Below are 72,089 nucleotides of genomic sequence, written 5' to 3'. Positions count from 1 at the left end.
CTGAAGTGATCTCTGCTTCTGGAGCTCAGGGAGTTCTGCCCCAAGTTTCTTGTGCTGGGATCTAGCTTTATGTGTTATGGCCTCTGATTTCCTGAGGTGTGGGGGAGGGTGATCTGGCTGCTGGGAGTCTCCTCTTCCCTAGGACTGTTCTACAGCATGAGTGGTCTCAGCTCTTGTCTGTGTTGGTGTCTGCCACTTCCCCTGCCTGTGCAAAGCCGCATGGTGTCCTTGCATTGACTTTAGTTAGCTCCACCCCCTGGGGCTCAGTTACTCTCTTCTGCTGAGGTGAGGGACAGCTCTTTTCCTGCACTAGTCTCCTTCCTCCACTACAGGAAAGGCCCTCTCCCCCACTTCTCTAGCTACTGAAGCCCTGCTTCTGTCTCCTCTGTTTCTCCTGAGGTATTGTTCTCTGGTTTTATTCAAGGGAGGGATAAGAGCCATTTTACCTGCACATCATGGCTCCTGGAAGTTCAAGAAGGTGACTTTCAAACCTTTAGACTGTTGGTTGGATGCCTCTGGGCTAGCTGCTCCCATGGTCCCAGGCTCTAGGCTCCCACAGCCTCAAATCCTGGGCTGAGAGCCCTGGGGCTCAATCGTTGCCGTAGCTGGTACTTCCACCCTGGGCCTGTTCCTGCTCTGGCACTGCACTCACCCTGAGCTCTCCCAGATGGGCACACTGGCTGGATTCCTCTACTGTTCCTGATTTGTCTGGTCTGCTACCATTCTGTGTGTCCAGCACTCCTATGCCTCTCAGTCAACTAGTGGTTTCTATCTCTTACAAATCTGCTCAGATTCATTTTTGTAGACATATCTGACAGAATTTGTGAGAGAGCTCCAGCAGTTCCTTCCTTTCACAGTGCCATCTTGGCTCAGTCCCCTGTACATCCAAATCTTGACTGCCTTCCCACCAAATGACAGTTACACAAAGACCACACATAGCAAATAGTAAATAAACTCATCTATCCAAAACAGAAATCAGAGAAATTATGCAGATGAATATATGAATATACCAGGCAATATAAATGGTAGATGTGCTCTTCCATTAGGAATGACCTCAATTTCAGGAGAGAGAGAAGGAGACAGAGACAGAGACAGAGAGAGAGAGAGAGAGAGAGAGAGAGAGAGAGAGAGAGAGGAAGCAGGGAAAGAGTGGGAGGGAGGAAGACAACTCCAGACCTCACATAGGGGGGAATTTTCAAATATTTCCATTGTGATAAGGTGAGGATAGAGACATCAAGGTGCTAGCTCCTGTACATTTCAGCTGCTTCCCACAGTATCTCTCTCTCTTCAGAAATCTCTCATTGAAGAGAATCTGCTAGAAACCAAAAGTCCAAAACTTCTCACTTCTCAGGCTCTCATTAACTGCATCTTTTATGCAAGCATGAAGCATTGATAACTAAATTTTAGCCAATGAGGAATGTCTTATATAAATAGGCTTATTGTCCCTGGATAGATAATGAATATTAATTTAGATTCTATGGGGAGAAGGGTAGTGGAAAGAAGAAACTTTCAAAACCCAAAGACCCTAATGAGAATAAATGACTTAATTACATATACAGCTATACTGTGCACACGCGTGCACGCACACACACACACACACAAAAAAAAATTCTTAGAGAAAAATCTTTCTTTATTCATATAACAAGAATGATATTAGGAAACACAAACCACACATTGTCACATGAATCATGGTAGTCATTGCTTAATATGACTTTCAACACTGGCCAGGACATCCTCTCTTCTAAACAGGTAGCTAAGTTTAGCAACACTTAACTTTTCTTAAATGGTACTCTTTTCTCTATCGCTGTCATCTATCAGCTGGGGAGGATAAAACACTGGCTGGTAGACCCTGTGTTTCAACAATCTGGCTAGCAGCTTCTGTGGGGGTGTGAGATCCACCCACAACCAGCAGCAAGAAAGCTGCCAGCACACTGGGAAAGCACAGGTTCTTTTGATCTGCTTTAATAAGGAAAGCAAGGTTAAAGGGGTTGACAAGCTTACTTTAATTCAGCATACAAATATCATTCACTTAGTTCAGAGGAAAAAGCCAGCATCCTGAACTTCAGAACAAAATACAAACAAATTACAAAGATCAACAGACAGACATTGTCTGATTCAAATCCCAATACATAGTTACCAGAGTCCAACAAAGTCTCAGCATCCGGGTTTACAAGCTGGAGGGCTCCTTAGCTACAGCTGCCCGGAGTCTCCTCATCAGCACCATCTCAAGAGCCCTGCACAAATGGCTCTGTCCTCCCTTCTTATAGGGCTTCAGACATCATGAAATGTCATCTGAATGACCGTTAGGCTCTGGTGATTGGTTCTTGAGTTGGCCTCTCCCCTTAGGACCCTGGGAGGTTCACATCCACATAGATTAGGTTAACACCTAATAGGGCATGGCTCTGGAGTTAACACCTCCCCTTAGCCAGCCCCACCTTGGGCCCCACCCCAGTCACCAATCCACACCCACATAGGTTTCACACCTAATAGGGGTTTGGGCCTGGGGCTTAGCACCTAGTACGGCTCAATGAAATACACTGAATTACTCAAAACAAAAGCCAAACTCTTCAAGGTCACTTGTTGAACTAAGTGCTAAGAAGCCCATTTTGCTTACCAACACACCCTGTGATGAGGGTCAAGGGATAATACTCTGTAGAGGAACTCTCTGTTCAAGCTTCATGAATGATAGCTAACACCCATGGAACCATTCCCCAGTGTTGTTATTTGTGGCTCCTGGATGTGTGTGAGGGAGTGGGGCTGAGGATGAGATCCCTTATCTCCACTTTTTTCAAAATTCATATCTGCTCTGCCATGCTCTGGCTCAGTTTTCTAAAAAACAAACAGACAAACACACACACACACATATGCACAAACACAAACAAAAAAACAAAACAAAAGAAAAGGCCTAGGTTATGATTTCTAGTACATCTGACAATAAGCTAAACCTATCCATTAAGTTTGATATAGTAGACAGAAAACTGCTTATGGAGTCAGAAAACCTGCCTTCACATCCCACCTGTGTGGGATTTATTTACTTTACTTAAGTGGGACACTTACTTCTGTGGCTTTGGGTAGATTACATACTCTTCATGGAATTTAGCTTTTTTCAAATGTAAATGAAGGTGTTTAACAGATAGGCTTTGATGTCTCTTCTGGTTCTAGATTTATGATTCTACAATCTTATGTTCCTCATCTGCGTCCAAGTATCATTAGCTGCCAAGGTCCACACATCCATACCATCCACAGGAAAATACAATTGTACATCTTCAAAAAGTCTTATTTCCCTACAAAAACTCGTCATGGTAATCAAGGAACTCCCATGACCTAATCCCTATGTGCATACATTTATGCTTTTATTTTTAAAGTATATGGATGGGTGCTAAACACCACCTATCAAAATTAATTTCACTGCTTTATTATTATGCTTGCATTTTTAAAATTATTTTCTCTTATTGCTTTCGATGAGTGATTATGATGGTCCTTATATTGGACATTTTAAATTGAATTTAAATGAAATATTAAATAAAATGTCCCTAATAAGACTCAGCTTGACAAAGAAAGATGTCTCATATATATTATTTAAACAATTGGCACATATCATGTTTGCATTAGAATTGTTTAATTCTATATTCAAATGTTCTAGTTCCATCTATTTTGCTGTTTGAATAACAAATGCTCTTTCTACACCTGCTACATTACAAACACTCCACAGGGACATTAATTTCCTGTTTCATCTTTCTACAAATAGCAGCAGTTCCTTGTGTTAGTTCACAAACTCTCTACCCACCCACAACTGCCCTACTCCTGCTTTCAAACAAGAACTCCTTACTCCCCATACAAATTAGCACATTGTTCGTAGTTGGATATGTGTGCTTGTGCATACGTGTTTTAATCTTCTGTATATTTCTCAAATCTATAAAGAATTTTGTGCTTAGCTGACTAAAAGCCTAGGATTACAAAGGCTCAGAATTCTCTTACATGTACCTAGTCTTTGTCATAATAAGAGCCTTTGATGTGATGGCTCAAATGATGTTTAGCTAACCTTCTTACAAAAAGAAACCAAGATATAGAGGCACTACTGATAACATAAAGGAAAGGGCAGAGGGAGAAAGCCAGCTTCCCTTCCTTGCTACCTCTCTTTTGCTCTACTTCTTTCTACTCTCAATCTAAAATATTTTCTGTCTCCAGAGATGGAGCTCTGGAAATAAATGAAGGGCTCTATTCACCAGCATTAGCTTTCACAGTCCAGTCACATAGAGTAGGTACTGGGAACTGCTTATAAAAAAGACTATCTACAATTTATTAAGGCTGAGCCTAATTATTGTAGATATGTACACAAATGTTAAACTAGGATATAAGGAAGGAATTTTTGGTTAAAATGTAGAGAGTGGAATTTAGTGAGAACAATTGGCTTAAATCAAATCTGCCTCATTTTATGATTTTGATAGATTTTATCTCAGCTTAATTCATTTCCTAATAAGACAATTCAACTCTTTCATGCAAAGTCATTGATTGCCTCCCCTCAAAGGCCCTTTTATCTTGGATTCTAGTGGTGAGTAGACCCTATTGGTATGAAAATATGACACTATAGTTCATGAACCCTCACTAGTGTCTTGATCATTAACAGTAAGGCAGGAGCTGTATTTAGCTTTTAACAAAGGCAGTTGCTAATGGATAAGAATAAACACAGTCCTAACAAAACATCTTCCCATAAAGCTCCTAATATATACACTGTCTCCTAATATACATAGTGTCTGTGGGAAGAGTGGCACAAATATAATAGTATCCATTATTGAATCAGAAGTTTAATAAGTGCTAATTTGCAAAATTAAGTTTGAATGTGATTGGTAAAAATGTCTTTTGAGATAATAGAAATAGAGCCCAAAATGATAGTTTGAAATTGTAGCTGTGTTATGGTATTTCCTTAGTTATTACTTTCATATGTTGAGGTTATGAGATTCTGTAAGACAATAAAATCAATCAAAAAAGAGGAGGCTTCCTTCCTTCCTTCCTTTCTTTCTTTTTCTTTCTTTCCCTTTCTTTCTTCCTTTCTTTCTTTCTTTCTTTCTTTCTTTCTTTCTTTCTTTCTTTCTTTCTTTCTTTCTTTCTTTCTTTCTTTCTCTTTCATTCTTTTTCTTCTTTTTTAGAGAATAGACAGATTTACAGAAATTAGATGGATAGATAGATGGGTAGATATAATTGTTGAGTCGTTTTTCATGTCCGACTCTATGTGACCCATTTGAGGTTTTCTTGGTAGATATACTGAAGTGGTTTGCTATTTGCCTTTCCAACTCATGAGAACAGTAAAACAAACAGGATTAAACCACTTGCCCAGGGACACAGCTAGAAAATGTCTGAGACCAGATTTGAGCTCATATAATGAGTCTTCCTGATTTCATGCCAGGCACTCTATGCACTGTCACCTAGCTGTCTAGGAGACTTTTCTATGTAAGAGAGAAAGACATAGACAGAGACAGATAGAGTCTCACAATATGTATATAAGCATATATGTGTGTGAATACACATACACATAAAAATCGAGAGACGTGTGTATACATGTATGTGTATATATAATATATTAAAATATTTTATGTATGTATATGTATGTATATATGTGTGTATATATACATATACACATATATACATATACACATATACATATAAATATATATGCATATACACACATATATACATACACACATGTATTACACATGTATATGCATACATGCATATATCTATACATAAAAGGTCACACATCTCCGTATAGAAATGTATAGATGCATTCTCACATATATTTACATATATGCACATGTGTGCAAATATGTGTATATACATGATAATACATCCATACATATAGATCCCTTAAAGTAGTATATGTTATACATATATTACATTATATAAATTTATGTATAATATATATATATATATAATCTTTATATTTATGCACACACACACACATACATATATATATATACATTATATTTATAGTATTATAAAGTATTATATTTCCATTTTTAAGAAAATGCTAAGTTTTGCCTATGTTCAAGTAATGTAACAATTAGGGGAACTATGGGGATTGATAAGTTCCCTAAAGTTATACATATCAGAGTTAGGTACAAGGTACATATCCATATTCTTTCAGTGCAAGGTGTTACAAATTTAAAAATAAAGAAGTATGATTCCCTTAACAAAATTTATTATATGTCTCAAAATTGTTAGCACAGATGTAATTCAGGAGTTTATGCCAATTAGTCTTGCATATATTAGTATGAAATTTTAATTGAATTCTTTATCTTTTCTTTGGTCCCTATGTATTTCCATATTAATCACTTTACATAAATAACAGAAAGCAATCTTAGTTTGACCATGTTCCTGGCAATTATTCCCTTCCCCCAACCATCTGCCTTTTCTCTCATTCTTTCCCACAATATGCCTGTTTTCAGCTTACATGTACAAAAAAAAGAATAAAAAAAAACTTGTTCACCAAAATCTAAAAATCCACCCCCAATCCATCTGCCCTTGAGTCCTACATTAAGGCCTATTTTGATTAGATAATCTAGAGCTGTGAAACAGAAAATACCTAATCTGTTATCTCTGTCTTTTACCTCACTCCCACATCAAAATGTACAATGAAGATCAGGAACTACCAATTTAGATCACTAATGTTGGTTTCCCAAGTCATAGAGAAACCCAGTTCAGAAAACATTAGGATTTTTTATTTTTCCTATGACTACTATGGATTTGTTGTGTGACCTTATAGCCTCACAAATCCAAGCAACCTCTAAAGTCATAAGTTGTGGAATAATTCCTGGCATCCATTCATATAGAGGGCCTCCTTAACCAAGAGTTCCTTAAACCAATGAAATCATAGGTCCAAACTACTAATTTTGAGATTAATATTGTATGTGTATTTGTGTGTGTGTGTGTATGTGTGTGTGTGTGTGTGTGTGTGTGTGTGTGTGTGCATGTGTGCATGTAGAGGAGTGTACACCCCCAAGCACACACATATAGGTAGATAGATAGACAGACAGACAGATAGATAGATAGAAACATAGATAGATGAATAGATACATCTTGCTCTTTTGTTGTTGTTCAGTCATTCAGTTGTTTTCTTGACCCTGTACAGGGTCTTCTTAGCAAAAATATTGGAATGGTTTGACAATTTCTTCTCCAGTATATTCAGGAAAACAGAGCATAAATGACTCATTTGCCCCGGGACACACAAGATAGTAAATGTCTGAAGGTGGATTTGATCTTGTGTCTTATTCACTCCAGGTCCAGTGCTCTGTCCACTGAGCCACATAGAGTCCTCAGATCTAGATCAATATCTATCCATTCATATCTATCTAGATAAATATATGAAAAAAAGATATACATGGTGAGTTCCTCATTATTACATACAGTAGAAATACAGATTTTCAGAGCTCAAAGAGACTTTGGCATTTATCTAATACAATCCATATCCATTTAAAAAAAATCCCACTGCAATAAATCCAACATGTGATCATCATACATTGACCTCAAATGAATGAGATGTCATTTTATAAAGCAGCTCACATCTCCACATCTGGAAGCTTTAAATCTTTTGATTTTTTTCCCCCCATGATGAAGACTAAACTCTCTCTGTCTCTGTCTATCTCTCTCTCTTTCTTTTTCTCTGTATATATATATACACACACACACACACACACACACACACACACACATGCATACACATATATGTATATGTATGTGTGTATAGTTATATTCCTAGATATCTATTAATCTATCTATCTATCTTTGTATCTGCAAGTATATGTATATGTATGTCTGTATAGATATATATATCTAGATCTCTCTATCTAGGTATCTAGCTATGCACACTTACATATACATATATGTGGCTATATATATAGTATATACATATATTTATCTATAAATGTATTTCCATATTTCCATATCACACACACATATATACATATACATTCATACATACACACACACACACACACACACACACACATATATATATATATATATATATATATATATATATATATATATATATATATATATATATATTATATATATATATATATATATATATATATATATATATATATAGAGAGAGAGAGAGAGAGAGAGAGAGAGAGAGAGAGAGAGAAAGAAAAGCTGAGTTATATTGTTTGTTTATTTTCTACTTCCATCCATTGCTCCTAGGTCTCTCCTCTATCTAAACCCAAGTGGAATTCTTCTCATACTTGAGGACTTTTCAGTCACTTAAAGACAATTGGATGGTTATCAGCTCAGCCTTCTGTATTAATTTGATCAAAGATCTTCCCCACCCAATTCAATAGGGCTCAGATGGGTCTAAGCAGGAAGGCCTGATTATATCTTTCTTTGTAAGTAGGCCTCAAGCTCCTACTTACTAGGTGCTAAGCCAATGTGGGCCTGAAGCCCTCAAGGCCCTAAGGGGAGGTTCTAAGATTGGAGCCAATGGTATGTGCACTGAGTTCTAATCAATCAGATGATTGCTAGGACTGTATAAAAAGAGAGCCCAGAACTTGGAGCAGCAGAACTGAGAACCGGAAGCATTAGAGCAGAGTGGCAGGATTTGGAAGCAGAAAGCTAGCATCAAGAGTGCAGAGTGGTCAGTGCTGAATGAGAGAGAGTTGCAGAGATCAAGGAACTTGGAGTCAGCAGAGCTGCAGGAAAGACTGCTAAGTGGAGAGTTAGGATTTGTGAGTGATCTTTTATAGGAAGGCCCTAGCAGGGGAAATTACAAGTGCAGCTTGGTTCCTTACTATAATATTTTGTGATAATTTCCTTTTTACTACAATAAGCTGGGCTTATCAGTTTTGGAATATTATTGCTACAACATCAAATTGGGGATATTGGTCCTTGAATCTGATCCTAAATAAATAAATGTTATACTTCCACCCAGAGAATCCATTATACTTTGCAATCCTGAACAACTTTTTGAGGGGGAAATGAAACTAAGAGATGCAGGGATCCCAAAGCAAAGTTCCCAGGGTGAGGTTGCCTGGAGTAAATTCATGGACCCAAGCATTCTTTAAGTCAAGGAGGCAAAGATTTATTATGCTTTTCAGCAGACAAGAGTTCTTAGGGAACCTGCAACATGAAGAGGTGCAGGGGGAATTTTTATAGAAGCTTCTAGGGGATGGGGGGGCATATCAGTTAGGTGTTTGCGGGTGGGATTAGGGAGTGGTTAAGTCATGATTAGGGAGTGGTTGGTTCTTAAAGGAACATGAACATTTAGTATCTACTCCCCTCCCTCCCCCCGCCCTTTTCTCAGTGACTCCATAGGTTCCTAAATGTTATTTACCATTTCTATTTAAATGATTCCCAAATTTAAATATCCAGTCCTTGGCTTTTTCCTGAGCTCTATTCCAATATTTTCAAATGACTGTTTGTATTTTGAGATGCCATATGCATCTCAAATTCAAAGCATTCCAAACAAAAATCATTACCTTTTCTCCAAAACATACTTCTGATTTCAAGCCACCAGTCCTTTGCTGTCCTTGAACTTTTCAATTCCTTTAATATTTTTAGCATTCCCAGTAGTGTTCTTATCGTAAAAGCCACATGTCTATAGTCATCTTCTTTTACCTCCTCTTTCTTAAATCTTCAGTATATTTCCTCTCTTTTATCATATAGTAGTTAGTGATTTGTTTGTATATATGTTGTCTTCTTCAGACAATTATTTTTACTTCTTGTTAGCTATATCTCTCTTTGTGTATTCACACTTTTTTTGTTGAAAGTGTCATGCTTCTTAGTCATGTTTAACTTGTGCAATTTTATTTTTTAGCAATATATTGTTTATCATATACTATTTCTGTTTGGATAGTTTTGGGGGCTTCTTTTTATCACTTTAATATGTAGTGATTATAGTAAAAGTGTGTTTCCTTAAAAAGTGTTAACACTTCCCTAATTTGTGTATGAACTACCAAGTATTATTTTTCACACTGAAAGAAATTGGTTCAATAAACATGTAAAATGATTGTTGTCAAAATATTGCCTCTAGTCATTGAGAATCATCATATTGTTCAAACTGTCTCTTTACCTGGCATTTAAAAGTCAAACATGCAAATGTCACCAAATCATTAGTGAAACAGCTTGGAGAAGGGTTTTCCTCCTTTTACATTCTTATGTTTGTTATTTTCATTAAAATAGCCTATTTGTTAAAACTTGTACGAAAACAGTAGGAGAAAGTCTATTTGTGAGAGTATTTGCTTTCACTATGTGTTGTGCTGAGTATCTTAGAGATTACGGAGTGTTAGTCTGTGTGTGTGCTCCTTGCCTCATTTGTCTCTACATGTCCAGCTCCAAGGTTTACTGGGACCATGGTGAGTAGGCCATAAAACTACACTTGTGGATCATTGCACAGCAGTTTCTCTTCCTATGTGCAATCTCAGAGAGGATTTCCAAATAAATATCTCTGTGGGTAAACTGTCTCATTTATGTAATATAAAATCAGGATCATAAACTTAAATAATCAGTTAAAGCAATTTAGAAATAAAAATATAGCACAAATTCAGAAAAAATTGTTTCAGTTTAATGCAAGCACTATTAACCTTCGAAATGACTCATTTAAAAATAAAAATTATTGGCAGGCCAAGATGGCAAAATAAATGCCGGGACTTGTTTGAACTCTCTCCTAAATCCTTCTAAATACCTGTAAAAATGACTCTAAACAAATTCTAGAGCAGCAGTACTTAGAAAATGATAGAGTGAAACAAATTTCCATCCCAAGATAACCTGGAAGGTAAACAGGAAAGGTATGTTGCACCAATCTGAGAGAAGAGTGCAGGCCAGTGTGGAACATGTTGGCACAGACAAGGCCAGAGCTGGAGTAAATTTGGAGCACTCCTCAGGGGACTGAATCAATGGCAGCTGTGGAGGTGTCCAGACTTCTCAACCCACAAATGCCAAGGGCAACTTAGAACATCAGTAGGAAAGGTGTGTCAGACCTTGGTGAGAGAGGAGTCCAATCTGGCACCAGTGCTGGCCCCAGCCCCAGGGAAGCAGCAATTGTGGCAGCAACAGTAGCAGCAGCAGCAGTGGTGGCTGCTTTGGGAGCTCTCAGCCCACAAATGGTGGGGTGATCCCGGTGGCTGATAACAAGGGGATTGCAGGTATCTCTTTGCTGGCACTGAGGCAGCTTTGCCTGTGCTTGGATTTGGGGGGGGGGCACAGTTTAGGGTGGAATTAGTGAAGTGAAGAGGAGCACCAGTGGTGTAGAGCTTGTGGTAGCTGTGGAGAGGGAATCCCCCTCACAGTTCCAAGTAAGAAAAGAGTGCTTGCAGTCACTTAAAGAGAAGAGCACAGACAAAGAGAGGAATAAACACTTCTCCTTTGATCATAGAACATATAAAAATTGAAAATTTTCAGGTCTCTAGAAATATCACTGAAAACAGCCACAAAAAACCCTGAAGCTTGGGAAAACATACCCTCCATACTGGAAGCAGGGTCCTTCCTTAACAAAGAGGTAAAAATTTAAGTAATTGGCTGGTAAAATGAGCAAACAGCAGGAAAAATAAGACTATAGCATCTTTCTTTGGTTACAAGGAAGGTCAAAACATGAAACAAGAAGACAACAAAGTCAAAACTCCTACATCCAAAGCCTCTAAGAAAAATACATATTGGTTGTAGGCTATGAGGAGCTCAAAAAGGATTTTGAAAATCAAGTAAGAGAAGTGGAGGAAAAAAAAATGGAAAGAGAAATGAGAGCGATGCAAGAATATCATGAAAATATGAATCAACAGCTAGCTAAAAGAGACTCCAAAAATGCTGAGGAAAATAACATCTTAAAAATAGACCAATTCAAATGGCTAAAGAGGTCCACAAAACCAATGCAGAGAAGAATGCCTTAAAAAGAAGAATAGTACAGTTAGGAAAGGAGGTCCAAAAGCTCACTGAGGAAAATAATCCTTAAAAATTAGAATTAGAAAATAATGATTTTATGAGAAATGAAATTATAAAACAAAACCAAAAGAATGAAAAACAGAAGACAATGTGAAATACCTCAGTGGAAAAACAACTGACCTGAAAAATAAATCCAGGAGAGATGATTCAAAAAGTACAGGACTACCTGAAATCCATGATCCAAAAAAAAGAACCTAAACATGATCTTTCAAAACGTTATCAAGGAAGATTGTCCTGATTTTCTAGAACCAGAGGTAAAAATGGATATGAAAAGAGTCCACCAACGACCTCTAAAAAGACATCCCCAAAGAAAAACTCCTAGGAGTATTGTACCCAAATTCCAGAGTCCCCAGGTCAAGGAGAAAATATTGCAAGCACCCTGAAAGAAACAAGACAAAAATTGTTTCAGGATAACACAAGATTTAGCAGCTTCTACATTATAGGATTGGAGGGCTTGGAATATGATATTCCAGAGATCAAAGGAGCTAGGATTAACTTAAAAATCACCTACCCAGCAAAACGGATTATAATCGTTCTGGGAGAAAAATGGATATTTAATGAAATAAAAGACTTTCAAATTTTCTTGATGAAAAGACCAGAGATGGATAGAAAATTTGACTTTCAAATACAAAAATCAAGAGAAGCATGAAAAGGTAAACAGGAAAGAGAAATCATAAGGGATTTATTAAAGTTGAACTGTTTACATTCCTACATGAAAAGTTGATGCTTATAATTCATGAGACCTTCCTTAGTTTAGGAAGGGATAATCAGAAGTAAATGTTTTTGAGGAGAGACAGGATCAAAAGAGAGAATAAGATACATTGAGGGTAGGATAGGATGGAGAGAAATATAATTGTTATTTCACAACATTACTGTTATGGAAATGTTTTTTGTGACTACACATGTATAATCTGTATTGCTTGTCTTCTCAAAGAGGGTGGGTGGTGCGGGAGGAAGGGAGAGAATGTGGAAATCAGTTTTAAAAAATTAATGTTAAAAATTACTTTTACATGCATCTGGGGAATAAGATATGCAGGCAATGGAGTATAGAAATTTATCTTGCCCTACAGGAAGATAGAAGGGAAGGGGATAAAAGAAGGGGATGTGATGGAAGAGAGGGCAGATTGGGGGAAGGGGTAATCAGAATGCATGCTCTCTTGGGTTAGGGGGAGTGGAGATATGGGGAGAAAAGTTGGAACTCAAAATCTTGTAGAAGTGAACGTTGAAAACTAAAAATAAATTAATTAATAAAAAATTTTAAAATAAAATGAAAATTATAAAAAGGCTTATACATATTTAAAAGTCATTCCATTCATGTCAAACAATTTAGCCAAGCAGAGGGAAAATATTATTATTATATTTGTAGTATTTGAACTCTAGAGAACAACTACCAGAAGTATGCAAATGTTAATACTTGCTAATATTTTCTAGAAAATTCTTTCTTTCAGTGTGAAAGTTTCTCCAGCTTTCTAACATGGAATGTGGAAGGTACTGTGATTTTGAACTGAAACTTAAATTGAAACTTTTCTATGATTCCATATACATAAATCATACGGAGTTTCTTTTACCATACTGATGTTACATGATCTGCTCAGCATCTGAGAGTAAGTATTAAAGAGAGGTGGTATTTGAACCTGAATCTGCCAAGTTCTGTACTCTATCATTTTGCCACATTGCTTCCTAAAATAAACAGCAAATACCACAATTTGTGCCTTTGGAAGTAAGGAAAAGTATGTATGTGTCAGAGAAGAACATAGGAAAATACTGTCATGCACACTTCTCTAGTTTTAAAAATAAAGAAGACAATTCTAAGTGATGATCCTTGCTACCACTGTCACCAACAAAATCATGCATGTAAGAGACATGAATCAAAGCCAATATCACAACTGCTGTTTTTCTGAACTTTTTTTGGCATTTTAGTTTTAATTTCAGGCTTTATTTAGGTTAGAGTATTCATTTAAGATGTAAAAGTGGGAGGAATAAATTTCATGATTTGGGTAAGTATGATATACTCATTAGCAAAAAGCATAAGCCATCATTAGGGAATAGGTGATGGTCAAGGGAGAATTTAATTGCTTCATTTTTTTCCTCTTTGAACTCAGTTGAAAAGTAAAAATGTCAGTCTGAATAATTATAACTATCTTCTTAATTTTTCTCAACCTTCCCCCAGACTTGTCTTTCTTGAATTCATCTTTCACACCACCACCAGAATATCCTTCCTATTGCAAAGATTGTTGAATGTCAAAGTAATTGCTTTGGTTAAAAATACTCAATTGTGCCCCATTCCCTACTTAAGACAGTACAAATCATGCAACCCAGCATTCAAGGGCCTAAATAATTTACCACCTGCCTTCATAAACTGTTGTTTCTTTCTGCTCCTCTCCTCCTCCTTTTTCCATTGTTTCCAAACAAGATTGATAAACATCCATAGTAAATGAAATTATAATTGTATATTTTTGTGTATTTTCCACATATCTGGAAAGTTCTGTTTCATTATTGTACTCCTAGAGTATAATTCACAGAGTAGGGACTTAATCAGTTTTTATTCAGTTGATTGTCTTGTTATTGTTTAGACAATAATTAAATATTAGGATGAACCTGTCCTTAATGAAGAGATATATTTTTTTCTGCTGTTAACAATGCTGCATTTTAGTTAAATGACTTACTGAATATGAGCATAAGAAATTTAATTAATGCTAAGAAAAAAAAACTTTTAGCAAAAAGTTAATAAATATGCCAGAATTGATGAAATGTATTCAAAAAAAATTAAGACAATTGGAAATGAAAATAAATATATAGTAATGTTAAAGTAATTTATCGTGATGAAAGATATCCTTTTCCCATAATTTAAAATTTTATACTGTATTGCTTTCATTCATTTTAATACCTATTTTAAAGCCCTCATTTATGTTCATAGAGTATCTCTCCACTTATATAGATACATTGATCAATAGTCTGCCCTCTTATCAAAGAAATAAAATTTCCCCTTTTCTTTTCCACTTTGTTTAATCCTTCTCTTTTCTTCCTTTCCCATTCACCTGTAAGCCTTCTTCCTCTTGTGATACTACAGAAGTTATTTTCCCTTCATCATTAGCCTTTTACTAGGTTAAGACACATCATATATTCATCTGTATCACCTTCCACTTTCCCCTTTTTATGTGTTCTCATATACTATAATTTAGTACTACAAATGTATTGATTCTTCTGCAGGCAATATGCTATGAGAATTAGTGGATGACATGTCAGGCCTGTTTCTCCATTATCACTTCTATTTGATGTTTCCTTCAACCCTTATTTCCTAACAAAAAATGAAATATGAGAAAGAAATATAATACTCAACTCTCTGCTCTGTTTGTTATTGTTTTCCTTAGTTATGTATTTCGTTATGCTTCTAGTATTTCTTTTGTTTGCGATATTTTAGAAGTAAATAATCTCTATGGGTTTAGTTTTATTTCAAGAAATGTTTAAAATAATTCTTTATTATAGAATCATTTTTTTTTCATTTATGATAAGGCTCAGAATTGCAAAATATGTTGCCTTGGGCTGCACATTGAGTTACCTTGCTCTTTGGATCAAATTATTTCATTTCCTTTTATATGTTCTGGTGAGTTTTGAATAGTCTTGTGCTACTGGAATTTCTTTTACTTTATGTTCCAATCTAATTATCTTGGTTTCTTGTAGAGTTTATAGTTACCCAAAGGACTTTAATCACCATATATTTTAGAATTTGCAGCCTGGATTGTTGTTGCAGTGGTTGTCACTGTGCTTAATAATTTCCCCCAGAGGCAATTTATGAATTCCTTTGATTTACTCTTTCTTTTCTGTGTTGCCAAGTTTTAAAGAATTTTCTTGTAGTATTTTTTGCATTATGGTGTATAGGATTTTCAACTTGTTGTATTCTTCTGGGAGACATGTACCTAAGTCTCTTTGAAAATATATTTTGTTTGTGTAAAGATCATGTTTTCTCATAATCTTTTTGCTTTTTGCTTCTCTTCTTCCAGATTTTCCTTTACTTCTGTGTATTTGCATTCCCAATCAGTTATGTTCTCTTGAATTTTTTTTGGTGAGATTTGTCATCATGAATTAAAGATTTCTTTTTTCTTTTCTACTCTGCCATTTTTTTCCTGCTGAGGCCATAAATTCTGTTCTCGTGATCCTCATTTCTCTTTTAAACTATACAGAAAAAGTGTGCTATAGTTTGATAGTCTCTTCAAAATTCCATCATCTGCACTCAAAAGCTGATTAATTTCCCCTTGTCTTGCAATACTTATTTATAGATGCCTGAACTTTTATATTTGAACTGTAGGTCATGTTTCCTTCTGCCACTAATAATATCTCTTTTGATTTATCTGCTTATACTCAAGATCTTGGTGTTTTCTTCCTGTTGATATATTTTGATCCCCTTTTGCTAACTTTCATTTTTTTTTCTTTTTGGTATGAATTTACTGGTATTTGGAATGCATTAATTAATTGATTGGTTTGTATCATGTTAACACAACTCTAGGGAGATCACTCAATGACACAGTGTATCTGCTGATATTTAGTGTACTACATTAAAATTATAGCAGATGGACTGATCAATAGGATCTAGTCCTCATGAGTCTATCAGTCAATAAACAACTTTAAGTACCTACTATGGGCCAACCACTGCACTAAATTATGCACATATACAGAAAGATGAAGGAATGGCAGTCATTGTACTCAAGTAGCTCATATTCTAATGGGAGGGGAATATCTAACTAACTATGTAGTAAAAACAAGTCATGTACAGGAAAATTGGAAATAATTAACAAAGGGAAGGCAACAGAATTAAGGAGAATCAAGAAAGGCTTCTGTAGAAGTTGTTGTTTTAGCTGACTCTTGAAGGAAATGAAGGAAGCTAAGAAGCAGAGAAGAAGAGATAGAACATTTCAAGCATAGGTATAGACAGCTAAGACACCCAGAAATTTGCATACTGCCAATCTGTGTGTGTGAATGATATGTATGTGTATGCTGCTGTTGAATCTGCTTGTAGAAATAAGCAATGTGTAATGGGACAGACTGTTTTTCTATTAGGAGGATCCAAAAGTAATCTGTGACTCTTTTTATCACCTTACTACAATCAGAATTAAACTAGGTCTTTTACCCCCAATTTATATTTTTCATATTCACATGTGTATGTGTGTACACATACAAACACAAATACACTGTAAAGATATGCATATATATGCATACATATGTATTTACATATGTATTAGTTCAATTATGCCTGGGCTGGGGCTAGCTACTTTGAATTTGAGTCCTTTCTTACCAGGAACTGAGCTTGCAGAAGAAAAAGTATGCTTCTCTTTGAAGGAAGGTGATATTTATTTTTCTTTTATTTTTGTTCTTTCTTCTATTTTTTTAGTAAATGTCCCTTTGTAAAAGGCACAGCTAGTGACAGGTGGGTTTTGAAATCATGTTTTAGTTTAATTTTGTTTTTTCCTTCAAGTTCATCAATTTGATCTGTTCTATATAGGTTATAAATATTTAACTGAAGAAAGCAAACAAAACACTAAATACTTGAAGTTAATGGAAGTGGAAGTATACAAACACATACATAATTTAGTAATAATGTCAAGGTAAAAATGGGTTAAATGAAATTGAAGTTCTATTTAATAGTGATGATATTGGGAGAACACACTGGAAAAAGAATTGTAATGATAACCTAAGAAAAACCTCACTATCCTTAGAAACCACCCATGTACCCAAGGTTTGAGGTTTTGTGAAAGAAGAAAGAAAGAAAGAAAGAAAGAAAGAAAGAAAGAAAGAAAGAAAGAAAGAAAGAAAGAAAGAAAGAAAGAGAGAGAGAGAGAGAGAAAGAAAGAAGAAAGAAAGGAAGAAAGAAAGAAAGAAAGAAAGAAGAGAAAGAGGAAGAAAGAAAAGAAAGAAAGAAAGAGAGAGAGAGAAAGGAAGAGAGGGAGGGAGGGAGGGAGTGGGGACAGAAGGAAGAAAGGAAGGAAGGAAGGAATAAAGGAAGACAGAAAGCTAGCCGTAAACCCCAGGTTAAGTGGGCAGCTTCTGGATATCAAAATTTACCTTTCTTTTGAGAGGAGAAGGAGAAGGAGGGGGAGAGGGAGGGAGACAGAGAAAGGTTGATCTTAGTTACCCAACTAGCTGGGTCCCCATTCAGGCAGCATGGTTTACTCATAGATTGTGTTTGTCCTTTGTTTTTGAAGAGGACTATGGCATCAGGAAAATGATGACATGACTTGCAATTGAATTTGATTTGAGTGATGGAGAGTTGTGCAAAATCACTAGCCTCACTTTTTCCTCCAGAGCCATCTGAATCCATTGGCGAGATATTCAAAGGATGCCTGGAGATAACTCAGGATGCAATGGGAGACCCTGTCCCTTTTAAGGCTAAGGCCATAGATTGGACCACATTAAGTCCCTGCTCAAGTTCCATTTAATGTCTGTATGTTGGGGTCCTCCTGGTTTGAGAGTGAATGCCAATGGTAACTGTTTCTCTTGGGAACAGCAATCCAGAGGGTCTTCCCCTCCAAGCTGGATTTTTTTCTAATTATTGACTCACTTCTTAAAGAGGCTTTTCCACTGAATGGCCATTACCTCACTCTAAATGAGTACATGAAAAGGCCTTAGCCTAAAAGGGCCAGGGTCCCCAATTACATCCTGGGTAATCTCCAGTCATTCTGATGAATATCTGGGCACTAGATCCAGATGACTCTGGAGGAGAAAATGAGGCTGGTGACCTTGCACAGACCTTCGTTACTCAAATCAAATTCAACTGCAAGTCAATTCATCATTTCCATAATGCCATGGTCCTCTTTGAAAACAAAGGACAAACACAACTCACCTACCCATCCACTTTTTTTAGATTTTTTTTTTTATTTTTAGTTTGCAACACTCAGTTCCACAAGTTTTTGAGTACCAAATTTTCTTCTCCTCCCTCCCCCTCCTTAATCCCTAAAATGGCATGGAATTTGATATACGTTCTACATATAACTTCATATTAAAATTATTTACACAATAGTCAAGTTGTAAAGAAGACTTATAACCAATGGAATGAATCATAAGAAGGAAGAAACAAACCCAAAAAAGAAGAGAAAAAGAGAGAGAGCAAATAATTTGCCTCAATCTGCATTCAGACTCTGTAATTCTTTCTCTGGATGTGCATAACTCTTTCCATCATGAGTCCTTTGGAGCTGTCTTTGAACCTAGTATTGCTGAGAAGAGCAAAGTCTATCAAATTTAGTCATCGCAGAAGCAATATGTCTGTGGTTGTGCACAATGCTCTCCTGGTTCTGCTCCCCTCACTCAGCATCATTTCATGTAGGTCTTTCCAGGTCATTATGAAGCCAATATGTTTCCCATTTCTTATAGTACATTAGTAACCCATTACATTCATATACAACAACTTCTTTACCTATTCCCAACGGATGGGCAACCCCTTGATTTCCAATTCTTTGCTACCACAAAGAGCTGCTATAAATATTTATGTACATATGGATCCCTTTCCCACTTGTATGGTCTCTTTAGGATAAAGCCCTAGAAGTGGTCTTGCTGGATCAAAGGGCATGCACATTTTTATAGCTCTTTGGACATAGCTCCAAATTGCTCTCCAGAATGGAAGGGTCAGTTCACAACTCCACCAGCAATGTAACAGTGTTTCATTTTTCCCACATCTGCTCCAGCATTTATCATTTTCCTGTTTTGTCATGTTAGCCAATATGACAAGAGTGATGTGGTACCTAAGGGCTGTTTTGATTTACATTTCTCTAATCAATAGTGATTTAGAGGATTTTTTCATATGCCTATAGACATCTTTAATTTCTTCCTCTGAAAACTGTCTGTTCATATCCTTTGACCATTTCTCAATTGGGTAATGATTTGTATTTATAAAAATTTATCTCAGTTCCCTGTGTATTTTAGATATGAGGCCTTTATCAGAGACACTGGTTGTAAAGACTTTCTCCCAATTTTCTGCTTCCCTCCCAATCTTTGTTGCATTGGCTTTTTTATTAAAAAAAAACTTTTCAATTTAACATAATCAAAATTATTGATTTTGTAAAGCTCTCTGTCTCTTGTTGGGTCATGAATTCTTTCCTTTCCCATAAATCTGACAGGTAAACTATTCCTTCCTCTCCCAAATTGCTTATAGTATCAGCCTTTATTCCTAAATCATGAACACATTTTGACTTTTTTTTGTATACAGTGTAAGATATTGGTCTATGCCCAGTTTCTGCCCTACCATTTTCCAATTTTCCCAGCAGTTTTTGTGAAATAGTGAATTCTTAACCCAGAAGCTGGATTCTTTGGGTTTATCAAAGAGTAGATTGCTATAGCTGTTGACTTCTCCATCTCATGTACCTAACCTATTCCACTGATCCACCACTCTGTGTCTTAGTCAGTTCCAAGTAGTTTTGATGACTGCTGCTTTATAGCACAGTTTAATATCTGGTATGGCTAGACCACCTTCTCTAGCATTTGTTTTCATTAATTCCCTTGATATTCTGGACCTTTTGTTCTTCCAGATGAATTTTGTTATTATTTTATCCATTCCTATAAAATAATTTTTTTTTGGTAACTGATTGGTATGGCAATGAATAAGTAAATTAATTTTGGTCAAATTTTCATTTCTATTATATTAGCTCAGCCTAACCACAAGCAACTGATGCTTTTATTTTTCCATTTTTTGGTTATGACTTCATTTCTGAGAAAAGTGTTTCAAAATTATATTCATATAGATCCTGAATTTGTCTTGGCAAGTGGACTCCCAAATATATTATAGTGTCTATAGTAACTATCAATTGAGTTTCTCTTGGTGTTGGATTTTGTTAGTAATATACAGAAATGCCTAAGATTTCTGTGGTTTTATTTTATATCCTGCAACTTTGCTAAAGTTTTTCTGTTATTTCAAGTCATTTTTTACTTGACTCTCTAGGATTCTGTAAGCATATCATATCATCTGAAAAGAGTGACAACTTAATTTTTTCTTTGACTATTCTAACTCTTTCAATTTCTTTTTCTTCTCTTATTGCTAAAGCTAACATTTCTGATATCAAATTGAATAATAGGGGTGATAATGGACATCCTTTTTTCACCCTGTAACAACAATTTGTCTAGGAGCAGCTGTTGTAGGGTGTAAGACCCAACAAGAGTAGCAACAAGAGCTGCCAGCACAGGTTCTTTTGATGTGCTTTACTAAGGAAAGCAACTTTAAGAGATTAACAATCACGCTTTAATCAAATATATATATGTATACACACACACACACACACACACACACACACAATTGGACAAAATAATTCCCAGTTATTGTTGTTTTAATTGCCTCATCATTGGAGGTGAATTGACCCTTTTCATTTGTATTTTTTAATTTTTAATTTTTTTATTCCATGCTTTTATTAATAATTTTTTTTAGTTTTCAGCATTGACTTCCACAAGATTTTGAGTTACGAATTTTCACCACATTTCTACCCTCCCCTCCACTCCAAGATGGCATATATTCTGATTGTTCCATTCCCCAATCAGCCCTCCTTTCTGTCACCCCACTTCCCTTCCCCCCATCCCTTTTCCCCTTACTTTCTTATAGGGCAAGATAGATTTCTATGTGCCATTGCCTGTATATCTTATTTCCCAGTTGTTTGCAAAAACAACTTTTTTTTGAGCATCTGCTTTCAAAACTTTGAGTTCCAAATTCTCTCCCCTCTTCCCTCCTCACCTACCCTACTTGTGAAGGTAAGCAATTCAACATAGGCCACACATGTATCATTATGCAAAACACTACCATGAATAGTCAGTCATGTTGTGAAATATTAGCTATATTTCCCTACCTTCTATCTTGTCCCCCTTTATTCAATTTTCTCCTTTAACCTTTTCCCTTTTCAAAAGTGTTTGCTTTTGATTACTTATTCTCCCATCTGCCCTCCCTTCTATCATCCCCCTTTTTATCCCCTTCCCCCTAATTTCATGTGGGATAAGATACCCAATTGAGTGTGTGTTATTTCCTCCTCAAGTCAAATCCAATGAGAGCAAGATTCACTCATTTCCCCTCACCTGCCCACTCTTCCCTTCCAATGAATTGCTTTTATGTGAGATAATTTGCCCCATTCTATCTCTCCCTTTCTCCCATTCTCAATATATTCCTCTCTCATCCCTTAATGGCTGTATGTTTTGATCTTTTTTGTCACCAAAAAAAAAAAGATTCCAAAATCTGAGTCTGAGTGTGAGTCCATTTTCACTTCCTGTTCATGTTCCCAGCCAACTACTCGATGCTTGAGCTTTTTTCAGGGTATGGTGGCTTGTGGAGTAGAGAATCCTTTGTACCAAGCTATAGGGGCTGCGCTGCTGTTTTCAGAGGTGCTTCTACACAGCAAGCTCTGCCACACCATTGCTCTTCCTCCCCCATGAACTGCCAACCGGGACTGTGACCCAGATCCAAGCAGGCTTTGCACTCCTGCTTTGATCTGCCACTTAATTCCTCCCACCAGGTGGGCCTGGGGCTGGAAGCAACCAAAGCTGGGGCTCTGGAAGCAGCCCCAGAGCTGCAACACTTTGTGCCCCCAGGGCTGGGGCGTATTGTGCACTCCTTTCACTCACATCCAGCAGTTTTTCCCACTAACCTGCTCTGTTGCCTTTGGCGTTTGTAGGTTGAGAAGTCTGGTGACCGCCACAGCTTAATGATTCAGGACCCTACCGCCTTTACCTCCCACCTCTGGTGCGGCCCATACTGGGCTGTTACTCAGCTCTGCTCCCTGGTTGGTGTGATAGACCCTTCCCAGTGAACATCCAGGCTTTTCTGGGCTGCAGCCCTGCTTCCCTCTGCTATTGTGTGGGTTCTGCAGCTCTAGAATTTGTTTGGAACCTTTTTTTACAGGTGTTTGGAGGTACCTGTTGGAGAACTTAAGCAAGTCCTTTCTTTCCAGCTGCCATCTTGGCTCCACCCACCCTTTTCATTTTTGATACAGGTAATTTAATTTTCTTCTTTCTTTATTAAATGAGCAAAAGTTTTTCAATTTTATTGTTTTTTTTTTCTTAAAACCAACTCTTAGTTTTGTTTATTTCAATAGTTTTGTTGACTTCAATTTTATTAAACTGTCCTTTGGTTTTCAATATTTCTAATTTGGTATTTAATTGATGATTTTCACTTTGTTCTTTTTCTAGCTTTTTCAATTCCATGACCAATTCATTCATCTCCTCTTTCTCAATTTTATTCATGAAAGCATTTAGAGATATAAAACTTCAACTAAGAACTGCTTTTGCTGTGTCCCATAAGTTTTAGTATGTTGTCTATTATTGTCATTCTCTTGAATGAAGCTATTGATTGTTTCTATGATTTGTTGTTTGATCTACCCATTCTTTAGGATTAGATTATTTAGTTTCCTATTACTTTTTAGTTTATCTTTTCATGGTCCTTCATTACAAATAGGTTTAATTGCATCATGATCTGAAATGAATACATTGAGTATTTCTGCCTTTCTGCACTGGATTGTGAGGTTTTTATGCCCTAATTTATGGCCAATTTTGGAGTATGTGCCATGTACTACTGAGACAAAAGGTATGTTCCTTTTTATCCCCATTCAGTTTTCCGCAGAGGTCCATCATATCTACCTTTTTAAAAATTTCCATTCACCTCCTTAACTTCTTTCTTGCTTATTTTGAGGTTAGACTTATTAAGTTCTGACAAGGGAAGGGTAAGTTCTCTTAGTGGTATAGTTTTGCTGTCTATTTCTTCCTGTAACTCTTTTAAGTTCTCCTCTAAGAATTTGTATGATTTACTACTTGGTGCATATATGTTAAGTAATGATACCGCTTCATTGTCAATGGTGCATTTTAGAGGGATACAGTTTCCTTCCACATCTCTTTGGATTAGATCCATCTTTGCTTTTGCTTTGTCTGAGACTAGGATTGCTATCTCTGCTTTTTTTTTAGTCAGCTGAAGCACAATACATTCTACTCTACCCTTTTACCTTTACCCTGTATGTAGCCCCTGTTTCAAATGTGTTTCTTGTAAACAACATATTGTAGGATTATGGCTTTTAATCCATTCCCCTATCCACTTCCTTTTAAGGGAGAGTTCATTGCATTCACATTCAGAGTTATGATTACAATGTGCATCTTTTTCTCTGTCCCATTTCACCTCCTGTTTATGCTTTTATTTTTCCCTTCTCCCTTACACTCCTGAAAAAAAGTTTTGCTTTTGACAACTGCCTTCCTCAGTTTTTCCTCCCTAATTACACTTCTCACTTATCTTACCCTTTTCCTCTTGCTACTTCTTCCCTCTCTTCTATCCACCCCCCTTTTTCTTTTCCCTTTCTCCTCCTCCTGCCGGTAGGTCAGATTTGATTTATATACTTATCAGAGTATGTTATTCCCTTCTTCAACCAAATCTGATGAGAGTAAAGCTCAAACACTGCTTTTTCTCCCTCCCTTCTTCCCCTCTATTTTTTGTGCCTCTTTATGTGGCATAATTTACCCTTTTTTGCCTCCTCCTTACGTCTTCTCCCAGAACAATCCCCTTGCACCCCTTAATTATGTTTTTAACATTACATCAGTTACTTTACACTGACACCCTGAGTCTATGTATATCACTTTCAATTGCTGTGATAACTGTACCATTCCCAAGACCGACAAATATAAAACTTATATAAATCAATGTAATACTATATAAGGATGTAAGCAATTTTCCCTTATTGAATACCATAGATGTTTCCCTCCCTGTTTGCCTTTTTATGTCTCTCTTGAGTTTTGTATTTGGAGATCAAATTTTCTATTGAGCTTTGTCCTTTTCATCAGGAAGGTCTGGAATTCCCTTATTTCATTGAATGTGCATCACCTTGCCTGAAATATTAAGCTCAATTTTTCTAGGTAATTGATCCTTTGTTGCAGTCCAAGTTCCTTTGCCTTTCAGAATATCATAGCACAATTCCTTGGAGTTTTCAATTTTGAATCTGTTTCAGGGAGTGATTGTTGGATTCTTCCAATGACTATTTTGCCCTATGGTTCTAGGACATTGCAGCAGTTTTCCTTGATGGTTTATTGGAAGATATTTTCCAGGCTCTGTTTTTCATCATGGCTTTCAGGGAGACCAGTAATTCTTAGATTATCTCTCCTGGATCTATTGTCTAGGCAAGTTTTTTTTTTCCAATCAGATATTTAATGTGCTATTCTATTTTTTCATTCTTTATATTTTGTTTGACTGATTCTTGATATCTCATAGTCATTAGCTTCTACTTACCCAATTCTAATTTTTAAAGAATTGTTTTCTTCATTTAGCTTCTGTTCCTCCTTTTCCATTTGGTTAATTTTACTTTTCAATGAGACATTCTCTCCATTTATATTCTGAACCTCCTTAGTCATTTCACCAATTTTACTATTTAAAGATTTGTATTCATCAGTGAATTTTTTTCATTTTTTCCATTTTTTAATCTCTCTAATTTGTTTTCTTAAATCCTCCTTGGATTCTCCCAGGAATGCTTTTTGGGCTAGAGACCAGTTCACATTCCCTTTTGTGGTTTCAGGTATGGGTATAGTGTCAATGCTGTCCTCTTCTGAATTGGTATTTCCAACTTCCCTGTCTCCATAATGGGAATTAATATTCTTTGGTTCTCTGGTCTGTTTTTTCATGGTGTTTTTTCCCTTAGCTTATAAAGTAGGTCTCTGCTTCTGGGGCATAGGGAGCTCTGTCCCAAACTTCTTGTGCTGGGAACTGTGGACCCGCTCACTGGCTTTGTGTGCCATTGCCTCTATTTTGTGAGGTGTGGTGGAGGGGTGGACTGGCTGCTGGAAGTCTCTTCTTCCCCTAGGGTTGCACTCCAGCATGGGTGGTCTCAGCTGTTCTCTGTGATGGTGTCTGCCATTTTCCCTGGCTGTGTGGCAGCATGTCTGAGTTCTTGGTGTGGACATTTGCTAGCTGTACCCTCCCAAGGCTCAGAAACTCCCAGTGTTCTGCTGAGGTGGGGCCTGCTGGGACAGCTCTCTTCTTCTACTAGTCTCCTTCCACCATCATAAGAAGGACCCTCTCCCCAACTTCTTGAGCTAAAGGGCTACTGTAGCCCCATTTCTGGATCCTCTATTCCAGGGTTTCTCATGAGGGAATATTATCTGGGAGAGGAAGGGAGGAATGAGAGCCATTTTTCCTGGTCATCATGGCTCCCAGGACTTCAAGAAGGCTCGTTTCAACCCTTTAGACTGTGGGCTAGAGGACTCAGGGGTAGCCTGTGGACACATGCTCTGCTCTGGTATCTCCCATAGCTCCAACACACTCCTGTCCTGGGCTAAGAGGCCCGCAGATGGCCACTATAGATGGTACTTTCCCCCTGGGCCTGCTCCTTTTCCCGTGTTTTGCAGGCCCATCTCTCTCCCAGACCATTGTGATGGCAATGTTCCTCTGCTGCTCCTGCTTGGTGTGATCTGGTGCTGTTGCACATGCCCAGCACTCCTGCCCCACTCATTCTACCAGTGCTTCAAACTCTTGTACCCATCCACTTTTACATTCCACAGGAGATGGAAGAATAATATGGCCAGTCATTCATTGTACTCAACTTGCAATGTATACATGTGGGTTCAGGAAGTCCAGTGTGTGTGTGTGTGTGTCTGTGTGTCTGTGTGTGTGTGTGTACACAAATACACACACATACATGTATATGTATACATGTATATGTTCATGCACATATGTATATATGTATTTGTGCATATGTATGTACATGTATATACTATATGTGCATGTATGCATGTGCATATGTATGTGTGTATATACACACATATGTACATATACACATGCACACAAATATACACACACATATATAGACATAAATATGTATGTGTATATGTGTGTGTATATGTGTATGCATATATACACATATGCACATATATATATATTTATATATTCTACATACATATACAAATACACACTCACACACACATATGTTTTCTTTTTCCGTTGATCACAGTTTATATGACTAGGGAAAAATTAGTCTTTGACAATGATTCCATGCAATTTATCCACATACCACTACAATCATTCTTCATTGAAGATCTAGTAGAGTATGAAATAAGAAAGAGGAAGAGAGAAACATTAAGAACAATAGACAGTAAGAAGGAAAGTGAAAAATCTAATCAATGAAAAACGTTATATGCAGGTGCAGGAAAATATTACAGAACAATCAATGGGACATTCCTGGCTGAGTTTATAACAACAGTCACAAACACAATCATAGTAATGGCTACTATTAAAATAGCATCAGTATATGCTTTAAGATTTAACAAGGGAATTATATGATTTAATACATTTTGTTTTATAGATTCATGATCTTAAAGAGGACCATGCACATGCCTGAATGGTTTGGAATTGTGCAGTATATGAAATTGTCCAGATAGAAGGCAGAGGAAGCATAACATTTATTTAGATGTGAGAAAATCCAGTCCCATGACCAATAATTCCAATTCTGTATAGTAGCAATTACATTCTAAAACCAGTAAGCTTACCTCAATTAGTAACAAGGAAATTATAACAAAGTACTATAGCAAGGTGCTAAGACATACTGTAGCTTCCCCTGTTACTAGGGCCTTCCTATAAAAAAGTCACTCACAAATCCTAACTCTTTTCTCAGCACTCTGTCCTGCAGCTCTGCAACTCCAAGTTCCTTGATCTCTGCAACTTTTTCTTGTTCAGCAGTCTGCACTCTGCATTTTTTTTCAATGCTGGCTGTCCCTTTGTGTCTGCTACCTGAATGTGTTCTTGATGTTTGCTTCTGAATCCTGTCATTCTCTGCTCTGCTGCTCCCAGTTCTGGGCTCTCTTTCTATGCAGTCCTAATTGTCATCTGATTGACTAAAACTCAGAGTGCACATACCATTTGCTCTCGTCTTAGCAACTCCTCTTAGGGTCCTTAGGACTTCAAGGCTCCCAAACTAGCAAACTAGTTTTCTAACTAGCAAAATGGTGTAAGCCTGGTGACTCATACCTAGTTAGTAAAATGGTATGGGCCTGTGTCTAATCAGGTATCCCTTTGCTGGACCCACTTGAGGCCTATTCAATGGGTGGGGAAGATCTTCAATCACATTAATACTACAGGTTTTCACAACAGTCCTTTGAGGCAGGAAGGAACTATTATTATTCCTATTTGGTCTTGCAACTACTAGGTGTCTGAGGCTGGACTCCAAATCAAGACTTCTTAATTCTAAGTTCTATGCTCTATCCCATGTGACACTTAGTTGTAGCAGCATCAGCATCAGCAATAGTACCATCACCATCATCATTACTTACATCTCAATATTACTTGTAGTTTTACATCATGCATTACATATTATTTTATTTGATCCACAAACCACATTTTGAGAAAGATAATATTAGTCTTAGAAATGTCTTAGAATGTCTTAGAAATGACGAAACTGAGGATAATAGAGATTAAATTACTGGTTCAAGGAGGAATTTCAAATCATGTTTTAGTTTATTTTATTTTAGTTTTTACTTCATCTCTCAATTAGTACATGCTTAACTGAAGAAACACACAAAAATACTACTGCTGAAGCTAATGGAAGTGGGAATGTAAAAGGATTCTAAATTCATTAGATGAATTGCCCAAATTTCATTAAAGAGAAAGTAAATAAACTTGGAGGATTGATCCACAATTCTGGAAGAAGTGGAAGTTGCTGTCTTAAACATGAGACCATGAAAACCTCTTGTGTTGCCTTTGAATTCTAAAGTGTTCTATATGCTACTTAAAATATTGATTGGATCTAAATTTCCTTTCACAAAGTTTTAAAAATAAATGTAAGGAAGTGATGAAATGGATCCTTCTTAACGTGATCATTTAATATGGTAACAGCTATCCAATAATATTTTATCATTTGATTATATTTTATAAGTTAGAAAGCATCTGTTTCATTATTTAAATAATGAAATCCTAAACTACGGTATTGGCATTGAGTTCTCTAATTGTTCAATCTTAAAAAAAAAACACCCATAATCATTATCATGGAATTAAAGCCATTAAATCATGAACTAACTAGAAATAGACAGGCATTTCCATTAGCAAAATATGTAGCTAGGTGGTGCAGTGACTAGAGTGCTGGCCTAGTGTCAGAAAGAATCATATTCCAGCATGCAAATCTGGCCTCAGATAATTATTAACTGTGTGATTCTGGGCTAGGCACTTAATCCAGTTTGCTTCAGTTTCTTCATTTGCAAAAATGAAATGGAGAAGGAAATGACAAACAGCTCTAGTATCTTTACTAAGAAAATCCCAAATGGGGATGGGATGAATCGGACATGACTGAAAAATGATTGAACAAATCAGTGAAGAGGTTATAATAAAAGACATTCATACTTCAAAATGTCTAGGATCTGTGACTTCATCCTAACCCTCCACTGACATAGTTGTAATCCCTTCTGGAAATAGATAATGTTTCTGATTTGATGTGGTCTGAAATACTCATTTTGTAGACAATTAGGTGATGTACTTCCCTGAACATATGTAAATCTTTGGGCCATAAATTTAGCATCTAATTCCTGGTTTTTCTGGGAGCCAGGATGAAGTAGTAAGCAGTAAATCATTATTTCTGTCCCATATTAATCTCCAAACAACCATGCAATAGCACCCCAGAACAAATCCTGGAATGATGGAACCAGCAGAAAGATGAGGTGGATCAGTCTTTTGGCATGGGAGACTTGGAGAATCTGTAAGAAAGATCTGAATCACTCAAGTAAAAAGGGAGCACAGTTCAGGAAAGGAAGCATCCGAGCAATTCCATGTAATCCCCACCTCAGGAAAGCAGTGGGAGACCCTGAGTCTCAGTGTGATGGAGCAGCAAACAACAAGACCGGGACCACCATGTTCCTTAGCATAAACAGGGAAACCAGGAGACTCCAGCTCCAAGAACCACCACATGCTTCACTATAGCCCAGGGCAGGAGGATGGGAGGCATAAGGGGGAGGATAGAAGATGTCCTCCAGAGGCCAGAACTTCATGTGTTTCAGCAAAGCCCAGGGCTGATGGATGGGCATCTTTAGGCTGCCAGAACTTGCTGTCCTTTAGCACAGACACAGGCAGGCATCCTTCAGCAGTGAGAAATCCCTGTGCTTCAGTGTTGCCCCTGGGAAAGGCAGAAAAATCCCACATGGCCTCAGAATATGACAGAAACCAACACTAAGACTCCAGCTCAGTGGCAGGTAAGCTTCCAGACACCTAGCAGCCTCTAGCTGCTAGCACTTGATTCCCCAGTACACAAAAGCAGTGACCAGGCCCCTGACTTCTGACACAGGAATCTTGAGAATGTGCCTCCTGTGCCCCAGTCGTGAAGCTCAACTTTAAAAGTCAGGGAATAGGAAAACAGCTTGAGTAAAAAGCAAAAACAAACACTGACAATAGACTATTTCTATGGGAACAGGGAAGATCAAAACACAAACTCAGAAGAAGGCATCATTGTCAATATGCCACATCATACTTATCAAATTGGCTAACCTGACAAAATGAAAGGAGAATGATAAATGTTAGAGAAGTTGTAAAACTGGAAATACAGAATACAGAAAAGGAAGGACACTACACCTAGCTAAAAGGCACCATAAACAATGAAGCAGTATCATTGTTTAATATATATGCACCAAGTGCACAAATTCTTAGAGGAGAGGTTAAGGCAGTTACAGGAAGAAATAGACAGCAAAACTGTAATATTGGGAGACCTCAACCTTCCCTTCTCTGAATTTGATAAATCTAACCTCAAAATAAATAGGAAAGAAGTTAAGGAGGTGAACAGAATTTTAGAAAAGGCAGATATGGTAGACCTCTGGAGAAAAATGAATGGGGATAAAAAGGAATACAAGTTTCTTCTCAGTGGGACATGGCACGTACTGTAAAATTGACCATGTACCATGGCATAAAAACCTCACAATCCAGTGCAGAAAGGCAGAAGTAGTCAAAGCATACTTTTCAGATCACGATGCAATAAAAATTATTTGTAGTAAAGAACCAAGGAAAAATAAGCTAAAAATTAATTGGAAACTAAAGAATCTAATTCTAAAGAATGAGTGGGCCAAAGACCAATCATAGAAACAATTAATAACTTCATTCAAAAGAATGACAATAATGAGACAACATACCAAAACTCATGGGATGCAGCAAAAGCATTTCTTAGGGGATGTTTTATATCTCTAAATGCTCACATGAATAAAGTAGAGAAAAATGAGATCAATGAATTGGGCATGAATCTGAAAAAGCTAGAGAAAGAACAAATTGAAAATCCCCAATTAAATACCAAATTAGAAATACTGAACATCAAAGGAGAGATTAATAAAATTGAAAACAAAAAAACTATTGAATTGATAAATAAAACCAAGAAGTGGTTTTATGAAAAAAACAATAAAATTAATAAAGCTTTGGTCAATTTGATTAAAAAAAAAGAAGAAAATCAAATTACCACTATCAAAAATGAAAAGGGTGAATTCACCTCTAGTGAAGAGGAAATCGAAACAATAATTAGGAATTATTTTGCCCACTTGTATGCCCATAAATTTGACAACCTTAGGGATATGGATGAATATCTACAAAAACATAAATTGCCCAGGTTAACAGAAGAGGAGGTAAAATTTCTAAATAACCACATCTCAGAAAAAGAAATTGAGCATGCCATCAATGAACCCCCTAGGAAAAAATCTCCAGGGCCAGATGGTTTTACATTTGAATTTTATCAAACATTTAAAGAACAATTAATTCCTATACCTTGTAGACATTTTCGGGAAAATAGGTGAAGAAGGAATGCTACCAAATTCATTTTATGACACAAATATGGTACTAATACCCAAACCAGGTAGAGTCAAACCAGAGAAAGAAAATTATAGCCCAATTTCCCTAATGAATATTGATGCAAAAATTTTAAATAAAATATTAGCAAAAGGACTGCAGCAACTTATCATGAGAATAATACACTATGGTCAGGTAGGCTTTATTCCAGGAATGCAAGGCTGGTTCAATATTAGGAAAACTATTAGTATAATTGATAATATCAATAACAAAACTAGGAGAAACCATATGATCATCTCAATCATTGCATTTCTGCATCATTGATGCAGAGAAAGCCTTTGACAAAGTAAAATCCCCATTCCTATTAAAAACATTAGAAAGCATATGAATAAATGGAGCCTTCCTTAAAATTATAAATAGCATCTACTTAAACCCATAAACAATCATCATTTGTAATGGGGATACTATCAGGGGTGAAACAAGGATGCCATTATCACCTCTGTTATTCAATTTGTTACTAGAGATGTTTGCTGTACCAATAAGAGAAGAAAAAGAAATTGAAGGAATTAGAATAGGAAAAGAAAAAAAAAAACTAAATTATCACTTTTTGCAGACATATGATGATTTACTTAGAGAATCCTAGTGAATAAATTAAAAAAACTACTTGAAGTAATAAATAACTTTAGCAAAGCTGCAGGATATAAAATGAACCCACACAAATTCTTCAACATTCCTATATATTACTAACAAAGCCCAACAGCAAGAGATAGAAAGAGAAATTCTGTTTAAAGTTACTGTAGACACTATCAAATATTTTGGAGTCTACCTGCCAAGACAAACCCAGGGCCTATATGAACATAATGAAACACTTTTCAAGCAACTACAGTCAGATCTAATTAAATGGAATAACATCAGTTGCTCATGGGTAGACCAAGTTAATATAATAAAAATGACAATTTTACCTAAATTAATTTACATATTCAGTGCCATACCAATCGAACTACCAAAAATAATTTTTCAGAGCTGGATAAAATAGCAACAAAATTCATCTGGAAGAACGAGAGGTCCAGAATATCTAGGGCATCAATGAAAAGCAATGCTAGGAAAGGTTGCCTAGCCATACCAGATATTAAACTGTATTATAAAGCAGCAGTCATCAAAACTACTTGGTACTGGCAAAGAAATACAGTGGTGGATCAGTGGGATAGGTTAGGTACACTAGACACAGTAGTCAACAACTATTGCAATCTGCTCTTTGATAAACACAAAGAATCCATCTTCTGGGCTAAGAATTCACTATTTCACAAAAACTGCTGGGAATATTGGAAAATGGTAGGGCAGAAACTGGGCATAGACCAATGTCTTACACTATATACCAAAATAAAGTCAAAATGGGTTCATGATTTAGAAATAAAGGCTGTTACTATAAGCCAGTTGGGAGATCCAGGAATAGTTTACCTGTCAAATTTATGGGAAAGGGAAGAATTTTTGATCCACCAAGAGATAGAGAGCATTACGAAATGCAAAAATGGATAATTTTGATTATCTTAAACTGAAAAGTTTCTCTCTAAACAAAGCCAATGCAACAATGATTAGGAGGGAAGCAAAATATTGGGAGAAAATCTTTACAACCAATGTCTCTGATAAAGGTCTCATCTCTAAAATACACAGGGAACTGAGCCAAATTTATAGGAATATAAGTAATTCCCCAGTTGAGAAATGGTCAAAGGATATGAACAGGCAGTTTTCAGAGGAAAAAAATTAAAGATATCTATAAGAATATGAAAAAAATTTTCAAAATCACTACTGATAAGAGAAATGCAAATCAGAACAACTCTTAGGTACCATATCCCTCCTGTCAGATTGGCCAACACGACAAAACAGGAAAATGATAAATGCTGGAGAGGATGTGGGAAAATTGAAACACTGTTTCATTGCTGGTGGAGTTGTGAACTGATCCAGTAATTCTGGAGAGCAATTTGGAACTATGCCCAAAGGACTATAAAACTGTGCATAGCCTTTGTCCCAGTAGTACCACTTCTAGGGCTGTATCCCAAAGAGATCACACAAGTGGAAAAGGAACCAGCATGTACAAAAATATTCATAGAGGCTCTTTTTAGGGTAGCAAAGAATTGGAAATTAAGGGGATTCCCATAAATTGGGGAATTGCTGAACAACTTGTGGTGTATGAATGAAATGGAGTACCATTGTGCTATAAGAAATGGGGAATATACAGACTTCATAATAACTTGGAAAAAACCTACATGATGTAATGTTGAGGGGAGCAGAACGAGGAGAATATTTTACAAAACCACAGGTATATTAATTCTGTGATGACTAACCTCATCATTCTTGGCTCTTCTCAGCAACCAAAGGTCAATGACAACTCTAAAGGACTCATGATGGAGAGAGCTATCTACATCCAAAGAAAGAACTATAGAGTTTGAATGCAGACTGAGGCACACTATTTGATGTCCTTTTTTTCTTTTTTTTTTGTTTCTTCTTTCTCATGATTCATTTCAATGGTCATAATTATTCTTTACAACTTTACTATCGTGTAAATAAATTTAATGCTAAGTTATTGGGGAGGGGGTGGAAGAAAATCCTGAACTCTAAATCATGTGGAACTTAGTGTTGTAAACTAAAAATAAAAAAAACACAATAAAGGAAGAAAAAATAAATGGAAAAGAATAAATTGAATAAATGAACAAATACTGGTTTGTATCTGATCTACAAAAGGGAATTTAAATCTGAACACGTTTTGCTGTAGGACAATTTTTTTTAAAGTGACACCTAATTTTGGTACTGTTACTCAAGTGCTGTGTTATTCTATATGTCAAAGGTTTGATTATGTCTTTTTCTTAAATTTTGGTTTTAATTACCATTGTAAAAATAGCTTAGGAATAGATATAATAATAATTTATTTCTTCTGTCTGTTGCAGCTTTGGGGATTTAAAAGGCTTTTTAAAAATTAATTAATTTATCTTTTGTTCCAACAAAAAAAAATCAATGGAAGCATGAAAATGTAAACAAGAAAGAGAAATCACAAGGGACTTACTGAAATTGAACTGTTTTGTTTACATTCCTACATGGAAAGATGATGTATATGATTCATGAGACCTTAGCATTAGCATAGCTGAAGGGATATATATGTATACATATATATATATATGTATACATATATATATATATATATATAGATATATATATAGACAGAGGGCACAGGGTGAGTTGAATATGAAGGGATAATATTTTAAAAAAATAAAATCAAAGTAAGGGATGAGGGAGGAATATATTGAGAGAGGCTGAAAGGGAGAGATAGAATGGGGTAAATTATCTCACATAAAAGTGGCAAGAAAAAGCAGTTCCTGTAGGAAAGCTTTAAAAGCAGATGTTCAAAAAAAGTTTTTGTATGCAACTTGGAAATAAGATGGACAGTCAATGGGGCAAAACATCCCTCCATCTTCATTTTCTTCTCTTCATTTCCCTTTCTTTTTAATTCTTTCCCACTCTGGCACAAGTCTGAAACATTTATGTGTAAGTCTCTTTATTCTTCAAGCCCTGGAGGAATCCCTCCTCAATAGACTTTCATGGCATTACACTTTCTTGGTTCATCTCCTACCTGGCCTACTGCTCCATATTCTCCCATGCTGCATCAAGTATTTTATCTCACACATGTAATATAGGTTTCTAGTGAAGTTACTCCTGACCTCACATCCTTCTCTTCTATACATTTTTATTTGCTGAGTTCATTATTTGCCAGGGTTTTAGTGATCATTTCCTCTCATAGAAGTCCAACATCAATATATTCAGCCATAATTTCTCACCTGAGCTCCAGTCTTACATCACCAAATTCCAATTAGATTTCTACCTGGATTTCCCATTAGCATCTAAAGCTTAATATAACAAAAATATAGTTCATGATGTTTCCTTTTAAAACTGAAAACTCAGAAGAGCTGAGATTTGGGCTAAGGATGCTCCTTAGAATCCTATTACAAAAGCACAGGAAACTAACAGAGAAAGATGAAATTCCTGAAATCCTGTTGACGTTGCTTAGCACAATAGATCTAGGGCTGGAAGAGGTGTCAGAGGCTGCTCTACTTTAACTTCTTCACTTTGCAGACAAGGAAAATGTATAGAAAGAGAAGGATGTGAGGTCAGGAAGTTGACATAATTTTCCCCAAATGACAATGAAATGGCAGCTGTCAGTAGATTCATAAAATACTCTATTTTTATCTTCAAGTTTATATTCTGGGTATGTGTTTATTATCCTGGGAGTATCAACATAATATATGTCAGCAAACATGGTCAAGAGATCATTGATGGAGAAGCAGCTGGACTCAACATATATGTAGCTGTAAATCTCTTGAGAGCTGTGGATGTCATTATCATTGTCCCTGATTTCCTGGGATGCTTCAGTGCTGAAAGAAACTCCTTGCATGCTACTCTCGTACTTCTGATTGTGATTTATTCAGATTGATGCAGATGTGGTAGGTATTGTCTACAACTCTCCAATTGAAGAATCATTTAAAAAGAGTTTCTAGGAACAAGTGAAAATTTTGACTCAAGATGGTACTCAACAAGAAACATTTAAAACCAATGCGGACAAATTTCAAAAGAAGTGTAAATGCTGTGGCTTGATCGATGGAAATACTAACTGGGGAAACAACTTCAAACAGTACTCTTCATCATGTGAATGTAGAAATAATACTGATACAAATGAAGTCATATTATAATATGTGGGTAACAAGTTTACAAAGAGATATGTGGTGACTATGTTATAAATTATTTATCGAAAATTTGGTTATTGTTGCTGGAATTGCATTTGGAGCAGCAGCGATTGAGATATTTGGCTTGGTGCTTTCTATAGTCTTATACATACTGCTGGATTGGGGGGGAAATGAAACCACAGGAGTTAAGCTGTCACCAACAAAATTTTCCTTTTAACAATTTCCTTTGCTGTTTAAAAATACAACTTTGTCAAGCAGTATTCAATTTGCTAAAATATTACATTTTACTGAAAGCATAGGTAACTTCATTATGCCTAAGGTGTCTTTAAGAGTTAAGTGACAATAATAATATGAATGTATATTTTTATTCAGAATAAAAACACATTTCGCTTTTATTGAAAAAAAAACACCTTAGTTCTCTTCGAAACTTCACAAATTCTGTTAAGGACAAAATTATCCTTCCTGTCACTCAGGTTCTTGAATGTAGAATTGTTGTTATCTTTTACCATTCTCTATTATCTCACATTAAAAATTAGTTCTCAAATGCATTGATTTCACTTTCACTACATCTTCCTATTCATCTCCTCTTCTCCAATCAAAGTATAACACCAAACTGGTCAGACATTCATCACCTTTCACTTTCATAACAATGGCCTTATGATGAATCTCTCCACATTGAATTTATCCCCTCACCAATGCCTTTTCCAAACAATTGCCAGAAAACTCTTCCTACAGCACAGTTCTGACCATCACCCCTTGTTTAGCTCTCAAGAAGCATCAGCGATTTTTTATTATTTCTAGAATTAGATAGAAATCCTTCAGCTTGATAATATAAGCCTTTCAGTGTTTGAATTACAAGGTCTACAAATATCCATCCAACTGCTCTTGAGAACTCTGGCAGATTAAAGAAAATAGTCATTGTAAGGCTATAAATTATGTTTTATGGGCTATAGAAATTTTGCATATAATATAAGGAACTGATAATTAGTGTATGCAGGAGACAGAGGGCAATGAAAGCATTTATGATTTTTTGCATAAAATTTTGCTCAAAAATTTGTTGTTTAATTATTTACTTCTCACTTGACAATCTGATATCTTCTCATCATGATATACTTGGGTATGAGATCTATAAGATCCAATTTTACCTAATCCAGTAAGTTATCTTGTTCATAAAATCAGAGGATCAGAGATTCAGAGATGGAAGGTACCACAGAAAACATTTACACCAGTCTCCTAATTATACGGCTAAGAAAAGTCAGACTCAGAAAGGTTAAGGGGTTTTTCCCAAATCTCGTAAGTAGGAGAGATTGATCTGAACACAGATCTTTTAACTTGTTCTGTCTTACTTCTTTTTTTCTACTTTATTGCCACCTCCTTCAAGAAGTCCTACCTAAGTAACATTCTCCGCCCCCTCCCCACACCCTGTAAGCTAGAAGAAATCTCTCCCTCCTATGAATTATCAGAGGACATTCTTCTTATCCCTCTTAAAATACTTATCATTCTCTATTTGTTCTAGTTGTTTTTCTCATTCCCCTTACTTTATCTAGTTATCTTCATAGGACTTAGAACATTTTTTTCACATAACAGGTGCTAGATAATACTAATGTCTTTTTTAGATACTTAATCTTGGTAGGAAGGTGGCACTGGAAGATTGAAGACTTTGATAGCTCTGGAAAGTACTGCAAAGTTAGAAATATTTTGAGTGACAACCTGCAGTGTCTGATATTCAGACATTGCATAAATTTTATGATAGTCCCACATACTAGGATGTCATAAGATTGGGCATGGTGGTCTTGAGAACACCATGAAAATTTTCCCTTTATGGACACTGAAAAACATTTTTTATAACATTAGGCTTCACTGTCTCTCCTTAAGAGAGGCTATAAACTCATAGAATATGCTCATGGAAAAATACTGAAAAATAACTGACAATAAATTTTTCAAAGGTTGCTACAACTGTGTCCCTCAAATAATATTATGTCTACCACCAGCTTGTTTCTCCCTGATAACAAACCCCTTGAATAATATTTTGCCTGGCCTCTGATATATAATTTGGCCATTTCCAGAGAGGCTATCCAAAATCATAGTACAACAACCTCACTTTCAGAAGGGCACTTTGGAGCATACCCTCCACCTCCACTAGTAGCACATTTCTCTGAGAGAGCAACTTTTCCTCCAGCAGAAGCATTTTGTTGTTATTCTTCAGACATGTAGATTCTTTGTGACTGGCCAAAAGAGAAATCCCTACTATTTGCATTCATTCTGAGCCAGGAGGGCCCAAAATGAACATTAAGTGTTGCTTGGGCAGAGACCTATTGTTATCCAATCCCTGAGACTCAGAAGGAATTGGATTTAAGGCTTGGTCTTTGAACCCCAAAGCAACTAGGTTGTTTTTGGCCATTGAAATTTCCTGTTCTTTGGCAGAACACCCTCAGGTAAGGAGACAGGAGAGGGGAAGGGGGTAGTTTGGAGGGGAGGAAAGTGGAGAGGAGGGGAAGGGAATCTGAGTTGCCCCACTTGAACAAGCCAGCTGGGTCCTCATTCAAGAAGCTCAGACTACTCACAGATCATGGTTTGTCCTTCCTTCTCAAAGAGGACCATGACATCAGGGAGCTAATGCCATGACTTGCAATTGAGTTTGATTTGATTGAGGGAGGCCTGTGGATTGTTAGTTCCTACCTGAACCTTCTAGCTAGGAATACTAATGAGATCCTTCTCTACAAAGAATTTTCCTTAGCAGAGCTAGCTGAATAATAAAATCACTATTGTCATAGGATTTCTGTATAACTGAGGGATAATTGCATCTATTAATTAATAGGTGAAAATAAAATCCCAGTTATTGTGCCTAGTAACTGCTTTCTACAATCTGGGTTTACTATCTTTCTCTCCTGAGCACTCTCGCTATTTTTGGACCCAAAGATCACCCTTGATAAATAAACTTGACCATACCTAGGCACATGTAAGTTAAAGTCTTTGTTTTGAGGCTTTGGAATATTTCCCTTTGGTCAAATTTGATAAATTTAAGTAGCTAACATTTAAATAAAGTGCCACAAATCTCAAAATCTGTAAAATGTAAAATCAATCATAAAATTTTTTAAAATAAAACTAATATTGAGGAAAACTTTTAATATATTCACTTTACTATTTAAATACTCTCTCCTTTATAGAAAATGTAGTTCTGTGCCCAAATAAAAAGGAAATCTTATAATGATGGGTTTTATATCCAGCTTAGATGTGTATGAACTTGAGAGGGTCCTTAATTTTCTCTCTACCTTGCTCCTGATATTATTAGAAAATTATAATGAGAAATAGTTATCCACAACTTGGGGGGGAAGTAAGGTTGAATATGAATTAATCTACATCTCCTTTAATAATGTTAGTTTCCTATTCTTTTCACCAGTTCTTGTCTGTGTCCCTCAAATGGATTAAGGTCTGCCATAGCACCTAAAAGCTTATTTGGAAGTATAACAAGGTAGCATAGTAATCAGCTTTTCACAGCTAGAAGCAGAAATGGCATTTACTACTGGTAGAGAATTTTGAAAAGAAATGTAAAAAACAAAACAAAACAAAATAAAACAAAAACAATTGAATAATCTAACCCTGTGGGCAGCATGCTCACTGTGATAAAGATGAGGGTAGTTTCTTTGGGTCCTAGATAAAGAATTAAGTGAAGTATTTACATAAACATAAAATAATTCAAATACTTAGCCTCACAATCTATAGAAATGATCTTCTTATTTAAATAGTTTTTACCAAATGAATTCAGAAATTATTTTTTATGAGTGTAAACATTTCTATTTTTCAAGTGTGATGATTTTTTGAAAGATTGATAATAAGTATTTAGTGATTGGAATAAATTTGACTATTACTTCAATTAATACTTCAATAGCTCAAGTTTCTTTTTTAGAGTTCATAATTTAATCATGATTTAATCCAAATTCTAGAATATAGTTTTTATATTATAATCTATATAGGATTTTGCATATGATTTTAACTAACATTAAGCAATGTAGACAACCATTTGAAATTAAGAAAATTTAAACTTTTCTCCTCTTCTATTATTGTATCAAGTATTTATTTTTGGAGGGGGAGGACAGGGCAATTTGGATTAAGTGACTTGCCCTAGGTCACACAGCTAGTAAGTGTGTCAAGTGTCTGAGGCCAGATTTGAACTCAGGTCCTTCTGACTCCAGGGCTGGTGCTCTACTCACTGCACCACCTAGCTGTCCCCAAGAATCGAGTATTAAAGAATCTCTATAATTCATACCAGGTTTCTAGTTTTGTTTGTTTTGGTTTATTTTGTTGTTTATTTTATCCCCCTATAAATCAAACTTATGTGACTTGTAAAACCTTATGGTAATAACAGAGTTCAGAAAATGTGCTCACATGAAAAGAATGATAAAGATTAAGTAGAGAGTAATGAGGTTTAGAAAGAAGATTCCAATTTATAGATTAAATTTTCAGGGGCTGATGTATAAAGGAATCTAGACAAGTTGTCAAGAATGAAGTGTAGTTTGGACAATTCAGGGAGTAACCACTTTGATGAGATCACTAATCCATTAAAATATATTACCAGAATAATTTTTTCTAGTCATACCTTAAATTTTCATGTATCATGAGTTGCTCTAAATTGGGCTTTTAACCACTCAACAAGTGTTAAGTAACTAGAATTTTGGTAGTGATTGTGGAAGACAACAAAGAAATGTAAGACAGAACTTGTCCTTTTAAGGATTTTAAACAATCCATAAGAACTTTAAATTTTCCTAAAATACTAAGTTACACTTCCTTCATGTATTATGGAAATAAGCAAGAACACATACATGTTTGTGTGTATAAAATTAAGAAATTATTAGCATGGATGCAAATATACCATGCCAATGCTTATTAAAATTATTTTTATGTCATGAAAAAGATAAGTAGATTTTGTTTACTAAAATGCCATTTTCTCTTTGTTAACAAAAATATTTTGCACATTAATGCATTTAGACCTAATTCTAGTATATTTGCTTATTAAAATATTTTCTTATTTGTTTTTTGCACTCAATGACTATTGAATTAAATTGAACTGGAGGCTCTCAAGGACACCATTTGCACACAGAGATATCTCCAGGGAACAGCATTTGATGGGACTACACTTAAAGAAGATCCTAGAATGTTGACAGAAAAAAGACATGTGTATCACTAAACTTTCCCTCCCCTGCTTCCTAACACCACAAATATCATGCTGGTTTATTAGCAAGAAATGATTGAGAGAAAGGAGATGTCCGGTACTGGTGTAGTATACAATGCAAGGCAAAGTCACTGCCCATAAGAAAATACATGAAGTTAATTGGTCTTTGGATGACAAGGTTTTAACTGTTACTTAGTAACTGTGTTACTTTGGACAAATCACTTTTTTCTTCAGTTTCTTAATATGTACAGAGAGGAGATTAGTTTATGGTGGGTAAGCTCTAAGGATTTTTCCAACTCTGAATATATTCTTTGATGAGAGTTCTCTTTCATCAATGAGCCTGTTTGCTCAGCTCCAGCATCATGGTAACAGAGGGAAGTACTGTTTGAATCCCATTTTTACCCATCAGTACCAGTGTGCCCTGGGACAAATCACTAAAACCTCATCAGGCCTCAGTTTTCTGATTTGTAAAATAACAGGTTTAGTTTGGATGACCTTCAAGATTCCCTCTAGGTGTAGAATTGATTCTAGCATACCCATCACTTAATACATGGGGAAATTAAGCTCTGTTTTTTTCAGTTGTCCCTTTGAGTATAATGTTTACTCATTAATCAAGAATGGTTATGCAGCTTAGAGGTCAACCGGTCCAATGTCTTCATATTAGTGATGAAGAATCCAAGAATGAGAGAAAGTTAGCAACTTGCCCAAGGTTGCTCAGGCAATAAGTGATATATCCAAGAATTCAAATTCAGCCTTCTTTCTATTGTACCTCAGTACCTTCATATCATGAGAGGGAGTATTGCAATTAGAGACAAGATAAACGTGATGTTAACTCCTTCCTTTGATGCTTAATAGTAGTGGGATTGTTGATGAATCATTTCTTCTCTAAACCTCAGTTTCTTCCGTAAAAGTGATCTAATAATCCCTACAGCAAAAGATAACCTTCCCCTCCATAGCTACCTTGTACCCACTTCGTATGTGTCTTGGGCAGAACTGGTTATATGTGACTATCTCTCCTCTTTGAACGTAAATTCCTGGAAGGCAAGGACTGTTTTCACTTTTTCTTTGTATACCCAGTGATTAATACAATAAAAGCTTAATGACTGTTGCTTATTGTAGACTGAGTGACTGAAAGAATGGAGAAGTAGAGGTAGAGCTAGGCTCAGAGTCAGGTAGACCCCTGATCAAGTCCTGCCACTAATACAAACCAGCTGTGTCATCCTAGACAAGATGTTGTTTAACCTCCCATCGCCTAAATCATCCCTTAAAGCCTCTCAAAATACAAAGTAGCATCTCAGAAGTACTAAGTAAGGGAATATTTAAATTGGTAGAGGGTATTCAAAATGAAACATGTTTTTTTAACTGTGATTTTATTTAAAAAATAAAATTCAAGGAGAAAACTTCCAGTACCCATGCAGATTCCCAAGGGTTCTGCATGCCCTTGGGTCTGGTGCCTTTTCCCCTCCTCAATTTCACTTTTCAACTTCCTTTTGTATATGATCTTTCACCATTGTATTGCCTTGAGGCCAGGTACTATCTTTGTTTCTATTTGTATGTTTCTCTCCAGCCCTTAGCGCAGTGCAAGTCATGGAGGAGGTTGATAACATTTATTGGTTGACTGATTTCTCCACATCCACACTGAAAAATGAGGAAACTGAGTCACCAGTTCTGCCTTTCTGATGATTTAGACAGATACTTGAAAACTTCTTTCAAAAATATTTATTTTAAAAATTCTTTTCTAAAAATTTTAAGTACCAAATTCTCTCACTTACTTCCCCACTTTTCTCCACCCACTGAGAAGGTAAACAATACAGTATCAATTATACATGTAAAATCAAGCAAAATATATTACTATGTTACCCATATTTAAAAAAAATCAAGAAAAAAACTGAGAGTTCCATAAATTCTTTCTCTGAAAGTAGACTATATTTTTACATCATGAGTGCATTGGAATTGTCTTGGATCACTGTGTGGATCAGAGTAGCCAAGTCTTTCACAGTTGATTATTACAACATTTTTATTACTGTTCATAATGATCTTTAGTTTCTTCTCACTTCACTGTGCATCAGTTCAATATAGGTCTTGCCACCTTTTTTCTGAAGCTGCCCTCCTCATCATTTCTTATAGTACAATAATACTCCATCACAATTATATGCTAGAAGTTATTCAGCCATATCTCAATTGATGAGTATACATTCTATTTCTAATTCTGCACCACCATAAAAAAGAGATGCTATAAATACTTTTGTACATATAAGTCCTTTTACTTTTTCTTTGATCTTTTTGTAATACAGACCTAGTACTATTATGGCTTTTCAAAGGGTATGGAGAGGCTTATATTCTTTAGAGCATAGTTCCCAATCCTTCTCCAGAATAATTGCACCAGTACACTAGAAGTTCATTAATCTACCATATTTTTCTCATTCCCTCCAGCATTTTTCATCTCTGATAGGTATAAGGTAATATCTCAGAGTTGTTTTAATGAGCAATGGTTGCTTGATTGTAAATTATAGTTGTTTTAATTTGTTTTTTTCTAATCAATACTGATTTAGATTTTTTTTTCATATGACTTAGAAAGCTTTGATTTCTTCTCAAAACTACCAGTTTATATCCTTAGACAATTTATCAGTTGGGAAATAGCTCTTATTTTTATGAATTTGACTCAGTTTTATGCTCAATGTATGAGAAATGCAACCTTTATTAGAGAAACTTCTTATCAACTTTTCAATGTTCCTTTAGTATCTATGGTGGTTGTATTTTTATTCAATCATTTTTCAGTTATGTCTGACTCTTCATGACCCCTTTTGGGGTTTCCTCGGCAAAGGTAATAAAGTGTTTATCACTTCCTTGTCCAGGATATTTTACAACTAAGTTAATCAGATTAAGTGATTTCCCCAGGCTCATATAGTGAGTAAACCTCTGAGGCCACATTTGAACTCAAGAAGATGAATCTTCCTGAACTTCAGACTTAGCACTCCATCCATCATGCCACCTAGCTGCCTCTTATCTATGGTACCTTTTAACAAAATGTAGTTTCTTTAAGTATATCTTTTATTTAGGTCTAATATGTAATTATGTTGGTCTGAGACCATGGTTGCTAGACCTGCTTTTTTTTAGTTTAGCTGAAGTATGATAGACTCTACTCCAGTCAATTATGCATTTCTCTTCCAAGCAAAATAGAATGAGTCCTTCACAACATGAGTATTGTGGAAGGGTTTTGTATAATGATGCAGATGTGGCCCCTTTTGTATTGCTTGCTTTCTTAGGGAGGGTGGGTGGGGAGGGAAGAGGGGAGAGAATTTGGTACTCAAAGTTTTAAAAGCAGATATTCAAAAATTATGATTTCTCTTTCTTGTTTACCTTTTCCTGCTTCTCTTGATTCTAGTGTTTCAAAGTCAAATTTTCTATTCAACTCTGCTCTTTTCACTGAGAAAGCTTGAAAGTCCTCTTTTTTATTGAAGATCCATATTTTGTCTTGGAGCATGATACTCAGTTTTGCTGGGTAGGTGATTTTTGGTTTTAATCCTAGCTCCTTTGACCTCCAGAATATCATATTCTAAGCCCTTCTATCCCTTAATGTAGAAGCTGCTAGATCTTGTATTACCCTGATAGTGTTTCCACAATACTCAAATTGTTTCTTTCTGGCTGCTTACAATATTTTCTCCTTGATCTGGGAGCTCTGGAATTTACCGACAATATTTTTTTTGGGGAGGGCAATCTTTTTCAGGAGGCAATTGGTGGATTCTTTCAATTTCTATTTTACCCTCTGGTCCTAGAATATCAGGGCAGTTTTCCTTGATAATTTCTTGAAAGATGATATCTAGACTCTTTTTTATCATGGCTTTCAGGTACTCGAATAATTTTTAAATTATCTCTTCTGGGTCCATTTTCCAAGTTCGTGGTTTTTCCAATGAGATATTTCACATTGTCTTCTACTTTTTCATTCCTTTGGCTCTGTTTTATAATATCTTGATTACTCATAAAGTCACCAGCTTCCACTTGCTCCAATCTAATTTTTAAGATAGTATTTTCTTCAGTGGTCTTTTGGATCTCCTTTTCTATTTGGCTAATTGTGCCTTTCAAGGCATTCTTTGCCTCATTGGCTTTTTGGAGCTCTTTTGCCATTTGCGTTAATCTATTTTCCAAGGTGTTATTTTCTTCCGTATTTTTTTGAGTCCGCTTTAGCAAGTCATTGACTTATTTTTCATGGTTTTCTCACATCACTCTCATTTCTTTTCCCAAATTTTCCTCTACCTCTATAATTTGCTTTTCCAAATTTTTTTGAGCTTTTCCATGGCCTGAGACCAGTTCATGTTTTTCTTGGAGGCTTTTGATGTAGGCTCTTTGACTTTGTTGACTTCTTCTGGCTGTATGTTTTGGTCTTTAGCACCAAAGACAGATTCCAAAACCTGAGTCTGAATCTGAGTCTGTTTTCACTGCCTGTTCATGTTCCCAGCCAACTACCTACCCCTTGAGTTTTTCATCAGATTATGACTCCTTGTAAAGTAGAGAGGACTATGTCCCAAGTTTGATGGGCTGTGCCATTGTTTTCAGATCCATTTCTACACAGCAAGCTCTGCCACACCAGTGCTCCTCTTCCCTCAATAACTTCCAACCCAGACTGTGACTCAGATTTAAGCAGGCTCTGCAATCCTGCTCTGATCTGCCACTTAATTCTTCCCAGCAAGTGGGCCTGGGGCTGGAAGCAACTGCAGCTTTACTTCCGTCCTCAGAGCTGGACCACCTCTGGTCCCCCCAGAGCAGTGGCCAAACTGTGAACTCCTTTCACTCTGTCCCCACAGCTTTTCCCACTATCCTTCTCTGTTGTCTTTGGTGTTTGTGGGTTGAGAAGTCTGGTAACTGCCACAGCTCACTGATTCAGGGTGCTATGGCCTGTTCCTCTTCACTCCAGGTCTGCTTGGTCTGGGTGCATCTCACACTGGGCTCTGCTCTGCTCCCAGCTCTGTGTAATAGACCTTACCCAGGGACCATCCATTCTGTCCTGGGCTGGAGCCTTGCTTCCCCCGATATTTTGTTGGTTCTGCAGTTCTAGAATTTGTTCAGAGCCATTTTTATAGGTGTTTGCAGGGTCCTAGGGAAGAGCTTTAGGCACATCCCTGCTTTCCAGCCACCATCTTGGTTCTATCCCCTGTATTCTGTTTTTTGATTTATTCTGTTATCTGCTTCCATTTTATGGGTGATCTCATTCTCTTTACATTTACAATTATGATAACTATGTATTTCTCTCCATCTCATTTTATTTTGTTTCTTCTTTCTTTCTTTTTTAATATGTTTCTGCTGAAAAGTCAATTTTTCTTCTACCCATTGTGTCCCTTAATTTGTCCTTCCTTTTATTATCTCTCACCCTTTCTCCTTTCCCCTTCCCATCCTATTGCCCTATTAGTTAAGTTACATTTCTATAAACAACTTAGTGTGTATATATATATATTCTTCGTTCTTTGAAACTATTTTGATAATAGTGAGTCTCAGTCATTTCCTACCTCAGCATGTTCCCATCCACTGTAACAGCTCTTCCTTTCATGCCTCTTTTATACAAGAAAAATTTTCACATTCTACCTCTCCCTTCCTGCTTCTCTTATTCTCCCTTTTTCTCACCTTTTCAATTCTTTTTTGGGATCATTCCAACATAGTCAACTTATACTCATGTCCTATCTGTATAAACCTCTTTTAACTGCCCTAAAACCATAAAGTTCTTAGGAGTTAAATGTATCATCTTCTCACATAGTAATGTAAAATGTTTAACTTTATTGAGACCCTTAGAATTACTCTTCATGTTTACCTTTTTAAAAATCTCTCGCCTTTTTTTGAATATCATATTTTCTGTTCAGCTCTGATGTTTTCATCAAGAATGATTGAAATTCCTCTATTTAATTAAATATTAATTTTGACCCCAGAAGATTATATTCAGTTTTGCTGGATAAGTTATTCATGATTGTAATCCTAACTCCTTTACCTTCAGGAATATCATATTTAAAGCCAGCCACTCCTTTAATATGGAACCTGCTAAATCTTGCAGTATACTGTGGCTCTATTATATTTTTTTGTTGCTTGTAATATTTTCTCTTTGATCTTGAAGACCTGGAATTTGGCTATAACATTCTTGGGAGTTTTCATTTTGGGATCTCTTTCAGGAGGTGATTGATGGATACCTTTATTTCATATTTGACCTTCTGGATCTAATAAATCAGGAACAATTTTTCTTGACAATTTCTTGAAATATGATGTCTAGGATCTTTCTTTGATCATAATTTTCAGATCTTCAGATAATTCTTCAATTATCCATCCTTAACATAATTTCCAGGTCAGTAGTTTTTCACATTTTTTTCATTCTTTTGACTTTTTTATTGTTTCTTGATGTCACATGGACTCATTAGCTTACATTTTCCATTTTCTAATTTTTAAGGAATTAATTTCTTAAATGAGATTTTTTTATCTTTTTTTACATTTGACCTTTTCTGCTTTTTACATAGTTGTGTTCTTCAGTGATATTTGGGCCTCTTTTACCATTAGGCCATAATTGATTTTTAAGGTGTTATTTTCTTTGGTATTTTTTGTACCTCTTTTACCAAGCTGCTAATTCTCTTTTCATAATTTTCTTGCATCAGTCTCATTTCTTTTTTCCCTTTTTCTGTCTACTACTCATCTCTTGCTTTAACTTTTCCAAGAATTTTTGTTTTGCAAGGATCGATTGAACATTTTTCTTTGAGGCTTTGTTAGTAGCTGTCTTTGCATTGGTTTTTTCCTCTGAGCTTGTATCTTGGTATTCCTTACCACTTTAGTAACTGTTATGAACATTTTTTTGGAATTTTCTCATTTTCTGTCCTATTTATTTATTTTGAATTTTATCTTAAAATTGGTCTCTGTTCATCCAGTAATAGAGAGGCAATGTTTGAAACTTCAGGCTTTTCATACTGATGTTTTCAGAGCTAGTTCTTAATATCTGTGAGGTTTTGGTGCTTCCAAGGTGGTGTGATTCTGGGAGGGGTGTTACTGTTCTCTTGTTTAGTACTTTGGTCTTTATGGAAGAAGGTCCCCTTGCCTCCTGCAGCCATAAGTGCTTTCTTTGCCTCGGAACCGTGACCTGCTCCTTTGTGACTGAAAACCAGCACTCCTTTTTGCCCTGGAGAACTACAAATGGCAATAAAGTTCCCAATCCATTCTAGCTGTATCCAGTACCAACAAAGAGTTCCACATAATGTCTTTCTTAACATTTGTCTGACACCCTTACCATCTCTGAATACTCCTAAAGTTTCTGCTGCTATTCTAGCAACCACATGTTTGGGTTTTGCAAAGGACTCTACCCCACTGCCACAAATGTTTTGTGCCAACCTCCTAAATTTTTTAAGAGAGGTAAAATGTCTCATTCTGAACATATGTTTACTCTATTAGTCTAAAATTTGATTTAAGGTACTATAGCTGTTTGGAGGGAATGTTGAGAGAACATCTCTAATCTGACATTTTGGCTCCATTCTTATCTTAATGTAATTATTTATAGTAACTTCCAGATTACTGTAAAAGAAATAGCTATGAATGCTTTTCAGACAATAATTTATTGTAAATTTGGAAAATGATCTGACAATAATTGAAAAAAATACTGGTATTATTTATCATATGGCACACTGTACTTCAAATGACTATGTGGCACAAATATAAAACCTTACCTCATTTTTTCTTTTAAAAAGAGAAAAGTAGTTACTTTGTGTATTTATGACAAGGTGATAGATGCTTAAATAAAAGAGAGGTTTGATGATAACAGAGTAGATCATTTCAGTTATATAAAATGATAAATCCTTTTTTATAATATAAATCAATGAAATTAGTATAATAAAATGAATTCTAAAGTGAGAAATCTCAACTATAGGATTATCAATTTATACCTTAAAGAGACCTTACATAGTATTTCTGTGAGAAGTTTATTATTCTAGAGATATTTATAATTACTGGATTAGAGAAGAACAAGAGTCATTCTCTATCAAATAAGTGGGCAATTAATATGGATAATTTGCAAAAACAAAACCACGTGTTTTAAAGAACCATAAGAAAATACCATCAATAAGACAAATGCAAGTTGAAATAACCAAGGCTTCTCCTCATATCTACTAAATGATTGATGATGAAATATATTAAAATATTCATCTAGGAAGATGGCGGCTGGTAAGCACGGACTAGAGTGAGCTCCGTACCCGAGTCCCTCCAAAAACCTATAAAAATGGCTCTGAACCAATTCTAGAATGGCAGAACCCACAGAACAGCAGAGGGAAGCAGGGCTCCAGCCCAGGACAGCCGGGATAGTCTCTGGGTGAGCTCTATTCCACACGGAGCTGGGAGCTGGGAGCTGGGAGCTGGGAATGGAGTGGAGCAGAGCCCAGCCTGAGCGGCGTGGACGATCCAGACCAGAAGCCAGGCGGAGGGGGCCCTAGCGCCCTGAATATGTGAGCTGCGGCAGTTACCAGACCCCTCGACCCACAAACACCAAAGACTGCGGAGAAGGTTAGTGGGAAAAGCTGCGGGAGTGGAAGGAGTTCGCGGTTCGGCTTCCAGCCCCGGGGGCAGCGGAGGTGGGGCAGCTACAGCTGTTGTTACTTCCGGCTCCAGGCCCACCTGGTGGGGGGAATTAAGTGGCGGATCACAGCAGGGGAGCACAGCCTGCCGAAGATCTGAGCCCAGTCTGGACTGGGGGTCCTTGGGGAAGGAGGAGTGCGGCTCTGACAGAGCTGGCACCTCCCCCCCAAACGTAGAACATAGAACTCTGTAATCTACAAGCAGTCATACCCCACTGAAAAACTCAAGAGTCAAGTTAGTTGGTTGGGAATATGGCCAGGACGCGAAAACGCGCCCAGATTCAGTCTCAGACTTTGGATTCTTTCTTTGGTGACAAAGAAGACCAAAACATACAGCCTAAAGAAGACAACAAAGTCATAGAGCCTACAACAACAGCCTCCAAGAAAAACATGAACTGGTCCCAGACCATAGAAGAACTTAAAAAGGATTTGGAAAAGCAAGTTAGAGAAGTAGAGGAAAAATTGGGAAGAGAAATAAGAAGGATGCGAGAAAACCATGAAAAACAAGTCAATGACTTGCTAAAGGAGACCCAAAAAAATACTGAAAAATACACTGAAGAAAACAACACCTTACAAAATAGACTAACTCAAATGGCAAAAGAGCTCCACAAAGCCAATGAGGAGAAGAATTCCTTGAAAGGCAGAATTAGCCAAATGGAAAAGGAGGTCCAAAAGACCACTGAAGAAAATACTACTTTAAAAATTAGATTGGAACAAGTGGAAGCTAGTGACTTTATGAGAAATCAGGATATTATAAAACAGAACCAGAGGAATGAAAAAATGGAAGACAATGTGAAATATCTCCTTGGAAAAACCACTGACCTGGAAAATAGATCCAGGAGAGATAATTTAAAAATTATTGGACTACCTGAAAGCCATGATCAAAAAAAGAGCCTAGATACCATCTTTCAGGAAATTATCAAGGAGAACTGCCCTGATATTCTAGAGCCACAGGGCAAAATAGAAATTGAAAGAATCCATCGATCGCCTCCGCAAATAGATCCCAAAAAGAAATCTCCTAGGAATATTGTTGCCAAATTCCAGAGCTCCAGATCAAGGAGAAAATACTGCAAGCAGCCAGAAAGAAACAATTTGAATATTGTGGAAACCCAATCAGAATAACCCAAGATCTGGCAGCTTCTACATTAAGAGATCGAAGGGCTTGGAATGCGATATTCCGGAGGTCAATGGAGCTAGGATTAAAACCTAGAATCACCTACCCAGCAAAACTAAGTATCATGTTCCAAGGCAAAATATGGACTTTCAATAAAATGGAGGACTTTCAAGCTTTCTCAGTGAAAAGACCAGAACTGAATAGAAAATTTGACTTTCAAACACAAGAATCAAGAGAAGCATGAAAAGGTAATCAAGAAACGGAAATTGCAAGGGACTTACTAAAGTTGAACTGTTTTGTTTACATTCCTACATGGAAAGATGATGAGTATGATTCATGAGACCTCAGTATTAGGGTAGTTGAAGGGAATATGCATATATATATATGCATATATATATGTTTATGTATATATATAAGTGAATGTGTATGTATGCATGTATCTATGTGTATATGTATGTATGTGTATGTATGTGTATATATATATATATATGTAAAAGAGAGAGAGCAGACACAGGGTGAGTTGAGGATGAAGGGAAGATAGCTAAAAGAAATAAAATGAAATTAAGGGATGAGAGAGTAACTTACTGAGAGAGGGAGATAGGGAGAGATAGAATGGGGTGGATTATCTCCCATAAAGGTGGCAAGAGGAAGCAGTTCTAGGAGAGGAGGGGAGTGGGCAGGTGAGGGGGGAATGAGTGAACCTTGCTCTCATCAGATTTGGCCTGAGGGGGAATACCATACATACTCAGTTGGGTATCTTACCCCACAGGAAAGAAGAGGGAGGAAGATAAAAAAAAAAAATAAAAGGCAGGGGGATGATGGAGTGGAGGGCAGATGGGGGTGGAGGTAATCAAAACAAACACTTTGGAAAGGGGACAGGGTCAAGGAAGAAAATTCAATAAAGCGGGATGGGTTGGGAAGGAGCAAAATGTAGTTAGCCTTTCACAACATGAATATTGTGGAAGGGTTATACATAATAATACATGTGTGGCCTAGGTTGAATTGCTCAACTTCTTAGGGAGGGTGGGTGGGAAGGGAAGAGGGAAGGGAATTTGGAACTCAAAGTTTTAAAATCAGATGTTCAAAAACAAAAAAAGTTTTTGTATGCAACTAAAAAATAAGATACACAGGCAATGGGGCGTAGAAATTTATCTTGCCCTACAAGAAAGGAAGGGAAAAGGGGATGAGAGGGGAGGGGGGTGATAGAGGGGAGGGCTGACTGGGGAACAGGGCAACCAGAATATACGCCATCTTGGAGTGGGGGGGGAGGGCAGAAATGGGGAGAAAATTTGTAATCCAAACTGTTGTGAAAATCAATGCTGAAAACCAAATACGTTAAATAAATAAATTGCATTAAAAAAAAAAAACCAGAAAAAAAAAAAAAGAATATATCTCTTGTGTGACTACCAGTCTTATAACGCTATTAAAAAAGAAAATGAAGTTTGGTTTAAAAAAAAAAATATTCATCTAGGTCTCAAGTTAGTACAATTTTTGGATCTATTGAACTGGTCATATTATCATAATTCACAATATTTAAATGATGTTACATAGAAATTATGGACTTTTTCCCACTTCAATGAAAATATGTAATAAAAATTGAAATAAATATTTTTTTTAAAAAAGGCTTTTTAATTAGAGAAAAAAAACTGGAATACAACACGTTGGTGCTTTCTTTTTTTAAAATTAAATAGGATTTTACTTTGGAGTTATGAACACTCAATCTTTCCTTAATTAAATATCACAATTCATTCTCATTCTATAAATGATAAATTGAAGCTATTTTTGTAACAGTAAGTGACCATAATCAAATAAACCTAGGCCATTTCTAGTGTATATATTACATACAAAATTACAAGTTAGAAAATGAATAAATTAGAAATTGAATAAATCTTTAATTTATGTAAAATTCTCGGAAAATAATATTGAATACATATTGTTAAAATATTTAGGTCATCTTAAGATATGCTCACAAATTACATACACATGATCATTCCTGGTGGAAAGCTAATTGAGAGAAGAATATTTTAACATAGTTCTTCTATTTAGCAATACAATCAGCCATAGTCAGTAGTACATAAATAAGCCCTGGGTTTTCAAATTAATTGTGGACTAAATTGGGAAAATGCCAATCTTCAATTCAATTTACATTTGTGATGTTTATTTTAAATTAAAAAAGTCCTATAATTTTGGAGTATTGTAAAAGATGAGCTATCTTGAAAATATCCCTCTTAATAACACTTTCAGAATGGGTACTACTAAAATATTTTGAAATCTTAGATCATTGCTTTAATTAATATAATAGAACAAAACATGAGGAAAAAAACTTTATGAATCTAGACAGTCTTTTTCCTTTTTCAATAAAAATTAACTTGATATGTATTATAACAATTAAAACATTAATCAAAATTGGCTTGAAAACAAATATTGTCACATAAATGGAAAACTCACTGGAAGAATGTAAACAAAGCATAAAGCTAATTAAAATGTATTATTTTGGGGAAGTGGTTAGTAAGGTGTCATCAGGACTTTGCCGGTAAGAGGGAAAAATGTGAATCTTAATAGGGTAATAAAAAGAAGAGATATCTTTCAATTGTATGGAATCCTTAAAGCAAATCATTTATCATCAGAGATAATATAATTAATTAATAAGCAAGCATTTAGTACAAAAATTATTTTTTAGGCATTATTCTAGGTGTGCGGGAAAATGTTGAAACTGATCATGCCCTAAAGGAGCTTACATTCTATTGAACCATAGATTTAATATAAGAAAGAACTATAGAAGTTATCTAATCTATCATTTTTTCAGATAGGGAAATTTAGGCTTTAAGCTGAAATTATCTCTCCAAGGTCATGTAGCTAATTAATCATAATACTGAGACTCAAACTCAGATTACCCATCTTGGTATCCAGTCCCTTTCTCTACCTTGCTCTACTCCATACGTATTAAACATTGTAGTTGTTTTTGTTTGTTTATTTCACTATTTTTTAATGGGAATCCAATGATTCCTAAGCCACATCTCTGAAATCTATCTCCAAGGTCAGTTGCCTTGCTATGTGATATCTCTAGATTTTTCCAATTTTTCTGCCTTTTGATATTGTGAGAATATTTATTGTTTCATCACTCTATTTCTAATATTCATCTCCTCATTCTTATTTTTGAGATAACTACTCACTTCAACATCTTAAATGCTGCTCTAACAAATAGATTCTCCTGATTTTTGAGTATTACAATGTTGATGCTTATATTTTTCAATTCGTTTATTCAGTTTTAAACATGAACAGGATACTGTGACTTTTCAGATTATTTTCAAATTTTTCATCATTCAACATTACAGTTTTTATTCGTAAAAGAATGCTTCCCCATTCTTTTTATTTTTCCATATAGAATCATTTGTGAATATGTATTTTTACTTTGATTCTTTTTATTGTGGTCTTTTTTACTTTCTTTCATGTATTAATACTATTTAAATTTATGAAAGAAAGGTAAACCTAGGCATAAAATTTTATTCTGCAATCTTGAAAAAATTTCAACAAATTTTTTTTCTGCAAATCATGTGATATTTCTTTCTTTTTTAGTATGCCTGTTTTTATTTGGACATCAGTTCTTTTTATGTAGGTGGATATTATTTTTATTTTTTAAATTTTTTTCATATTTTTATTATTTATTTCATATTTTAGTTTTCAACACTGATTTCCACAATATTTTGAGTTACAAATGTTCGCTCCATTACTACCCTCCCACCCACTCCAAGATAGTATATATTCTGATTGTCCCATTTCCCAGTCAGCCCTCCCTTCTGTCACCCAACTCCCCCCACTTACTTAGGCTTACTTTCTTGTAGGGCAGGATAGATTTCTATGCCACATTCCCTATATATCTTATTTCTCAGTTGCATGCAAAAACAACTTTTTCTTTTGAACAATTGATTTTAAAACTTTGAGTTCCAAATTCTCTCCCCTCTTCCCTTCCCACCCACCCTCCCTAAAAAGGCAGGCAATTCAACATAGGCCACACATGTATCATTATGTAAAACACTTCCACAATACCCATGTTGTGAAAGACAAACTATATTTCCCTCTTTTCCAAATGAAGACACTGGGGCTGAAAGAGGTCTAGTGTCTTGCTCAGGGTAACAGCCAGTAAGTGCCTTAGGCAGTATTCCAAATCAGAACATTCAGATTCTGAGTCCAATATTTTATCCACTGCATAACTTAGCTCCCTGTACTAAATTTAATTTGACCTTGAACAAATCACTTCATCTCTCTAGGCCTCTATGTCCTTATTAATCAAATAGGTAGGTGGTCTAAATGATTTTCTATTTAGAGAAGCTTACATTTTAAAGGATAAGAGACATACCTATTGATACATGAACAATATATTTCAATATACAATCAGATATTAGTGGGAAACAACTATTGTGTGTCTGTATGTATGCGTATGTAAGTGTGTGTGTTGGTATGCATTCATACAGAGGAAGATTGGAAGGAAGATTCAGGAATGGCCTCACGTAGATTTCAGCATTTGCTCAGAGCTTTACAAGAAACTAGGGATTCTAAGAGTCTTGAATTTGGAGGGAGTGCATTCTAGGAAAAGAGAAACACCTCTATTTGAAAATCTCTAATAATAGACAACTTATTTATTGACTTCCCTTCAGATTATGTTGCTTTTTATGGATGGAATTAACTCAGAATTGAATGTATTAGGAGAACATAACATCAACTATTTTTATAGCTATGAATAATCTTCTGCATTTAATTATGTATTAATTCCAATCCTTGAAGAACAACATATGTTGTGGAAAAGGCAATATGATTAAGTAAATGTTTAAAAAATGGGGAGAAAAAATAACAAAAATTATAAACCTTTCAAAACTGTCACTCAAACTATATTTGGAATAGTGCGATGTGTGTGGTTAGATATTTATGTACTTGTTTTACAAAATCATTACCACATAATTAATTCACCCAAGAGAAGCTGATTTTAAGCTAGATGGTACAAAAATATATAGGTAGTAATTAAATGGCTATTGTTTAAAGTATAGTTTCCATTAAAATGTCCTAAAATGTTTTTACATAGCCACTGCTGCTTTTAGATTATCTAATTGTAGGAATTATTGCAAAACAGGTATACAAAATGATGTAAATTATGGAAGGCTCCTAAATTTTTTTTTGTATACTATCATCATCTAAGATTAAGGTTTTTTGCAGAGTATATATTACGTAATTTACTACTCATCTCATTAAGATTTTTCTTGTCTAAGTTATTCATTATGACACTTAAGTTTTGGAAATATAAATCATTCAAATCCTTCTTACCAGCTCCCCTCCAACATAATGTAAAGTAATTTCTTCTTTTATCTATAACAGTCTAATAATAAAAATAATTATAAGCAATTAAGTGGAAGAGTTGACAAAATGTTAGATTATCAGTCAGTAAGACCAGAATTAAAATTCTGTCTCAGAAACTTAACCAGTTGTGTGAAATTAGGTCAATCACTGAACTTCTCTTATCCTTACTTTCCATATTGGTTAAAATTAGGATAGTAGTAGCCTGATTCTCAAGTAAGAGAAGTGGAGGAAAAATTGGGAAGAGAAATGGAGGTGATGCAAGAAAATTATGGAAAATAAATTAACAGCTTGCTAATGGAGACCCTCAAAAATTCTAAAAAAAAATATCATCTTTAAAAATAGACTAACCTGAATGGCAAAAGAGGTCCAAAAAGCCAAAGAGGAGAAGAATGCCTTGAAAAGCAGAATTGGCCAAATGCAAAAGGAGGTCCAAAAGCTCACTGAAGAAAATAATTCCTTAAAAATTAGAATGGAGAAATGGAAACTAATGACTTTATGAGAAGCCAAGAAATTAAAGAAACAAAACCAAATGAATGAAAAAAATAGAAGACAACGTAAAATATCTCACTGGAAAAACAACTGACCTGGAAAATGGATCCAGGAGAGTTAATTTAAAAACCATGATCAAAAAAGAGTCTAGATATGATGTTCCAAGTAATTATCAAGGAAAACTGCCTTGATATTTGAGAAACAGAGGGTTAAATAGAAATGCAAAAAAAAATCCACCAATCACCTCCTGAAAGAGATCCCAAAAGGAAAAGGCCTAGAAATATAGTAGCCAAATTTCAGAGATCCCAGTTCAAGGAGAAAATGTTACAAATAACCAGAAAGAAATAATTTGAGTATTGTGGAAACACAATCAGGATAACACAAGATTTAGCAGCTTCTACACAAAGGTATCAGAGAGGTTGGAATATGATATTCCAGAGGTCAGAGGAAATAGGATTATAACCAAAGATCACATACCACAAAAACTGAGTATAATATTTCAGGGGAAAAATAGAATTTCAATGGCATACAGGACTTCTAAGCATTTTTATTGAAAAGACCAGAGCTGAATAGAAAATTTGACTCTCAAATATAAGAATCAAGAGAAGCATGAAAAGGTAAACAAGAAAGAGAAATCATAAGGGTCAGTATTAGGATAGTTAGAGGGAAAAAAAAATATATATATATACATAATATGTGTATGTATGTATATGTAACTGTATATATGTATGAGTGTGTGTATGTGTATATATATATGTGTATGCATGTGTATATATGTGTGTATGTATATGTGTATATGTGTGTATATGTATATGTGTGTGCATGTGTGTGTGTTTGCATCTATGTGCGTGTGTGTAGACAGAGGGCACAGGGTGAGCTAAATAGGAAGGGATGATGCCTAAAAGAAATAAAATTAAGCATTGAGAGAAATGTACTGGGGGAAACAGAAAGGTGAGGTAGAATGCAGTAAGTCATCTGTAATGGCAAGCAGAGTGCACATTTGTTCTCTTTTGTTCTTGAATGCTTCTAAGTACTGAGGCATTCAAGTGTCTTTGAGTCTTGCTTTTGTTTCAATCTGGAGTCTTTCACTGAATCAAAAGTATTTGGTGACCTGCTTAAGAAGCAAGGAAGCCCCAGGTCCCAGGCCCCACACTCTTTTGCTAAGTAAGTGCTAAGCCCAAGAGCCCTGAGAAGTGTATATATGCTCTGAAGTTGGCTGTTGTGTTTTGGGGGTTTCACTCACGGGAAGAGTAGTTAAGTGGTTTTTCCAGAGGAGACAGATGTTGCTGCTTTTCTCTCTCTATTGCTGATTAATGTGGGATATCTTTTTACTGTTTTCCCTTTATGAGCACTGAAGTAATCAAATGTTTTGGAGTCTGTCCTTTGTTTCTTTGATTAAATCTGATGACCTGCTTAAGAAACATTTAGTTTACTCCTAGTTCACACAGGTTTGAGTCACGTGACTGTGATGCCTCAATAATTATCACATAGTTTTGAATCACATGGTTGTCATGCCCTTTGACCCTGAGCAGGTACATAAACTCAGAGGTTAGCATTTAGTTTGGGGCTCTCAGTCAATGCAAGAGTTTTGGTGTGGAGACTCTGCATAGCTGTTAAGGAGCCCCCAGGCTTGAGAGCCCAGATTTTGGTTAGACAGAATGCTGATCTGTTTACATTGTCTCTGTTTGTAATTTTTGTTTTTATTTGTTCTGAAGTTCAGGGTGCTGGCTTTTCCCTCTGAACTAAGGGAATTATATATGTATGTTTGATTAAAGTGAGATTGTTAACCTCTAAAGTTGCTTTCTTTAGAAAAGCAGATAAAAGAACTGATGCTGGCAGCTCTCTTGTGTGCTGGTGTTGTTGATCTTATGCAGCCACAGTAGCAGCAAGCCATTTTGTTGTTACACTCTCTGGTAACTATGTATTGTGATTTGGTCAAACAGACAGAAGCCTGTCTGTTGATTTGTGTTATTTTGCTCTGTTTATAATTCCGGTTTGTATTTGCTCTGAAAGTTCAGGGTGCTGACTTTTTCCCCTGACCTAAGTGATTGATACTTTAACTGACAAATAATAATTTCTTTCAAAAGTTGAATAAAAACAAATAAGGCAGCTTATATAAAGAGTAATTATATGACATAGATCCAGGAGAGATAATTTACAAATTATTGGACAACCTGAAAGCCAAGATCAAAAAGAGAGCCTAGATATCAACTTTCAAGTAATTATCAAGGAAAACTGCCCTGATATTCTAGAGCCAGAGGGCAAAATGGAAATTGAAAGAATCCACAGATCGCCTCCTCAAAAAGATCCCAAAAAGAAGAGCTCCCAGAGTCAAGGAGAAAATACTGCAAGCAGCAAGAAAGAAACAATTTGAGTATTGTGGGAAAAGAATCCAGATAACACAGGATCTGACAGCTTCCACAATAAGGGACTGAAGGTCTTGGAATATGATATTCCGGAGGATAATGGAGCTAGGATTAAAACCAAGAATCACCTACCCAGCAAAACTGAGTATCATGCTCCAAGGCAAAATATGGATTTTCAATAAAATAGAGGACTTTGAAGCTTTCTCAGGGAAAAGACCAGAGGTGAATAGAAAATTTGACTTTCAAACACAAGAATCAAGAGAAGCATGAAAAGGTAAACAAGAAAGAGAAATCATAAGGGACTTACCAAAGTTGAACTGTTTTGTTTACATTCCTATATGGAAAGATGATGTGTATGATTCATGAGACCTCAGTATCACAGTAGCTGAAAGGAATATGCATATATGTATATGTATGTGTATGTGTATATATATATATGCATATATATACACACACATATGTGTGTGTCAATGTATGTTTATATGTAGGAGTGTATATATATATGTCTATATGTGTATACATATGTGTGTGTATATATATATATATATATATATATATACACACACACAGAGGGCACAGGGTGAGTTGAATATGAAGGGATGATATCTAAAAAAATAAAATCAAATTAAGGGATAAGAGATAAGAGAGGAATATATTGAGAGAGGGAGTAAGGGAGAGATAGAACGGGGTAAATTACCTTGCATAAAAGTGACAAAAAGCAGTTCTGTAGGAAGGGGAGAGGGGGAAGGTGAGGAGGAATGAGTAAATCTTACTCACATCGGATTTGACCTGAGGAGGGAATACCATACACACTCAAATGGGTATCTTACCCCACAGGAAAGAAGGAGGAAGAAGATAAAAAAGGGGGGACGATAGAAAGGAGGGTAGACAGGGGAAGGAGGTAATCAAAAACAAACACTTGTGGAAAGGGACAGGGTCAAGGGAGCAAAGTCAATAAAGGGGGATAGGCTAGGAAGGAGCAAAACATAGCTAATCTTTCACAACATGAGTATTGTGGAAGGGATTTACATAATGATACACATGTGGCCTATGTTGAATTGCTTGCCTTCTTAGAGAGGGTGGGTAGGGAGGGAAGAGGGGAGAGAATTTGGAACTCAAAGTTTTAAAAACAGACATTCAAAAAGAACAACAACAAAAAAAAGTTTTTGCATGCAACTAGGAAAAAAGATACGCAGGCAATTGGGCGTAGAAATTTATCTTGCCCTACAAGAGAAGAAGGGAAAGGGGGATGGGAGGGGAAGTGGGGTGACAGAAGGGAGGGCTGACTGGGGAATGGGGCAACCAGAATATATGCCATCTTGGAGTGGGGGGAGGGTAGAAATAAGGAGAAAATTTGCAATTCAAACTCTTGTGAAAATCAATGCTGAAAACTAAATATATTAAATAAATTAAATTTAAAAAAAAAAAGAAAAGCATCTTTTTGAACTTCCAGAAGACATAATGGCTAGGTAAACAGCTCTAATCCCTCCTCCACTGAGAATTCCTTGGGAAAAATGCTGGAATCCAGGAGACAAAAGTGGGGCTTCACTGGCTGAGCAGTGGGAGTTCCTGAGTCCCGGAGTGGCAGAGCCAGCAGGGGTCAACACCAGGAGCCCAGACATACCCTTGCACCTCAAGGGAAAGTATCAGACCCCAGCACAGACAACAAACAGCTGAGGCCATTGCTGAAGAGCAACACTGCTGCAGAGCAGCCCCAGGGGAAAAGGAGAATTGAGGAAGCCAGACCTCTACCAAATGCCTCAGGAAACTGAAGGCTCTAATACACAAAGCCAATAAATAGACTCACAATCCCCAGAAGAAGAAACCTGAGAGAGAGATCCCTGATCTCCAAAAGCAGAAGAAATTCATTGTAAAACCAGGAAAAAGCTAACCAACATGAAGAAGAACAGGAAAAAAACGATGAACACTGATTGTTTTTTTATGGATATCTATAAGCAACGATAGGGATAATCAAAATACCAATGTGGGAGAGGATAGCATTGACACTCTATCCACATCTGATACCTCAAAAGGGATCATGAACTTGTCTCAAGTCCAAAAAGAATTACTGGAAAAACTAAAGGAGGATTTTAAAAACAAATTAGGGAGGTACAAGGAAAAAATGAAAAAAAAAACACTGATGAAATCACATCTTTAAGAAATAAGATCAGCGAAATGGCTATGGAAATTGAGAATATAAAGAGAGAAAATGACACCCTGAAAGGTAAAATCAACCAACTGTAAAAAGAAACTCAAAAGCAAAATGAAGACAGCAACCCATTAAAAATTAGAATTAAGCAAGTGGAAGCTAATGACTCTATGAGGCATCAGAAGTAGTAAAACAAAATGTAAAGAATGAAAAAATAGAAAAAAATGTGAAATATCTGATTGGAAAAACACCTGACCTGAAAAATAGATCCAGGAGAGACAACCTAAGTATTATTGGCCTACCTGAAATCAACAATGAAAAAAAAGAGCCTTGACAGTATCTTCAAGGAAATTATCAAAGATAACTGTCCAAAGGTCCTAGAAGAATCCACCAATCACTACCTGAAAGAGACTCCAAATTGAAAACTCCAAGAAATATTATAGCCAAATTTCAGGACTACAAAGTCAAGGAAAAAATACTGAAAGCAGCCAAAAAGAAACAATTCAAATATTGTTGAACTGGAGTCAGGATCACCCAGGATATCTCAGCCTCTACATTAAATGACAGGAGAAATTGGAATATGATGTTCCAAAGGGCAAAGGAACTGGGACTACAACCAAGGATCAACTATCCAGTAAGACTGAGTATAATTTTTCAGGCAAGGAGATGGACGTTCAATGAAATAATGGAATTCCAGACCTTCCTGAAGAAAAGGCCATAACTCAATGGAAAATTCAATCTTCAAAAACAAAATTCAAGAGAGAGTTAAAAAGGTAACTGGGGGCAAAATCCCACAAAATTTATTCATCAATAAGGGCAAATTATTTACATCTTTATATAGAATTATATTATCTCATATATTATATATACACATACATATATATGTTTGTGTATACATATATGTATATATACATGTATGTAAATATATATATGTCAGTCTTGAGAATAGTACAGTTATGATGACAATTGAAAGGGATACACATATACTTTGGATTGCTGTATAAAATAACTGATATAAGGATAAAAACATAATTAAGAGATGTAAAGGAAGGGTTCTGTGAGAAGAGATAAGGAGGTAGTAGAAAAGGGTAAATTACATCAAATGAAGAGGTACAAAAACAAATTATAGTTGAGGGAAAGAAGGGAGGGAGAAGAGCAGTATTTGAGCTTCATTCCCCTGGTATTTGGTGCAAGAAGTGAATAACATACCTTGATAAGTATAGAAATATAACTTGTCCTACAAGCAGTAGGAGGGGAAAGGGGGACAAAAGGGAGCAGGTGGTCAGAAGGGAGGGAAGAAGTAGTAAGTGAAAAACGGTAAGATAAGGGAGCAGAATCAAGAGGGAGGGTAAACTGAGGAAGGCAGTGGTCAAAAGCAAAACTTTGTTGAGGAGTGAAAGGTGAAAGGGAGAAATAATAGCATAAACGGGGGAAATAGGATGGAGAAAAAGACATAGATAGTAACCATAACTGTGAATGTCAATGGGATGAACTCTCCCATAAAACAGAAATGGATAGCAGAATGGATGAAAAACCATGATCCCATAATATGCTGTTTACAAGAAACACATTTGAAACAGGGGGATAGACACAGGGTAAAAATTAATTGGAAACTAAATAATCTAATTCTCAAGAATGAGTGGTCAAAGAACGAATCATAGCAACTATTAATAACTTCATTCAAGATAATGACAATACTGAGACAACATACCAAACCTTATGGGATGCAGTAAAAGCAGTTCTTAGGGGAAGTTTTATATCTCTAAATCTTTATATGAATAAAATAGAGAAAAAAGGAGATCAATGAATTGGGCATGGAGCTGAAAAAGCTGGAAAAAGAAAAAATGTAAATCCCCCAATAAACAACAAATTAGAAATACTGAAAATCAGAGGAGAGATTAATAAAATTGAAATCAAGAAAACCATGTAATTAATAAATAAAACAATGAGCTAATTTTGTGAAAAAACAATTAAATTCATAAAACTTTGGTCAATTTGACTAAAAGAAAGAAGAAAAACAAATTAACAGTATCAAAAATGAAAAGAGTGAATTCACCTCTAATGAAGGGGAAATTAATATAATAATTAGGAATTATTTTGCCCAACTGTATGCCCATAAATTTGACAAACTTAGGGATATGAATGAAATCTACAAAAACATAAATTGCCCAGGTTAACAGAAGAGGAAGTCAAATTTCTACATAACCCCATCTCAGAAAAATAAATTGAGCAAGCCATCATTGAACTCCTTAGGGAAAAATCTGCAGGGCCAGATGGTTTTACATGTGAATTTTATCAAGCATTTAAAGAAAAATTAATTCCTATACTTCATAGACCATTTGGGAAAATAGGTAAAGATGGAGTCTTGGCAAATACTTTTTATAACACAAATATGGGACTAATACCTAAACCAAAAACAGTCAAAACAGAGAAAGAACATTATTCACCATTTTTGGTAATGGATATTGATGCAAAATTTCAAATAGATTATTAGCAAAAAGGTTGCTGCAACTTATCATGAGAATAATACACTATGGCCAGACAGGATTTATTCCAGGAATGCAAGGCTGGTTCAATATTAGGAAATCTATCAGTATAATTGAGTATCTCCAAAACAAAAGTAGCAGAAACCATATGATCATCTCAATAGATGCAGAAAAAGACTTTGACAAAATACAACACCCATTCCTATTAAAAACACAAGAAAGCAGAGGAATAAATGGAGCCTTCCTTAAAATTATAAACAGCATCTATATAAAACCATCAACAAGCATTATTTGCAATGGGGATAAGCTAGATGAATTATCAATAAGATGAGGGGTGAAACAAGGATGTCTGTTATCACCCCTACTATTCAATTTGGTATAAGAAATGTTAGCTGTAGCAATAAGAGAAGAAAAAAGAAATCAGAGGAATTAGAATAGGCAAAGAAGAAATTAAATTATCCCTTTTTGCAGATGACATGATGATTTACCTAGAGAATCCTAGAGAATCAAGTAAAAAACTACTTGAAACAATAAATAACTTTAGCAAAGTTGTAGGATGTAAAATAAACCCACATAAATCCTCTGTATTCCTATACATTACTAACCAAGCCCACCAGCAAGAGATAGAAAGGGAAATTCCATTCAAAGTTACTGTAGACACTATAAAGTATTTTGGAGTGTATCTGCCAAGACAAACTTCAGGCCTACATGAACATAATTATGAAACACTTTTCATGCGAATAGTAAGATCTAAATAAATGGGAATATATCAGTTGCTCATGGTTAGGCTGAGCTAATATAATGAAAATGACAATTTTACCTAAATTAATTTATTTATTTAGTGTCATAGCAATCTAACTAACAAAAATTATTTTACAGAGCTGGATAAAATGATAACAAAATTCATCTGGAAGAACAAGGGGTCTAGAATATCTAGGGAATTAATGAAAAGAAATGGTATGGAAGGTGGCTTAGCCATACAAGTTCATAAACTGTACTATAAAGCAGCAGTCACCAAACCTACCTGGTAATGGCTAAGAAACAGAGTAGTAGATCAGTGGAATAAGATAGGTACAGAAGATGCAGTGGTCAATGACTATAGCAATCTACTCTTTGATAAACTGAAAGAATCCAGCTTCTGGGCTAAGGATTCACTATTTCGCAAAAGCTTCTGTGACAATTGGAAAAAGTTAGGGCAGAAACTGTGAATAGACGAATATCTTACACCATATACCAAAATAAAGTCAAAATGGGTTCATGATTTAGGAATAAAGGCTGATACTCTAAGCAATTTCAGAGAGCAAGGAATAGTTTACTTATCAGATTTATGGAAAAGCAAAGAATTCAGGACACAATGAGAGCTAGAGAGCATTACAAAATACAAAATAGATAATTTTGATAATGTTAAATTGAAATATTTTTCCATAATAAAGCCAATGCAACAAAGATTTTTTTTTTTTAAATGCAATTTATTTATTTAACATATTTGGTTTTCAACATTGATTTTCACAACAGTTTTAGTTACAAATTTTCTCCCCATTTCTGACCTCCCCCCCCACTCCAAGATGGCTTATATTCTGGTTGCCCTGTTCCCCAGTCAGCCCTCCCCTCTATTACCCCCCTCCCCTCTCATCCCCTTTTCCCTTCCTTTCTTGTAGGGCAAGATAAATTTCTACGCCCCATTGCCTGTGTATCTTATTTTTTAGTTGCATACAAAAACTTTTTTTGTTTTTGAACATCTGATTTTGAAACTTTGAGTTCCAAATTCCCTTCCCTCTTCCCTTCCCACCCACCCTCCCTAAGAAGTTGAGCAATTCAACCTAGGCCACACATGTATTATTATGTATAACCCTTCCACAATACTCATGTTGTGAAAGGCTAACTACATTTTGCTCCTTCCCAACCCATCCCGCTTTATTGAATTTTCTCCCTTGACCCTGTCCCCTTTCCAAAGGGTTTGTTTTGATTACCTCCACCCCCATCTGCCCTCCACTCCATCATCCCCCCGCCTTTTATTTTTTTTTTATCTCCCTCCCTCTTCTTTCCTGTGGGGTAAGATACCCAACTGAGTATGTATGGTATTCCCCCTCAGGCCAAATCTGATGAGAGCAAGGTTCACTCATTCCCCCCTCACCTGCCCTCTCCCCTCCTCCCATAGAACTGCTTCCTCTTGCCACCTTTATGTGAGATAATCCACCCCATTCTATCTCTCCCTATCTCCCTCTCTCAGTATGTTACTCTCTCATCCCTTCATTTCATTTTATTTCTTTTAGCTATCTTCCCTTCATCCTCAACTCACCCTGTTTCTGCTCTCTCTCTTTTACATATATATATGCACATACATACACATACATACATATACACATAGATACATACATACATACACATTCACTTATATATATACATAAACATATATATGCATATATATATACATATATACGTACATATATATATTTATATATATATATATACATATACATATATATGCATATTCCCTTCAACTACCCTAATACTGAGGTCTCATGAATCATACTCATCATCTTTCCATGTAGGAATGTAAACAAAACAGTTCAACTTTAGTAAGTCCCTTGCAATTTCCGTTTCTTGATTACCTTTTCATGCTTCTCTTGATTCTTGTGTTTGAAAGTCAAATTTTCTATTCAGTTCTGGTCTTTTCACTGAGAAAGCTTGAAAGTCCTCTATTTTATTGAAAGTCCATATTTTTCCTTGGAACATGATACTCAGTTTTGCTGGGTAGGTGATTGTAGGTTTTAATCCTAGCTCCATTGACCTCCGGAATATCCCATTCCAAGCCCTTCGATCTCTTAATGTAGAAGCTGCCAGATCTTGGGTTATTCTGATTGGGTTTCCACAGTACTCAAATTGTTTCTTTCTGGCTGCTTGCAGTATTTTCTCCTTGATCTGGGAGCTCTGGAATTTGGCAACAATATTCCTAGGAGATTTCTTTTTGGGATCTATTTGAGGAGGCAATCGATGGATTCTTTCATTTCTATTTTGCCCTGTGGCTCTAGAATATCAGGGCAGTTCTCCTTGATAATTTCCTGAAAGATGGTATCTAGGCTCTTTTTTTGATCATGGCTTTCAGGTAGTCCAATAATTTTTAAATTATCTCTCCTGGATCTATTTTCCAGGTCAGTGGTTTTTCCAAGGAGATATTTCACATTGTCTTCCATTTTTTCATTCCTCTGGTTCTGTTTTATAATATCCTGATTTCTCATAAAGTCACTAGCTTCCACTTGCTCCAATCTAATTTTTAAAGTAGTATTTTCTTCAGTGGTCTTTTGGACCTCCTTTTCCATTTGGCTAATTCTGCCTTTCAAGGCATTCTTCTCCTCATTGGCTTTTTGGAGCTCTTTTGCCATTTGAGTTAGTCTATTTTTTAAGGTGTTGTTCAGTATTTTTTAAGGTGTTGTTCAGTATTTTTTTGGGTCTCCTTTAGCAAGTCATTGACTTGTTTTTCATGGTTTTCTCGCATCCTTCTTATTTCTCTTCCCAATTTTTCCTCTACTTCTCTAACTTGCTTTTCCAAATCCTTTTTGAGTTCTTCTATGGCCTGGGGCCAGTTCATGTTTTTCTTGGAGGCTTTTGTTGTAGGCTCTATGACTTTGTTGTCTTCTTTAGGCTGTATGTTTTGGTCTTCTTTGTCACCAAAGAAAGAATCCAAAGTCTGAGACTGAATCTGGGCGCGTTTTCGCTGCCTGGCCATATTCCCAACCAACTAACTTGACTCTTGAGTTTTTCAGTGGGGTATGACTGCTTGTAGATTACAGAGTTCTATGTTCTACGTTTGGGGGGGAGGTGCCAGCTCTGTCAGAGCCGCACTCCTCCTTCCCCAAGGACCCCCAGTCCAGGCTGGGCTCAGATCTTCGGCAGGCTGTGCACCCCTGCTGTGATCCGCCACTTAATTCCTCCCACCAGGTGGGCCTGGAGCCGGAAGGAACAACAGCTGTAGCTGCCCCACCTCCACTGCCCCCGGGGCTGGAAGCCGAACCGCGAACTCCTTCCACTCCCGCAGCTTTTCCCACTAACCTTCTCCGCAGTCTTTGGTGTTTTTGGGTCGAGGGGTCTGGTAAGTGCCGCAGCTCACATATTCAGGGCGCTAGGGCCCCCTCCGCCCGGCTTCTGGTCTGGATTGTCCACGCCGCTCAGGCTGGGCTCTGCTCCACTCCATTCCCAGCTCCCAGCTCCCAGCTCCCAGCTCCGTGTGGAATAGAGCCCACCCAGAGACCATCCGGGCTGTCCTGGGCTGGAGCCCTGCTTCCCTCTGCTGTTCTGTGGGTTCTGCTGTTCTAGAATTGGTTCAGAGCCATTTTTATAGGTTTTTGGAGGGACTCGGGTACGGAGCTCACTGTAGTCCGTGCTTACCAGCAGCCATCTTGGCTCCACCCCAATGCAACAAAGATTAGAGGAAAGCAGAAAACTGGGAGAAAATCTTTACAACTAGTGTCTTTGAAAAGGCCTCTTCTCTAAAATATACAGGGAACTGAGCCAAATTTATAGGAATACAAGTCATTCCCCAATTGAGAAATGGTGAAATGATATGAACAGGCAGTTTTCAGTGGAAGACACATGAAAAAAATGCTCAAAATCACTACTGATTAGAGAAATGCAAATCAAAACAACTCTTAGATACCAATCCTGTGGGATTGGCTAAAATGACAAAACAGGAAAATGATAGATGCTGGAGAGGATGTGGGAAAATTGGAACATTGTTACATTGCTGGTGGAGTTGTGAGCTGATCCAGATATTCTGGAGAGCAGTTTGAAACTATGCCCAAAGGGCTATAAAAACTTTCATACCCTTTGAGCCAGCAATGCCACTAGAAGTTGTATCCCAAAGAGATCACAGAAGTGGGAAAAGGACCCATATGTACAAAAATATTTATAGCATTGCTTTTTGTAGTAGCCAAGAGTTGGATATCAAGGGGATGCCCATCAATTGTGGAATGGCTGAACATGTTGTGGGATACTACTGTGCTATAGGAAATGGCAAAGATACAGATTTCATAATAACCTGGACAACCTACATGATATGATGCTGAGTGAGGTGAGCCGAGCCAGGAGAACTTTATACACAACCACAGATATATGGATTCTTCAATTTCTAACCCTGATAGACTTTGCTCTTCTCAGCAAAACGAGGTGCAAAGACAACTCCAGAGGACTCATGATAGAGAGAGCTACCTACACGCAGAGAAAGAACTATGGGGTCTGAATGCAGATTGAGGCACACTTTATGCTACTTTTTTCCTTTTTTTTCTTTTGTTTTAGTATTTGTTTTTTTTTTTTTTTTTGGTTTTGTTTCTTCTTTCTCATGATTCATTCCATTGGTCATAGTTCTTCTTTACAACTTGGGAATTGTGTAAATAATTTCAACATGAAGTTTTATTTAGAAGATATATCAGATTCCATGCCATTTTGGGGAGGGAGTAGGAGAAGAAAATCTGGAACTCTAAGTTACCTGTAAATGAGTTTTGTAAACTAAAAATAAAGAATCTTAATTACAAATAAAAGAAAAAGAAATACAGTCCCCATCCTCAAGGAGTTTGCAATCTAAGGGGAAAGACAATACACAAAGGAAGCTGAAAAAGGTCTGGGCTAAAAGTAGGTTGCAATGTTTTTGAAGTTGAAACCAGAGACAATGCTATAAAATGAAGAATTCCAGTATGAACCTCTGGGATAAGCAAGCATAATGGTTAAAGTATTCTATAATTTACCTCCAACATTCTAATCTAGACTATTTTGCATTGATTTATCATGAACTCTATATTCCAGCAAAACTAAACTAGTACATTTTCCCCTCTCTTTCATATTCTTTCTGTACTTTTCTCAATAATTTAGACATAGTACAACAAATACCCAAATCCTTTCTTTCTTTATTTTCAATTCTGAAAATTCTTATTTTCTCTTCAAGGCTTATTTTCTCTTCATGTGCCCCTATCTTGTCAAAATGATGCATCAGTATATGTGTTTTTTTATCCTTAAATATTCTTTTTTTTTTTGCTTTTTGGCAGGGCAATTGGGGTTAAGCGACTTTCCCAAGGTCACACAGCTAGTACATGTGTCAAGTGTCTGAGGCCGCATGTGAACTCAGGTACCTCCTGACTCCAGGGCCAGTATGTTACTCACTGTACCACCTAGCTGCCCCCAATGCTTAATCATTCTTAAAGCACTGTATCTTATCTTTTTTTCTCCCTTCATTCTCTACCTTTCCTTATAATATATATATAATATATATGCACACACATATATACATACACACATATACATATATACATATACTTATACACACATATACACATATACACATATACATATACATACACACACATATATATATACATATATACATATATATATATATATATATATATATGTATATAAAATCTGTCATGTTTTATGCTCACAACATAATACGCAGCCCTTGAGGATGGAGACAATTATTTCCGTTTTGGCTTTATAGTCTTACTAGGTGGGACAGTATCATACACATTATAGGCAACAAATAAAAATTATTTTAAATTGAAATGTTTTCCCCATTTTTCCAGGCTATAGCTTAACAGAACAAAACATTCTGCTCTGTGCACCATTACCGTATATGAATTGTCTTATTTTATTAGAAGGTGTTTGAAGAGATGGGATCTTTCATTTTACTATGCCACAATCCTGTATAAGTAAAACTAACATATTTCTTAGCATATAATAAACACATCATGATTTTCTTTCACTGAACTCCATTGGTCCAGTTTTGTTGCATTTTTCTTTTAATTTATATTGTCATAATCATGTGTAAATATATGTGCATATATGTACAACACACATATACACATATATTATACATATACATGTGTGTGTTTGTTCTGGTTTTGCTTATTTCATTCTTTATAAGTTCCTGTAAATTCTTCCATATTTCTCTGAAGTCCAACCTATGTTTCTAGGCTGACTATATATTAATCACCCTCACACATACTACATTCTAGTTGAACTGGCCCATTTGATTTCCTGTTGCATAATATTTGATTTTCTATATCTAGGTCTTTACAAAGGTTAAATCTCATACCTGAAATGAAATCCATTCTCATCTCCTCCTCATGGAATATTAATTACATTAAAGGCTCAAGACAAGTGTTACCTCTTACAAGAGCCCTTTTCTGATTGCCCTGGTTTTGGTGCTCTCTCCAATACAAAATTTGCATATAATTTACATACATTTTGTATTCCTTTTGATATCTTAATATCCTTCAGATAATGTGAGGACAAATTTGTCAATGACAGAAATATTGTGCCAAATCCAGCAAAGACACCCTTTGTGTATTTTTAGCCTATTTGAGCTTTGCTTCCCATCTTTGTTTCCTTTAAGGTCATTTTCACTTCATCTAGAAGAATATCTGAGATTTTTTTTAATTACATTATAAAGGTGGCATTCCCATTATCCTTGACGTTTGAGCTTATTATATAAGGATTTGTATATATATTCCATGATTTGTCTATTTTTTATCCTGCTGATATTCATTGCTTCAATGTTAATGCATAAATACATGCAATGCAACTTTGTTTCTTTGGCTCTTGTCAGCATCATGTTTTGCTTATTTCATTATAATTTCAGTCTTTAGAATTTTCTTTTTTATGGATTTATTTATTGCATATAATTTTTAGCTAGAGATTCCTACTTGAATGTTCTCTATACTCTATGTAATTTGCTTTCCTTAAATCTAGGCTGCTTGAAAAAACATGTGCATCATTTTTTTTTCCTAATTATTACAAATTTCTAAAATGAAATGAGCACCTGCTTACACAGTTTCTGTTCTTTCCACTTCAGTATCCTGTTCCTTTTTTAAATTACTTAATTTATTAAGTATTATTAACTTATTAAAATTAAACAAATATTAAATATATAAATTTGTTAATTAAATAATTAATTTAATTTAATTAAACCTAATTATAAAAATATTTCTCATTTTCTATAACTATAACGGAGTGAAATTATA

The 72,089-nt window shown here is 35.9% G+C and overlaps 1 pseudogene; it reads left to right on the top strand.

The window, feature by feature from the left end:
- Positions 1 to 35,840: 35,840 nt before the first annotated feature.
- On the top strand, positions 35,841 to 36,592 carry LOC118837259 (annotated as a pseudogene).
- Positions 36,593 to 72,089: the final 35,497 nt, after the last annotated feature.

The sequence above is a fragment of the Trichosurus vulpecula genome, chromosome 2, assembly GCF_011100635.1.
Source record: "Trichosurus vulpecula isolate mTriVul1 chromosome 2, mTriVul1.pri, whole genome shotgun sequence".
Taxonomy (NCBI): Eukaryota; Metazoa; Chordata; class Mammalia; order Diprotodontia; family Phalangeridae; genus Trichosurus; species Trichosurus vulpecula.
This window is presented reverse-complemented; position numbering and strand designations above follow the sequence as displayed.